Source organism: Myodes glareolus, chromosome 18 (assembly GCF_982192425.1).
Source record: "Myodes glareolus chromosome 18, mMyoGla1.1, whole genome shotgun sequence".
Classification (NCBI taxonomy): domain Eukaryota; kingdom Metazoa; phylum Chordata; class Mammalia; order Rodentia; family Cricetidae; genus Myodes; species Myodes glareolus.
In genome coordinates, this window is record NC_142043.1 from 72561313 (window position 1) to 72633401 (window position 72089).

At 39.7% G+C, this 72089-nt stretch overlaps 2 protein-coding genes and 4 pseudogenes across 2 annotated transcripts; 5 read left to right on the forward strand and 1 right to left on the reverse strand.

Moving 5' to 3' along the window:
• Window positions 1–169, forward strand: part of LOC148119296 (olfactory receptor 10C1-like) — a 952-nt pseudogene extending 783 nt beyond the window's left edge.
• A 13909-nt stretch (window positions 170–14078) lies between these two features.
• Window positions 14079–15041, forward strand: LOC148119297 (olfactory receptor 2B8-like; annotated as a pseudogene).
• Window positions 15042–34562: 19521 nt separating this feature from the next.
• On the reverse strand, window positions 34563–35516 carry LOC125397701 (olfactory receptor 2G3-like). The gene has a single exon (XM_048430135.3). It carries the CDS (start codon window positions 35514–35516, stop codon window positions 34563–34565), a length of 954 nt encoding a protein of 317 aa, XP_048286092.3.
• Window positions 35517–38429: 2913 nt separating this feature from the next.
• LOC148119298 (Nuclear RNase P) lies at window positions 38430–38619 on the forward strand (annotated as a pseudogene).
• Window positions 38620–50068: 11449 nt separating this feature from the next.
• On the forward strand, window positions 50069–51044 carry LOC146890800 (olfactory receptor 10C1-like; annotated as a pseudogene).
• A 19764-nt stretch (window positions 51045–70808) lies between these two features.
• LOC146890799 (olfactory receptor 10C1-like) lies at window positions 70809–71759 on the forward strand. The gene has a single exon (XM_085680061.2). It carries the CDS (start codon window positions 70809–70811, stop codon window positions 71757–71759), a length of 951 nt encoding a protein of 316 aa, XP_085536187.2.
• Window positions 71760–72089: the final 330 nt, after the last annotated feature.

The following is a 72089-nucleotide window of genomic DNA, read 5'->3' on the forward strand; positions in this document are numbered from 1 at the left end:
GAGGCCCAAGGCTAGTCACTCACCAGGAATGGATAAATTCTTGGCCCTCTTCTATACAGCAGTGACATCCATGCTGAACCCCATCATCTATAGTTTATGGAACAAGGAAGTCAAAGCAGCACTGAGGAGAACTCTCGGAGTGAGAAGCTTTCTTACAAATAATGGATAACAGGACCATGCAAAATTATTCCCAAATAAGAATGCACATACAACTAGAATAAGTAAACAAACATTGGTACATTTTTCTGTCTGAGTTATTGATGTGTGATGTCATTCTGTAGGCTGTGAATATGTATTGCTTTTATTGATTGATGAATAAAACTGTTTTGTCTTATGGCAGGGCCAAATGTAGCTATGCAGGAAATCCAAACAGGAAAAAAAAAAGGTGGAATCTGAAAGACACTGAGGAAGAAAATTGCCAGAGCATTACCAGTAAGCCACAACCACATGGTAATACACAGAATTGTAAAAACTGGTTAATTTAATTTTGGGAACTAGTCAGTAATATGCCTGAGACATTACCAAAACAATTATAATTAATATTAAGACTCTGCAAGTTCATCTGGGAACTGACAAGAAGGAGAGTAACCTCCAGTTCCAACTTATATAGAGTATCTTTGTAATTTTGAAGGTACCTCTGCATTCAGGGCTATGTTCTAATTACGAATTCTGAAATGATTTCAAATACTAAGGGATACAACTTAAGAGACCTATACAGTAGAGAGCATTCTATTATGTTTTCGTTAAGGATGAAAATCTAAATTGCTATATCTCAGAAGTTTTGCAAATTCAAGTCCCTGATGCCCCCAAGATTTCTGCTTCCTATCCAGATATATCACACACAAATCTTTATTCCAATGTAACTATATAATGGTCTTATATCAGTCCATGTTTTTATTTCATAGTGTCACATGCTGAAAGTCTTTGAATTCTTTTGTAAATTGTAATTAACTAAAACAGTGTAAATATTACAATATACTGAAATGTTAATTTGAAACTATTTGCTTTATAATATTAAAGAAAACATTTATTTTCAAGTGTTTCCATGAAAGTTTTTTTAATGTTAAATGGACAATATTTTGGAACTTGCAGGTTATTCAGGTCAGAGAAGCAGCTCGATTAACTGAATGTCGTTACCCGCTCCCTCCATTCTTCCCAGTCCCATCCCCAGTCCCATCCCCAGCTCTGCAGCAGAACACCCACTGTAGTAGCCCCCTCCTCTCTGAAATCCCACCCAAAAGATCATGTAGACCTTCTTCTGCAATATTTCTTCACCCAATATTTCTTTAAACTGATATCCCAGTATGTAACATCTACAGGCATTTCCTGGGGTGAGCAGGCCCTGCAGGCCATGGAAACAGGTAGGTCAGTTGCAGATCTTAGTTTCTCCCTTCTCTCTTCCAAATCCAATTCCTTTTGACACCTCTAGCTCTATAACAGACGACTTGTTTCAGCCTCATCTCCATCTCTGTTCCCATCTTCACTGCAACACACAGGTGTTCACCTCCAACCTTTCTTCCTGCACTCATCACTTCATCCTAGATGCCAAAACCAGCAGGCATTCTCCAGGAACCCACAGGTTACTTCTGCCAGGGGAAAAAAGTATTCTAACTGTGGATAGTCAAGGCTTCTCCTCTCCAGAAAATTCAAACCTTTAGTCTCTCCGCATCTCTATAGCAAATCACCTGATAAGGCCTCCACCTTCTCTCTGCCCCCATCTCTAGTGGATCATACAGAGCTTCTGCTCAAAACTTCTTCCAGACCCAACTCCTGCTGACTTTCTCTGGTAACCTGCCAGCCATGTCTGGCTGAGAAGTAAGTAGGCCAGTGAGCAAGGTAAGTAAGCTTCAGATTTTTCACCCACCCTCCTCTCCTCCATATTCAATCACCTGTCTCATCTCCAGATCTGTAGCAGACTATCTGTTGTGGCCTCTTCTCATTCCCTGCCCCTGTTCCTAGAGGACTGAGTAGATCCTGGTACAGTATACAACTTTCCTCCTTCTTGTGGGCCATGGGCCTTCCCTGTTCCTCCCTCCTAACCCATCCACATGAATGTGAGTTCCCAAAACTTAGAAACACATTTTACATGGAATACCCAATGGCCACAATTATCAGCATCCCAGAAGAATTTCTTACCAGGAACCACACAGCCACCATACTTTCCTCAGAATCAGAGAGTGCAACAGAAACCAAGGAACAAAATATCCACGCAACAAAAAAAGGCTATACATCAGCATCTCTAATTACAGTCTTTCCAAATTTAGACCTGAGTGTAAGATATAATCAATTAAAGGACAATATGTCTCCCAATAGAGACAATCCTACAAGTTGTAATGAAATCTCACAAAAGTTGGGTCAGGGTTCTGTTCGTGTCTTTGCAGGAAAACAGAAAATACCCATCTTTAAGTAGCCTAGAGACACTGGGCATCTAAATGCCTAAAGAATAAAAAATATAGCCATCTAGAAAGAATCAGCAAGCAATGAGAATTCTGACTTATGATACAATATCCTCCACAGGGCAATATGTCAGTACTTAAACATACATATCTCTTCACTTCTTAGTACAGAGATAGACCTGACTCACTTAAAAATCAAAGCTGGCTTTAGAACTGGATGATTGCTCTCCTCTAAATTCAAGCAAGTTGCTAAAAGAAAAATTTAGAGTTTCTGTCTCATCAAGAGTCACCTTGAATGAAGATAAAATCTAGGGACAAAAGTTATTAAAACTCTGTTTTCAAATATTTTACTTCTCTGCATACCTATTTCTGTCTCTGTGGTACCTTTCTTTGAATACATGGTTATATAAATTCACTTTCCATTTTGATATGGACAATATTTTAGTTTTCTATAATGAACAATAAATTTTTCTACAGTAATCTCTGAAGTCTCCAGGAAGAAAATGGGGCCCCACAACAATGATTCCACCTGGTTCATATGGTGCCATTATGCTGCTATCACCACACTTGAATAGGTTTTGAGCTACAAAATGCTCAAGATAATTCGAATTTGGCTAGCTTTGGTGGTGTTCTTTCTTACAACATTCTGGCCAGATCTTCAAATAAGAACTTCAGAAAAACCCTTCCAACTACTCAGAGAATATATACAATTTTACCAGATAGTAATCTTGAAACTTAATCATCATTTTAGTTTTTAAAGGATCCCACAGAAATAATATTGCACCCATGACAACTGGAAGTAATTCTAAAAGCCACTCATGACTGAGTACATATTATATTTGTGTTTCTGGGTCTGGGTTATCTCACTGAATATTATTTTTTTCTAGATCCATCCATTTGCCTGATAATTTCAAGATGTCATTATTTTTTTCTGCTGTGTGGTACTCCATTATATAAACATACCATATTTTTTTATCCATTCTTTTTTATTAATTAATTAATTTATTTATTAAAAATTTCCACCATCTCCCCGCCGCCCTTTTTCCCTCCCCCTTCCCACCTCCCCCTCCCTCTCTAGTTCTAAGAGCAGTCAGGGTTCCCTCCCTTCCATCCAGGTCTAGGAAAGTGAGCATCCAAAAAAATCAGGCTCCCACAAAGTCAGTCCATGCATTGGAATCAAAACCCAGTGCCATTGTCCTTGGCTTCTCAGTCAGCCTTCATTGCCGGCCACATTCAGAGTGTCCAGTTTGATCACATGCTCCATCACTCCCAGTCCAGCTGGCCTTGGTGAGCTGCCATTAGATCAGTCCCACCGTCTCCGTGGGTGGATGCACCCCTCATGATCCTGGCTTCCTTGCTCATGTTCTCCCTCCTTCTGCTCCTCATTGGGACCTTGGAAGCTAAGTCCAGTGCACCAATGTGAGTCTCTGTCTCTATCTCCATCCATCGCCAGGTGAAGGTTCTATGGCGATATGCAAGATAGTCATCAGTGTGGCTATGGGACAAGGCCAGTTCAGACACCCTCTTCTCTGGGGTCCAAGGAACAATTTGGAGACCTCTCCTTGGACCTGGCAACCCCTCTAGAGATAAGTCTTTTGCAAACCATAAAATGGCTCCCTTAATTAAGATATTTACTTCCCTGCTCCAATATTCACCCTTCTTCCATTCCACCCATCCCATTACCCCAAGCTCTCCTGAACCCTCCCTTTCTTCCTTCTCTCTACCCATCTCCCCTTACATCCACTGCCCCTCACATCTCCGTGCACTCACGTATTGCCTGGCAATCTTGTCTACTTCCAATATCCAAGAAGATAACTATATGATTTTCTTTGGGTTCACCTTCTTATTTAGCTTCTCTAGGATCAATAATTATAGGCTCAGTGTCCTTTAATTATGGTTATAATCCACTTATGAGTGAGTACATACCATATTCTCCTTTTTGGGACTGGGTTACCTCACTCAGTAAGGCGTTTTCTATTTCCATCCATTTGCATGCAAAATTCAAGATGTCATTGTTTTTTAACCACTGAGTAAAACTCCAATGTGTATATGTTCCACACCTTCTTTAACCATTCTTCTATTGAGGGGCACCTAGGTTGTTTCCAGGTTCTGGCTATTACAAATAGTGCAGCTATGAACATAGTTGAACAAATGCTTTTGTAGTATGATAGGGCATCTCTTGAGTATATTCCCAAGAGTGGAAGTGGTGGGTCTTGAGGTAGGTTGACTCCCAGTTTCCTGAGAAACCGCCACAGTGATTTTCACAGTGGCTGCACAAGTTTGTATTCCCACCAACAATGGATGAGTGTTCCCCTCACTCCACATCCTCTCCAGCATAGGCTATCATTGGTGTTTTTGAGTTTATCTATTCTGACAGGTGTAAGATGGTATCTCAGAGTTGTTTTGATTTTCATTTCCCTGATCGCTAAGGAGGTTGAGCATGACCTTAAGTGTCTTTTGGCCATTCGAACTTCTTCTGTTGAGAATTCTCTGTTCAAATCAGCACCCCATTTTTTAAATTGGGTTCATTAGAGTTTTAGTGTCTAGTTTTTTGAGTTCTTTGTATATTTTGGAGATCAAGCCTTTATCTGATGAGGGGTTGGTGAAGATCTTCTCCCAATCAGTAGGTTGGTATTTTGTCTTACTGACAGTGTCCTTTGCTTTACAGAAGCTTCTCAGTTTCAGGAGGTCCCATTTATTCATTGTTTCTCTTATTGTCTGTGCTACTAGGTTTCTACCTAGGAAGTGGTCCCCTGTGCCTATGTCTTATAGACTACTTCCAACTTTCTCTTCTATCAGGTTCAATGTGGTCAGATTAATGTTGAGGTCTTTAATCCATTTGAGTTTTGTGCATGGTGATAGATATGGATCTATTTTCATTCTTCTACAGATTGTCATCCAGTTATGCCAGCACCATTTGTTAAAGATGTTTTCTTTCTTCCATTGTATAGTTTTAACTCCTTGGTCGAAAATCAGGTGTTCATAGGTTTGTGGATTAAGATCTGGGTCTTCTATTTGATTGCATTGGACTACAGCTCTATTTTGGTGCCAATACCAAGCAGTTTTCATTACTGTAGCTCTGTAATAGAGTTTGAAGTCAGGGATGGTAATGCCTCCGAAAGTACTCTTATTATATAGGATTGTTTTGGCTATTCTAGGTTTTTTGTTTTGCTATATAAATTTTATTGTTGTTCTCTCAAGGTCTGTGAAGAATTTTGCTGGGATTTTGATGGGGATTGCATTGAATCTATAGATTGCTTTTGGTAGAATTGCCATTTTTACTATGTTGATCCTCCCAATCCAAGAGTATGGGAAATTCTTCCATTTTCTGGTATCCTCTTCAATTTCTTTCTTCAAGGACATAAAGTTCTTGTCAAGTAGATCATTCACTTCCTTGCTTAGAGTTACCCCAAGATACTTTATGCTATTTGTGGCTAGTGTGAAAGGTGATGTTTCTCTGATTTCCCTCTCTGTCTCTTTGTTCTTTGTGTATAGGAGGGCAACTGATTTTTTGGAGTTGATCTTGTATCCTGCCACATTACTAAAGGTGTTTATCAGCTGTTGGTGTTCTTTGGTAGAGTTTTTGCGGTCACTTATGTACACTATCATATCATCTGCAAATAATGAAAGTTTGACTTCTTCCTTTTCAATTTGAATCCCCTTGATCTCTTTATGCTGTCTTATTGCTGCTGCTAGAACTTCAAGCACTATATTGAAGAGGTATGGAGAGAGTGGACAGCCTTGTCTTGTTCCAGATTTAGTGGGATGGCTTTGAGTTTCTCTCCATTTAATTTAATGTTAGCTGTTGGCTTGCTGTATATTGCCTTTATTATATTTAGGAATGAACCTTGTATCCCTAATCTCTCCAAGACCTTTATCATAAAGGGGTTTGAATTTTGTCAAATGCTTTTTCAGCGTCTAATGAAATGATTATATGGTTGTTTTTCTTCAGTATATTTATAGCACATCAGATTTAAATAGAGAGCATGTGCTCACAGTAAGCTTGTGATGTTTACTGAGCAGAACTAAATACTTCACCTTAAATCAGAAAGGATTCTCAAATTTTAAATGCATTTCATATCCAATTAGTCAAAATAGCAAACTTTTAACATGCTTAATCATTACCAAACATTAACTGGATCATCAGTAACATTATTTGAATATTTGAGCTGAAGAAAATATTATGTAGGTGCATAGAAAAATATTTACACGTATTCATGTTTATTTCAGCATAGATATTATTGTCTTAATGGTGATTTTTATATACAAACCAAAATGGATAAATAATAATTTCTATAAAATATGACATTGCCATGCTAAGAGGCTTTAAAGGAAATGAAGATTGATGACCTTGGAGCATAAATTGTTTCAATCCTTTTGTAACCTGTTTGCCAATCTTTATTAAAAATGAATATGCTTTAACATTTAAATAAGAAATTACATTTCTAGATTTAGCAAAAATAAAAATTATTCATTTGTTCACTGAAAGATATATATGAGAAAGTTCTTTCCACATCATATGCTCCTAAATGTAACCAAAAGTATAATTGTTGTTGCACATCTTCTTTTCATAGGTGGAATAATATGTGAAAAGCATAAATGTTAACAACAGAAAACAGTCACAAATAATATGAATAACATGCTGCTTATTACCCTAATTTCAAAAGCAGGCAGCCGTAAGGCACAGTTCAATAGTATCTGAGAGCATCCTTACTAGAAAGGGTCTCAAGGAGCACTGAGGGTCAGTCACAGCAGCTAGGGAGCATCTTCAAAACTGAATGTAACTTTAAATATGGAGTGTCTTCAGTGTGTATTACACAAAAGGAATAGATAATTTTCAAAAGTGAGATGAGCCCAGTAAAAGAATCATATAAAATTTAATAGCTTTATAATAATTCATGCTGCTATTTCTTATATATTCCCCCATGGCCACAATTCTTATTTACTTGAATTCTGCTTAATTGCAACAGAGGGACTGACTCTCTAAGATCAGAATTTCTAGCATATTTGGTTCTAATGTCACTAGTCTACAAAGGTTAAAAGGCAGATTATAGGCAAACGTGACTTACAAAATAAGTAGAGTCAGGTTTGTGGTGAAGGTTAGATACACTTAAGGTTCAGAGATGCAAGGACTACAGAAGTGAAAGGTGAAGCCAGCCTAAGAAGTGAGGTACCCAAAAACCCTAGACACATCTTCCATTAGGATGAGCAGTCAGTATTCTAAAAACGTTAACTTCTTTCATTTCTTATATTTTTCAAAGTATTGCTTTGTGAACTGTAATGATAGTAAAAGCATTTGTTTCACAGTTAGAGGCTATAAGCAATGCAGGTGAGAGGCACAACAGGGATTGGGAATTAAAATTACTACTGTCAATAAAAAAACTAATTTACAATAAATTAAACCAAAGCCATCTTAAACTTGAACATCACAGGTGATATTGAGATTGGATTGATTACTAGCTTCATCCATCAGGATAGCCAAGTGAATGGCAGGAGAAGCTGTGCCAGGTAGTTATGCTAAAGCATGAACTGACATTGTCCTCAAAACCAAAGGAGATTTCATAAGAAACCAACTTATAGGTTTGAGAAATGATTTAAATAACCAAGAAACTGGATTTCTCTTTATCACATAGTCATAATTCTATATGCATTAGCTTTAATCTGCAGAGAGTGGCCACTGGGGATTGGGGAGTCTACATTTTTTATTTGCACTGCTTACCCACAATGAACCTTGCAAATGCTCAATGAGTTTGTTATCACTCTAGTTAGCTCGCAAAAAGAAAATCAGTGAAAAGACAGGTTACTAGGAGCCTTCTACCCATGGCAATCTGATCATGCACCTTATACACAAAGTCCTTTTCTGTTTAAAACTGAAAGGCTGCATTTTTTTCTATGAATGAAAGCATGAGAACATGTTTTTGAATAATTGTTGTCAACTATTTGTTTAAAATAGGTATAAATATTATTTTCTAAGTAAACCTCCAAACATATCTACTCTGTCTTATAAACTTTCTCAGAATAATAAAGGCCATTTGGAAAATTTTCTCAGGAAACACCATTGAATTTAGAAATTTTTAAAATTTCTTTTTTCTGTTTTCCTTAAAATTAGTAACAAATCATATTCTTTAAAAATGAAGAAATCATGTTGTCCAAGACTGAAATGTCGCCATGCGTGCTATTTGATTTTATGGTTTGCTCCACTTTAAATACCATTTCCAGATGTTCTCTGTTGTCCAAAGACCATCCATGAAGGCTAAAAGTCTTACACCTTTCTTTTAAGGAAATATTCACTCTCATGTTTACCTCAGTTAAATCCAAAAGGATTGCTTATAGGTACATGCAAGAGAATGATCTGTTTATTACTGTGATCTGGTAACTCAAATTATACTTAGAATATTTATCTCCACAATTTATCAAATATTTCTGCTTATATCCATTATGAAATTGGTGAACCACAAGGAAACTGGTGACCAAACATTCTTTGCCATTGTGGGATAGTAATCAATCGGAAATTTTTCATGTAGTGAAAAATCTTTTTGTTCCATCTCCACTCTCTTACATCCAATCATTGAATTTCTATGACATCTTCCCTAGCCAGTTATTCCACTATGAGGGCTATAAAGTGACTAAGATGAAATGCATGGATGCTTTCTTTATTCCAAGCAAAGCTCCTGATGTCTTCATTGAGGGTCCTGACAGTTACTAATTGAAACCACAATGTCAAGTATTACAAATATCAGTAAGAAGAACTACAATGTTCCTTGGAAGGGAACTATATTTAAACACATCTATTGTAATTGGTTAGTAGAAAACAGAGCATAACCACTAAATGAAATATGGAAAAGAGTAATACAATTATAAAATAAAATTGCTAATTCTATAAAAGGCAAAAACCACATTTTTTATTTTTGTGGTTTTTTTCATGATTTCCATTGCATATATCTCAAAAAAGTGAGAAAATATTTCACTTTTTATACTGTGTCTGCTTCATATAATGCATTATTCTGAGACAACACTTTTGTAAGATCTGACAGAACCAGAGCTGAACAAAAGTTACTGGGATCCTGGAGAGGTGGAGAAGGAACTGCAGAGATAATGAGCAAAGGATAAGACATTTCAGTGAAACAGAAGAGATAAGAACAAGAGATCTATCATACAATGGAGTGACTATAGGTGAAAAGATACCTTCTATTATTGAAAAATGATAACAGAGCTGAGGTAAAGTGTTTTCAACAATAATTATTAAAATTTAATATCACATGAATAAGTCACTATATTTAGTTATAGTGTAACATTTTCTCAAATTATTTATAGACTGCATATTCAACTTTGTCAAAAATAAGATGGTGATAAAAACAAATTCATGTAAGACTGTCAAAAATTCTCCAGCAAGTGAAGGAATAGAATTATACACATCTTTATTCTGGGATTAAAACGATTCTTAAATTACATTAAATATTATCTCTAAAGTGGTTACAAAACCTTTTTACCAAGAGTCACTTTATTCATGATAATGTTTGGTATCTTAACAACAATATTACATTTATATAACCTTGTACTTCAACTGTGTAATTTGAGCAATTTGTTCTCATGTAAACCAAGTGTTTATTTTACACAAAGGAGCATGAAACACACAAAGTACACATATGTGCAATTAATTTGCATATGTACATAGTTGTAACATGAGGGCCGGCTTGTTGGCGTTCTGTCCCACCCAGTACCCTACAGCCGGCAACTCCCAAGGAAAATCACACACAGGACTCCATAAGATTATAAACTGATTGGCCTATTAGGTCAGCCTACATATGAGCTCTTACAACTTTTGTTATCCCATTATCTTTATCTACATTAGCCACAGGGCTCAGTACCTTTCTCTGCTGGGCAGGTTACATCCTGTCTCTTCGGTGGTCTGCACAGGAGTGAGAAGGGAGTTTCCTGCTTCCCAGAATACTCCTGTTCTCTTTGCTCCACCCCTACTTCCTGTCTGGCTTTCCCGCCTATACTGCCTGCCTGGCCAATCAGCGTTTTATTAAAATATGATTGACAGAATATAGATAATTCTCCCACACCATTTCCCTCTTTTTTTAAAAAAAAAAAACAAAGGAAAATACCCATAGTACATTTGTTGGGAATGTGGGCGTAGTATTTCATGCTACTTCCTGCTGGTTGGGGGTGCTAATGATCTTATGGGGACCTAAAGAAAATTTAGAGTTATTATCAAGTCCTGACTGGAGTATCCTGTGAGTCCTGATCATCTCAGGCAGCAGTCTTGAATCTGATCTGGATGTAGAACTCTGTCATCTGGGCCATCTGTTCCTATCGGAGATTTCTCAGGTTCCTTTTTCGAACCTGATTTTTCTTAACTCAGAATGAATCCACAGCCTCTCATTTTCTGTGGAAACAAAAGCAAAATCTCTTCTCCAAAGTAACATACCTTTTGACTTCAGTTTTGAAGCCAAGGTATTTTCAAAATACCTCTCTTGGGTTAGTTCAGCAGCATTTATAAACAAAAGTATTTAGCAGCTGTTGCTCCTTCCTTGTGGGAATTGCTACCCTGAGTTATACTTTCCCTGCCCCCATTTGAGGTGCTTATCTGCAAAGAATCTTAACTTCCCTCTGCTCCTGGAGTTGGATGAGGAAGTTTGAGTGCACATGATTATTCCTTGATCCCTGCTGGGGTCAGGTGACAGTCCCTACTGGGGACAGGTAAAGGTGGAGTGCACATGATCAGTCCTTGACCCCTACTGGGGTCAGGTGAGAGTTCCTCCTTGGGTCAGGTGACAGTCCCTTCACAGCCCCCTCCCCATTTGGTGCCATGGTATAAAAGCTAGCCCCAGCAGAACAAGAAACAAGCTGCTGTTTCACCTCAACCTCGTGCTCTGTGGATTTCATTCAACCTGGACACCCTCCGCCAAGACTCGTGGTTCCAGACCGTGCTGGCGCAGTACTTCCTCAGCATTCAAACAATTCAAAGAGAGCATAATAACATACAGTATCAAGATTCTCTGTTTATTTTCCACCTTTATGCGGCTTTATTTTAACCTCTATTTCTTTTAACTTTTGAGACAGGTTCTCTGTATATCTTTGTCCTGGAATAACACTGTAGACCAGGCTGTCCTTGAACTCACAGAGATCCTTCTGTCTCTGCCTCCCCAGCACTGGGATTAAAGATGTTTGCTACCACACCTTGAACTCACAGAGATCTGTTTGTCTCTGCCTCTCAGGTATTGGGATTAAAGGCGTGTATTACCACACCTTAAAGTCACAGAGGTCAATCTACCTCTGCCCCTTGAAGTCTCAGAGGTCAATTTACCTCTGCACCCCAGGCATTGGGATTAAAGGTGTATACCACCACACCCTATTTCTCCCTTTCTTTCTTTTTTTATTTTTAATGACTTTAACCTTTAGCCTGCATATATTTTTAACACACTGTAAATCATTTAGAGGTTTTCTTCCTCTTTGACTCTCTCTTTACTGTATATCTCTCTTTTTCTGACCACATAAGCCTTTAATTTACTAAGCAATATTGAGAGCTGTGGCATTGATGGCTAGATCCAGCCCATTCCTTAGCTTTCCAGCCTCATGGCAGAGGTACCGCCAGAGCCATTTTTATCATCACAACTCTACAGTGTTTCAAGGTCCCTGCCAGCAAGCAAGTTGCATCATTATGCTCACAGACCACACTCAGTCAGACTGCCTGCCTGCAAGAGTCAGAGTTTGTCCTGGCAGGACATCCCAGAAAGCCAGCATTTTAAAACGGCACAGCTTTTTTCCTGCTACGACTGAAAACCGAAAAGCATGCGTTCAGCTTTTCAACAACACTGTTTAAGTGTTTTGTGGCAGGACCTCTTAAAGGAGTTACAAAGTTTTGCAGCTAAAGTTGAGTCAGGAAGCATCTAAGAGCATTTGCTTGCCTCTAGCAAGCAGAGCAGACCCGAGAAATTGCTGCTACCAAGACAACATGCTTTACTCTATTCTTTCCCAAGCTTTCTCAAGCTTTCTGTGGATTCAGTTATCCATGTGGGAGCCATCTGTAGTATGAGGGCTGGCTTGTTGGGGTTTCTGTCCTGTCCAGTACCCCACAGCCGGCAATTCCCGAAGAAAATAACACGGAGTCTACATTAGGTTATAAACTGATAGTTTATAAGTCCCAAGGAAAATCAATCACACAGAGATCTCTATAAATTATAAAGCTGATTGGCTCATTAGGTCAGGCTACTTATTAGCTCTTACAACTTTTGTTACCCCATTATCCTTATCTAAGTTAGCCACAGGGCTCAGTACCTTTCTCAGCTGGGCAGGTTACATCCTGTCTCTTCGGTGGTCTGCGCAGGAGTGTGGAGGGAGCTTCCTGCTTCCCAGAATACTCCTGTTCTCTTTGCTCCACCCCTACTTCCTGTCTGGCTTTCCCACCTCTACTGCCGGCCTGACCAATCAGCGTTTTATTAAAATATGATTGACAGAATATAGATAATTCTTCCACACCACATAGTCATATTTTTGGTGGCTGTCACAACACAAACAAGTTCCAGAGAATTTTTAAAAATATTCTTCACAACTTTTCCCATTCTGCTGCATAAGTTTGAGACAGATTACTTTGTAGCTTTGGAGCCTGTTCTGGAATCACGGAGATCTGCCTGCCTCTGTCTTCCAAGTGAAGGGCTGGGATTAAAGGCATGCACCACCACTGTCCCGCTGTGTGTATGTTTCTTTACAAAAGCAAAAAGGGACACACTTTATACCATCAGTCTCAGTGATGTTAACTCCTAATTATTCTGTGGCTAAACATCTTTGTTTATTAATTCTACATGCAAATTATCCTGCATCCTAGAGGTTTTATCCTCATTATCTTAATTATATTAAGCAGAAAGAGGATTCCTCAAAAAAAAAAGAAAAGAAAGGGAAGTATATTTGTCACCACCAACTGATACTGCTTTTCACGGGTAGCAATTTCAAACTTCTATTATACAAAATATTAAGAACCTGCAGGAATGTGCCTTACTCTCTCTGAGGAGTGAATGGGTTTGAGGGAAAGGTAGAGGGAATGGGAGGAGGGGAGGGAGAGGGAACTGGTATTGGCATGTAAAATGAAAAAAAAAGGATAGCTTGTTCTCTTTTAAAAAAATAAATAAAAGAACCTACAGAAAAGGAAGTTCAATTGAGAAAAATTAAGTTCAAAAATATTTTGAGTAAATTACAAACTTAATGAAGCTTCAGTGAGGTTTTCATTTACTTCTGTTTTAATAGAACACAACACCTGATAATAAGTATCTTATAATACATCTTTATTATATTTGCCTTGTATTTCTTTATTTTTGTTTTGTATTTCGGGAGCTTGCAGGAGCAATGGAGAGAGACAGAGCCTCACTCTGCAATCCATGCTGGCCTTTCTTTCACATGCTTCAGCCTTTCAAGTGTTGGGGTTACCAGTGTGAGCTACCATGCCTGGTTCTAATTTGACTTTCTAGAACTCTTTACTTGTAAAAATGTGGGTAAAAGAACAGATGACAGATTATACATGTGCAACTGTTAATGCTATTTTTCTTATCGAGGAAATAAAATGAAGTTATTCATGATTTTGTTTCAGCATCCCCATCCAGTTTCTTTACTACATGAAACGTTAAGGATAACCAGGACAGCAAAGCTCTATTATTGATATTTTCAGTAAATGGAATTCCAGCAATGACAAGGCTCAATAGCACCCCCCATCACACCAACGGCTTTGTTCTGGTAGGCTTTTCTGAATGGCCCCAGTTGGAAATGGCTCTTCTTGTGGTCGTCTCCATCTTCTATATATTAACCCTCTTTGGTAATTCAGCTATTATCATTTTGTCTTGCCTTGATCCTAAACTCCATATCCCCATGTATTTCTTCCTGGCCAACCTTTCCTTTTTAGATCTCTGCTATACTACTTCTACTGTTCCCCAGATGCTGATAAATATACAGAGCCATAAGAGAAGCATCAGCTATGTGGCCTGCATAGCACAACTGTTCATCTTCCTCGGCCTGGGGTCTACAGAATGTGTCCTTCTCTCCATCATGGCTTTTGATCGCTGTGTGGCCATCTGCCAGCCTCTGTGTTACACAGTTGTCATGCACTCTCAGCTGTGTCAACAGTTGGCAGCAGTAGCCTAGATAACTGATTTCAGCAACTCCTTGGTGCAAACAGTCCTGACTTCTTTGTTGAATTGTTGTGGGAAATACTAGATAGAGAATTTCTTCTGTGAGGTACCTGCCATGCTTCAGTTATCATGCGTTGACACCTGGGTCAATGAGGTAGAGATGTATGCTGCCGTGGTTGTCATAAAGGTTATCCCACTTGGGTTAATTTTTTTCTCTTATATCAATATTGTCAGAGCAGTCATAAGGATACAGTCTTCTGAAGGTCGGAAGAAGGCTTTTCACACTTGTGGGTACCATCTTCTGGTGGTCATAATGTTCTATGGCTCTGCCATCAGTGGATATGCATACATGGCATCTAGGAGCAGCTCAGCTAAACTAAAGGGCAAGCTTTTGGCACTCTTCTATGGACTCATAACCCCAATGCTTAACCCTCTTATCTATACCTTGAGGAACAAGGATGTCAAGGCAGCAGTGAAGAAGATACTTGGAAGAGAACAAGAGCAAGGATGGAATTCGGCTTAGGTGAAAGCAGGTCCTATTGAAATCCAGTCCTTGGTTCCAGAGCAGTATTACTAATAGCCATTATTCTTCTAGTCAGAAAAACTATCCTGATTGTGATTACTTGTTACTGTTTATATAAAATAGTCAAATAGTTCAACAAATACAAAAAATGATTAAGGAAATATAAAGTGTTGTTAGAAATGTTGTGTGGAAAATGAATAGGGGTAACAACTTCTTAAAAGTGTAAAAACACATCTACTTGAAATTTAGTCGTTTTGTGTCATACACAACCAAAATGAAATATAATTTCCTATCTTCAATATTTTGCATGTTATAAAGATAAAAATAAAGTTTTACATCTAATCTTTCTTTAATCATTATTTTGAGTTACCTTTCTGATAAATGAGTGGCTGAGGTAATGATCTGCATTGCCTTCTGACTGTGTTACTTGCCTCAGTCTTCCTTACAATGTATTTTTTATCTCATATTGCAATGTGTAATAGATTTGTTTCCATTGTGATTTTTCTGCATGTAAGGAACAGAGCATAACAGATTTTTGGTTCCTGTTCTTGATAGTATACAGAAATTATCTTTCATGCTAGGGAATTACCATTACACTATTTGTTATTCAATAATATCATTTTTTATTAATTTAAGTCATCATCTTGTTTCCAGTTTTTTGAAGGAAAGATTTCATTTATTTTATGATGAACTTTTGAAATTTTTATTATTATTTTTCATATAATATATTTTGACCATATTCTTTGCCTTCCCCCAACTCCTCCTTTATCATCTCTAATTCCCTACCCACCCAACTTCATGTGTTTTCCTCTCAGAAAGAAAAAGAGAAGCAACAAAAAACAAAAAGAATGAAAATCAAAACAGATAAATCTAAAAGAAAAAGTCAGTAAGACAAAAACAAAACAAAAAATACAAACACGCACACACACACATCAACAGCATGGAGTTTGTCTTGTGTTAGGTAACTTCTCCTAAGCATGAAGCCTGCCATACTCCTCTTCTCAGTGCTGGATTTTTTTCTAGTTTGAACCTGTGAAGGTCTTGTGCACGTTATCATAGTCTTTGTGTCTGTCAGTTCTTCCTATTTGTAGCCCCTTGATTTTCTTCAGTTGTCTTATTGTTCTAGGTAAGACTTTAAGTCCTATATTGGATAGGTATGGAAATAGTAGACAATCTTGTCTTGTTTCAGAGGAAATGTTTTGAGTTTCTCTCCATTTAGGTTGATATTGTCTATGGGCTTACTACAAATTGTCTTTTTTGCACTGAAGCACATCCCTTGTATCCCTAATCTCTCCAGGACTTTTACCAAGAAAGGATGTGGTGGATTATGTCTATTAATTTATGCATGTTGAATCATGCTTGCATCACTGGGATGAAGCCAACTTGATTATATTGGATAAGCCTTTAATATGTTTTTTTAAATTTTCTTTGTATTTATTGTTTGTGACTTTCACATCAAGCATCTTAATCCCATTCATTTCTCCATCCTATTGTATCTACCCTCTGCCCTTGCACCACCTTCCCACTAATAAAATAATTTTAGTTAAAAATATTTAATAATTATTTTATTATTAAATAAAAATTTAAGAGATAAAAAGATGAAAAACTCAATCTTGTCATGGGAGCTATTATGTGACACACTGAGTCATGCAGTAAACTCTTCTGTCTATATATATTTACTTGCAAGTGTTCATTACAAAGAGTTACTGGTCTGGTTCAAGGTCTCTGGTTTCTGCTACAGTCGATGCTGTGTCCTCAGTGGGACTTCTTTTGGATATTCTGTTCTGTCCACCATCTGGAGATCTTCAGTTTAGATAAAAGGCAATTTTATCCAGTGGTCAGCACTTGACAGTTGAAGCAAATTGAGGATGGATGTTGTTCTGTGCCCGTTTGTCTTCTGTCTTCTTTGGGGGAAGTAGAGTGCTGATGCTAGGAGCCAACCTGTCTCTTTTTGTTATGAAGTCTTTTAATAATTAAGCATTTAAATGCCAGATCTATGAGAACTTGATGGCTGTTTACTGGTATAACTACAATATAGAATCTTCCTGGAGAACTGAACCCAAGCTTGACTGTATTGGATCTCAAATTAACAGGTTATATTTGTACTTGTGAAAGACAAAGAAGAAAAAAAAACCTGTTTGCAATAAAGCTTATGATGTAACTGACAATAGTGGAGAACAAATTAATATATTTTATACCATATTTTTTGTATGAGACTTAAAAGTATATACCAATTTAAAACATGAGACTTATTGCTTTTGTAGTCTGAGATACAATGAACAGACAATGACAACATTTAACAGTAAACATAAGTGCATTGAAGTTACACATATGCACACACACAAACACAGTGAACAGGAACTGGATGCTTTTGGTAGGCCCTACCAAAGGCATGCCACTGCACAAAACACACAGGTAACAGAGTCAGCAAGAGGAATTTAGTGACAAAAACATAAGTAAACAGGGGAATGGGCAGGGTATACCTCAGTAAAGATGGCAGGACTTGGTTATCTAACCAGGGTGTTAGTTAAGATGGTAGTAAAGTCAGTCACCTGACCTCAGTTAAGATGGCAGTAAGGTCACCTGACTTTAGTCAAAATGGCAGCAGTCACATGTTGTCTGGAGAAGTCATGTTTTTTGAGCTGCAGGAGTTTTAAACATAATAACAAGAGAGATCTAGAGGCATGTCTGCCCTGTTACCAAGCTGCAGTGCCATAAGTAAGCCACAGCGGGGTGCAAAGGCTTGAATTGAAAACAGATGCCTCATGGATCTGATTAATCTTGATGGTTTCTGTGGAATCAGTGGTAGTAGTGGCAGGGTAGAATAGAAGGAATGGGAGTGAGAAGAAAAGAACACTTTCAGGTGGGTGGGAAAGGGGCTGCTCAGCAATAGGCAAAGCAGAGCTGGTGGGACACTGGCAGTGTTTACAGGTGGGTGGCTGACAGTTCGAGGAAAAGTTGAACGAGTAGGACACCAGCAGAGCATTAGTTTGAGGAAAAGCAGAGCTGGTGGGACACTGGCAGATCATTTGGATTGAGGATTTATTCCCCATAGCTGAAAACGTGTGAGAACAGCAATGCTCCAAGACCTATAGGAGAATATCTTCTCTCTACAGCAGGGTGTTGATGAAGCCTGAATGGCCCCAGTCTGGTGACTCTGGTAGAGGCCACTCCAAGCAGTCTCTCATGGGAGGGACCACTTATGACTGGTCCAAAAGAAAAGAAAAGAGAAAACAATATCCGAGAGACCCCGGGTCCCAATGCAAATGCCCTGTTCAGTGTTTGCAGTGCTAGCACGGAAGGACTACCCTGGGTAGTCTGATCATGTTTTTAGCTATGGCAAGTAACCAGAGATGAATGTCAGTGAGGGGCTCAACTGTAGCCATGAAGGCTGTGGTTGGGGGCAATATCCCATTTCTAGGAACACCATAGGATTGAGAGGAGCTCCACGGTCAATTCCTTGGGTACAGAGAAACAGTTTAGCTGACTGGAAAAGGAAAACTCATCACTGAAGCCACTGGTATGCATAGAGGTCAGCATTCAGGCAGATAGAACATGGAGCTGTTTTGAAGAAACCCAGTTCCCAAGCCCAGGGTTCCACGTGTCCTCAGCTGGTCTGCCCAAAAGTGGGAGGAAATGTGGAGAGAGCCCGGCCAAGTCCCAGAACACCAATGTAATGGTAAAACCGTACCATTCCTCTCGGGGAGCAGTGGATCACGCTGGGTGGTTTAGGGCAGCGGCGGGTGGAAGACCATGGTGGGTCACAATGGGCAGCCAGTCCCATCACCTGAGGCCTTTGGCTTCTGTGGGTCCCAGGTGGGTGGGAGGTGGTGGGTGAGAGACTGATCTGGCAAGGAGCTGTGGCAGGTGAGAGAAAGAGACAGATAGGCATGGCATGCATAGTATTTTATTTAGTGGATTATGAAAGGAAAGGGAAGGGGAGAGGGAAAGAGAGACAGAGACAGAGAGAGAAGAGGGGAGAGGAGAGGAGCCACAGCAGCAGCCACCTCTTCTGAAGAGAGATAGGGCAGAGAGAGTGCAGGCTGGAAGTGGAAGGAAGATCCACAAGCCTCAGCACAAAGTGGGGATGTGGGCAGGGCTTGTCTCTTAAAGGGACAACAGACACCCTTGCAGTGGGTATTAATTTTTTTCTTGTTTTCTAGAGGTTTTAAGTGTGTTATAAATTTACTAACATGCCATTTCTAGTTTTTTTTATTTTGTTAGTTTGCTTGTCAGTTTTATGCAGGCAGGCACTTACTTACTGATGTGAACTAGCTTCTTAGAGCTCCACTCATCATATCCCATACATTTAGCTATGTTGTATTTTCATTTAGTCCCAATTTCTACGTTGATTTCTGTCTTGACCCAATTTTCATTCAGTGATGAGTTTTTCAGCTTCTATGAGTGTGTATACTTCATGTAATTTCTATTGTTAATATCCAGCTTTAATTTATGATGGTCAAATAGGATGCAGGGTATTATTTCACTTTTTTAAATCTATTGGGATTGTTTATTTCCTGATGTGTTGTAAAATTTGGAGAAAGTTTCATGGGCTTCTGAACAGAAGGTATATTTAGTGTCCTACTAGAGAGTTCTCTGGGTATCTGGTATGTCCATTTGACTTATGATCTTTCCTAATTTTAGCATTTCTATTTTGTTTTTGGTCTGAATAATCCGTCTACTGCTGAGAGTTGAGTATACCGAAATCTCCCAAGGATCAATATTTGATTTTGTCTGTAGTAGAGTTTCATTTATGAACTTAGGTGCCCTTGTTTTGGGTGCATAGGCATTGAGAATTGCAATATTCCCTTTGTGGATTTTTCCTTTGTAGAGGATGTGGTACCCTTCCCTATATCTTCTGATTAGTTTTGATTTGAAGTCTATTTTCTCAGATATTAAAATGGATAGACCTGTTTACTTCTTGGGTCCATTTGCTTGGAATATCTTTTTCATCCTTTTACCATGCTGTGATATCCTTGATAGTAAAGTGAATTTTGTGGATGCAGAAGAAGGTTGGATCATGCTTTCTAAACTGATCTGTTAGTCTCTGTCTATTTTTTTGAGACAGTTACTGTTGAGAGTTATGAATGAGCGGTATTTATTGATTCTTTTTATTGCATTGTTAGAGTCTGGGATTTTGCCTCCTCTTTTAATTTCATGGTTTGAGATTATTTATTACTTGTATTTGCTTAGGTGTGGTTAATTTATTAAGATTAAAGATTTTATTCTACAGCCTTCTATAGAACTAGATTTGTAGATAGATACTGCTTAAATTTTGTTTTATTATAGAATGTTTTTCTCCATCTACTCTGATTGATAGTTTTGCTGGGCATAATAGTCTGAACTGATGTCTGTGGTGTCTTTAAGTTTGTAGAACATCTCTCCAGGACTTTCTGAGTTTTAGAATCTCCATTGAGAAGTCAGGTATAATTCTAATAGGTCTGCACTTATATGTTATTTGTGTTTCAACTTGAATGGCTTGTGTCTTCATTGTTCATCCTCCGTAAGTCCTCATGACACCTTGGGTGATAGGCTTAGGACCTTCCTCTCTTCCTCACCCATGGGAACAGCATGGCTCATATTTTCAGTCTTCTCCTTGGGGTGCCTTTCAGGAAACCTCCAGTTTCTTCACCTGACACCCAACCTGAAGGATCAAAAATTTTTTCACTTTTGCAATAAAATCTAGCCTCAATATCCCTTGGACAATCAATCCAAATGTGGCTGAATAACCACACCCTAGATTCCAATATTATTCAGGACCTTTTTCAAGTACTACAAGTGATCTGACAGAATGAAAAGTATTTCACTTTTTTTTCACTCCAAGTCCTGATCGTTTTTATCTGGGGTTCCCCTACCTCACTCCCCAACAATGTGTAAATTTCTTATCTTTCAACTATAGTTGATGGATCTGTAAGTTTATTGTAAAGTGAGAACTGGGAGCTAGACCTAGCAGGAGTGGAGAATGCAAAGTAGGACAGCTGCAGGGTGTATATCCACCTTGCTGGCTGTTGATGTCTCTCTGCTACCCTCCCCCACCCCTGGATCCTCTCATGAGGTATGTACAGATCATTTGTTTCTGCTCACTTCTGCCACCCACAAAATTTGATTTTAAATTCTAAAGTCACATTCCTTAGCTGCTGTTTCACTCTACCTGATTTCTAACCATTTGTCTCTTGTCTGTCTGGGCTAGAGCCTCCTATGCCCTCCATGTGGGAAGCTATGTGTTTCTCTGTCTCCTGCAGCCAGCTATGCCTCTGGCCTGCTAGATCCATCTGGACATCTCCCTTTTCTTCTGCTACCTGCTCTATCTCTCTTTGTGCCTTCCTAACCTGTGCACTGGGAGTTCTTTTTTTCCTTCCCCTAGGCGCTTCCTACTAAGTCCTTTAATTTCTTTTTTTTAAGTAAATTTTATTAAATTATAAAAGTTTCCATTTCTGCCCCTCTTCCCAACACCCTCCCACTCCCCCCACTCCCTCTCCTCCTCCCTCTTTGTCCCTTAGGGCAGTCAGGGTTTCCTGCCCTGTGGGAAGTTCCAGTTCCCTCCCCCTCCCTCCAAGTCCAGGAAGGTGAGTGTCCAAACAGACTGGATCCCCAAAATCCAGTATATGCAGAGGAAACAGGTCCCAGTATCATAGTCAATGGCTTTTCAGAAAGACTTCGGGCCAGCCACAGTCAGAGAATCCGGCCAAATTCCGAGAATCTGGTTAGATCACCTCCTCGTTCAGTCCCAGTCCAACTGGCCTTGGTAAACTCTCATTAGATCCGTTCCCTTGTATCAGTGGGTGATAGCATCCCTCGCAGTACTGATTTCGTTTTTCATGTTCTTCCTCCTTCTGTTCCTCATTTGGACCTCGGGGGGCTCAGTCCGATGCTCCAATGTGGGTCTCCGACTGTATTGCACTCCTTCGCCAGATGAAGGATCTATGGTGATAAGCAAAATATACATCAGTATGGTTATGGGCCATGGCCGATTCAGGCACCCTCTCCTCTATCCAGAGAACAATCTGGGGGATCTCTCCTGGGACCTGGGATCCCATATATAATCAAGTCTCCTGTAAACCCTAAAATGACTCCCTTAGTTGAAATATATTCTTCCCTGATCCCATATTCATCCTTCCTCCCTCCCCCCCCATCCCAGGCCACCGAGCTTTCCCCGTTCCTCCCCTACTCCCTTCTCTCTAACCCTCTCCCCTTCAATCAACCCTCCCACCCCCCATGCACCCGAGGTTACCTGGGACTCTTGTCTATTTCCTACCTCCTGGTGGATAGGTAAATAATCATCATCTGGTTCATCTTCTTATTTAGCTTCTCTAGGATCACGAATAATAGGCTCAAAGACCTTTAATTATGGTTAGAATCCACTTATGAGTGAATACATACCGTGTTCCTCTTTTTGGGTCTGGCTTACCTCACTCAGTAAAGCGTTTTCTATTTCCATCCATTTGCATGCAAAATTCAAGATGTCATTGTTTTTTACCGCTGAGTAAAACTCTAATGTGTATATGTTCCACACCTTTTTTACCCATTCTTCTATTGAGGGGCACCTAGGCTGTTTCCAGGTTCTGGCTATTACAAATAGTGCTGCTATGAACATAGTAGAACAAATGCTTTTGTAGTATGTTAGGGAATCTTTAGGGTATATTCCCAAGAGTGGAATTGCTGGGTCCTGAGGGAGGTTGACTCCCAGTTTCCTGAGAAACCACCACACTGATTTCCACAGTGGCTGCACGAGTTTGCATTCCCACCAACAATGGATGAGTGTTCCCCTCACCCCACATCCTCTCCAGCATAGGCTATCATTGGTGTTTTTGACTTTAGCTATTCTGACAGGTGTAAGATGGTATCTCAAAGTGGTTTTGATTTGCATTTCCCTGATCGCTAAGGAGGTTGAGCATGACCTTAAGTGTCTTCTGGCCATTCGAAGTTCATCTGTTGTGAATTCTCTGTTAAGTTCAGTACCCCATTTTTTAATTGGGTTAATTAGAGTTTTAGTGCCTAGTTTCTTGAGTTCTTTGTATATTTTGGAGATCAGTCCTTTGTCTGATGAGGGGTTGGTGAAGATCTTCTCCCAGTCAGAAGGCAGCCTTTTTGTCCTACTGACAGTGTCCTTTGCTTTACAGAAGCTTCTCAGTTTCAGTAGATCCCATTTATTCATTGTTTCTCTTATTGTCTGTGCTGCTGGGGTCCTACTTAGGAAGAGGCCTCCTGTGCCTATATCTTGTAGACTACTTCCCACTTTCTCTTCTATCAGGTTCAAAGTGGACGGATTAATGTTGATGTCTTTAATCCATTTGGACTTGATTTTTGTGCATGGTGATAGATATGGATCTACTTTCATTTTTTTACAGGTTGACATCCAGTTATGCCAGCACCATTTGTTAAAGATGCTTTCCTTCTTCCATTGTATACCTTTAGCTCCCTTGTCGAAAATTAGGTGTTCATAGGTTTGTGGGTTAATATCTGGGTCTTCTATTCGATTCCATAGGTCGACTTCTCTGTTCTTATGCCAATACCAAGCTGTTTTCAATACTGTAGCTCTATAATAGAGTTTGAAGTCAGGGATGGTAATGCCTCCAGAAGTTCTTTTATTGTATAAGATTGTTTTGGCTATCCTGGGTTTTTTTGTTTTCCCATATAAACTTGATTATTGTTCTCTCAAGTCTGTGAAGAAGTTTGATGGGATTTTGATGGGGATTGCATTGAATCTATAGATTGCTTTTGGTAGAATTGCCATTTTTACTATGTTGATTCTCCCAATCCAAGAGCAGGGGAGGTCTTTCCATTTTCTGGTATCCTCCTCAATTTCTTTCTTCAAAGACTTAAAGTTCTTGTCAAATAGGTCTTTCACTTCCTTGGTTAGAGTAACCCCAAGATATTTTATGCTATTTGTGGCTATCATGAAAGGTGATGCTTCTCTGATTTCCCTCTCTGCTTCTTTATCCTTTGTGTATAGGAGGGCCACTGATTTTTTGGAGTTGATCTTGTATCCTGCCACGTTACTAAAGGTGTTTAACAGCTGTAGGAGTTCTTTGGTAGAGTTTTTGGGGTCACTTATGTAAACTATTATATCGTCAGCAAATAACGAAAGTTTAACTTCATCCTTTCCAATACGAATCCCCTTGATCTCCTTATGTTGTCTTATTGCTATTGCTAGAACTTCAAGCACTATATTGAAGAGGTATGGAGAGAGTGGACAGCCTTGTCGTGTTCCTGATTTTAGAGGAAAGGCTTTGAGTTTCTCTCCATTCAGTTTGATGTTAGCTGTCGGCTTGCTGTATATTGTTTTTATTATATTTAGGTATGATCCTTGTATCCCCAGTCTCTCCAACACCTTTATCATAAATGGGTGTTGAATTTTGTCAAATGCTTTTTCAGCATCTAGTGAGATGATGGTTTTTTTCTTTCAGTTTATTTATATGATGGATTACATTGATAGATTTGCGTATGTTGAACCAGCCCTGCATCTCTGGAATGAAGCCTACTTGATCATAATGGATAATATTTCTAATGTGCTCTTGGATTCGGTTTCCAGTATTTTATTGAGAATTTTTGCGTCGATGTTCATGAGTGAGATTGGCCTGTAATTCTCTTTCTTGGTTGTGTCTTTGTGTGGTTTTGGTATTAGGGTAACTGTAGCTTCATAAAAGGAGTTAGGCAATGACTCTTCTGTTTCTATATTGTGGAATACGCTAAGGAGTATAGGTATTAGCTCTTCCTGGAAGTTCTGGTAGAATTCTGCATTGAAACCATCTGGTCCTGGGCTTTTTTTGGTAGGGAGATTTTTGATAACAGCTTCTAATTCTTCGCGACTAACAGGTCTATTTAGATTGTTCACCTGTTCTTGGTTCAACTTTGGTATATGGTACTTATCTAAAAAAATGTCCATTTCTTTTACATTTTCCAACTTTGTGGCATATAAACTTTCATAGTAAGATCCTATGATTCTCTGAATTTCCTCTGTGTCTGTGGTTATGTCCCCCTTTTCATTTCTGATCTTATTAATTTGCATGTTCTCTCTCTGCCATTTGATTAATTTGGATAGGGGTTTGTCAATCTTGTTGATTTTCTCCAAGAACCAGCTTTTTGATTCATTTATTCTTTGGATTGTTTTCTCTGTTTCTATTTTGTTGATTTCAGCCCTCAGTTTGATTATTTCCAGTCTTCTAGACCTCCTGGGTGAATCAGCTTCTTTTTTTTCTAGATCTTTCAAGTGTGCTGTTAAGTCTCCAATGTGTGCTTTCTCCGCTTTCTTTAATTGGGCACTTAGTGCTATGAACTTTCCTCTTAGCACTGCTTTCATAGTGTCCCATAGGTTTGAGTATGTTTGTTTTCATTAAATTCAAGGAAGAGTTTAATTTCTTTCTTTAGTTCTTCCTTGACCCAGGGGTGATTTAGTAGTTGACTGTTCAGTTTCCATGAGTTTGTTGGCTTCCTGGGGGGAGCATTGTTGTTGAATTCTAATTTTAGTCCATGGTGATCTGACAAGACACAGGTAGTTACTAATATTTTTTTGTATCTGTGGAAGTTTGCTTTGTTACCAAGTATGTGGTCAATTTTCGAGAAGGTTCCATGAGCTGCAGAGAAAAAGGTGTATTCTTTCCTATTTGGGTGGAGTGTTCTATAGATGTCTGTTAAGTCCATTTGATTCAATACCTCCAATAGATCTCTCAATTCTCTGTTTGGTTTCTGTCTGATTGACCTGTCCATTGGTGAGAGAGTAGTGTTGAAGTCACCTACTATTAGTGTGTGTGGTTTGATGACCGCCTTGAGTTCTAGAAGAGTTTCTTTTACATATGTGGGTGCCTTTATATTAGGAGCATAGATATTCAGGATTGAGACTTCCTCCTGATGAATTTTTCCAGTTACGAGTATGAAATGTCCATCTCCATTTCTTCTGATTGATTTTAGTTTGAAGTCGATTTTGTTAGATATTAGAATGGCCACGCCCGCTTGTTTCTTAGGTCCATTTGCTTGGAAAACCTTTTCCCAACCCTTTACTCTGAGTAGGTGTCTGTCTTTGTGGTTGAGGTGTGTTTCTTGTAAACAGCAGAATGTTGGATCCTGTTTTCGTATCCAATCTCTAAGTCTGTGCCTCTATATAGGTGAATTGAGTCCATTGATATTAAGTGATATTAATGACCAGTGGTTGTTGACTCCGGTCATTTTTTTTTTTTTAGGTAGTAGAGTGTATGTGTTTTTCTTCTTTGATTTGTGCTTGTGAATGGTTGCTAGATGTTCGAGTTATTGTAGGCCGTGTTGGGAATGTTGGATTCCTTCGGTAGTGATTTTCCTTCTAATATTCTCTGTAAGGCTGGATTAGTAGTTACGTATTGTTTAAATTTGTTTTTATCCTGGAATATTTTGTTTTCTCCGTTGATAGTGAACAATAGCTTGGCTGGGTATAGTAGCCTGGGTTTGCATCCATGGTCTCTTAGTTTCTGCAGTACCTCTATCCAGGATCTTCTGGCTTTCATGGTTTCCATAGAGAAATCCGGTGTAAGCCTGATAGGTTTACCTTTATAAGTTACTTGACCTTTTTCCTTTGCAGCTCTTAAAATTTTTTCTTTAATATGTATGTTTTGTGTTTTGATTATTATATGGCGAGGGGATGTTTTTTTCTGATTCAGTCTATTCGGTGTTCTGTATGCTTCTTGAACCTTCATAGGAATATCGTTCTTTAGGTTGGGAAAGTTTTCTTCTATAATTTTGTTGAATATATTTTCTGGGCCTTTGATCTGCAGTTCTTCTCCTTCTTCAATCCCTATTATTCTTAGATTTGTTTTTTTTTATTGTGTCCCAGATTTCCTGAATGTTTTGTGAAGAGAATTTGTTGGATTTGCCGTTTTCTTTGACCAGAGCATTTATTTTCTCTATGGTATCTTCAGATTCCGAGATTCGTTCTTCTATCTCTTGTATTCTATTGGTTATGCTTGATTCTGTAGTCTCTGTTTGTTTACCTAGGTTTTCCATATCCAGCCGGCTTTTGGTTTGTGTTTTCTTCATTGCCTCCATTTCAGTTTTCAATTCTTGCACTGTTTCCTTTACTTGTTTGATTGTTTTTTCTTGGTTTCTCAGGGTCTCATTCACGGATTTACTTAGTTCTTCAAACTTTTTGTTATATTTCTCATCCAATTCTTTAAGGGAGTTAATCATATCCTGTTTAAGGGACTCTATTGCTTTCATAATGGCACTTTTTTCCACTTCTTCTGGGTTAAGGTGTTCAAGCCCTTCTGTTGTAGGGTCCTTGGGATCTGGTGTTTTCATGTTGTTTTTCAGATTGTTGGATGAGGTCTTGCCTTGGCATCTGCCCATCTCTTTCTTCAAATGTTCTCTATTGGAACTTCTGTTACCGGGTCAGGTTCCCTTCTTGGGCAGGGACTTCACTGACAGTATGCCCACCTTTCCTCAGGCAGGCTATTGAAGCACAGGCACTCCCTCTTTCCTGGATGCACTTACAATGCAGGCTCAGCTTGCAAGGCAGCTGAGCTGGGGAAAATTTTATGGCCCCAGGGGGAAGGGAGAAATATAGGAATTCGTACCTGGATGGGAGCTGGGATGGCAGGCGGGAGGGGGTAGCCAGCACTGCAGGGCGACCTGGGCGACTGTGGGTTCGGGGAACGCCAAAGCTCTTCCTCACCAGGACCCTGTCAAGACCCGAAGCAAACTCACCCCTCCGATGGCCCTCTGCTAGAAGTCAGGGCCCCTGCTGGTCAGGAATGTGGCTGAGCTGGCACCTGGTCCACCTGTCCTCAGGGAGGCCTTTAAGACCCAGGAACTTCCTTGAGCCAGGCTGCGCCTACAGCCCAGGCCCAGCTCGCAAGGCAGCTGAGCTGGGGAAATTTTATGGCCCCAGGGGGAAGGGAGAAATATAGGAATTCGTACCTGGATGGGAGCTGGGATGGCAGGCGGGAGGGGGTAGTCAGCACTGCAGGGCGACCTGGGCGTCTATGGGGTCGGGGAACACCCAAGCTCCTCCTCACCGGGACCCTGCCACGGCCCGAAGGAAACTCACCCCACCGATGGTCCTCTGCTAGAAGTCAGGGCCCCTGCTGGATGGGAGCCAGGATGGCAGGCGGGAGGGGGTAGCCAGCACTGCAGGGCGACCTGGGCGTCTATGGGGTCGGGGAACGCCCAAGCTCCTCCTCGCCGGGACCCTGCCACTGCCCGAAGCCAGCTCACCCCACAGAAGGCCCTCTGCTAGAAGTCAGGGCCCCTGCTGCTCAGGAATGTGGCTGAGCTGGCACCTGGACCACCTGTCCTCAGGGAGGCCTTTAGGACCCAGGAACTGCCTGGAGCCCAGCTGTGCCTACAGCCAAGGCCCAGCTTGCAAGGCAGCTGAGCTGGGGAAATTTTATGGCCCCAGGGGGAAGGGAGAAATATAGGAATTCCTACCTGGATGGGAGCTGGGATGGCAGGCGGGAGGGGGTAGCCAGCACTGCAGGGCGACCTGGGCGTCTATGGGGTCGGGGAATGCCCAAGCTCCTCCTCACTGGAACCCTGCCACGGCCCGAAGCCAGCTCCTCCTTTAATTTCTTTAAGTCCTTATGAACCTCTGTGATCTTGTCTTTCCAGTCTCTTCACTCTCGCCTTGACGCCCTACAACTTCTTTAGCTTTCATGCTTCTAGGATATTGGAATCCTCCCTTGGGTTGAGTTCCTGCTTGTTCCTCTTTGTCCCTTAAACACTCCTATTCTCGTTGATGCCAAAAGTGTCTCCCTGACTGCTGGAACCTGCAGCACCCACCATGTGGGAAACTTTGTACTCCCATCTATTAACTCTGGCCTGCTACATCCACTGTGTCCCTCTACTAAAGACACTCAGAGTTCCCTTCTCACCTGCTCTCTCCTCGCTTTCTGTCACCTTCCCCAGGAACACTAGCCTACCTGCAATCCCACTATGCCATCATCTCTCATCCAGTCCGCAGTCCCACAGCTTCTGATCTCAGCTAGCTTGTAGAGCACATATAGAAATGCCCTCCACTGAAATTTCATTTTGCAAACTTCTCTCTTCCTCAGACTCAAATGCCTTAGTTTCAGTACATACCAATGGCCAAGAAGAAGCAAACCTGGTTTTCAAATCATAACTGCCCCGGCACAAACAAATGACCCTCAAATCTCTTATGTCTAAACTTGTTCTGCTCTACATTTCCAAAAATCACTTATCTCTAAGGTTCTACTTCCTACTCTTCAAAATCTTTTATCTCTATGATTTCTCTTTATCTCTATGATGTCTCTCTACTTGGCTACCCAAAAATATAAGACTATGCTGTAAACTTTATCTCAGGTTGTGTAATTTCATTGAATATGGCTTAAAAAATCTATAAAATCTGTAACAAAATTTGGCTTTAAAATTATATAAAAAGCTTATAATTTAAAATCTGTACATAGCAGCAAGGGGGCAGCAGCACTCAGGAAAGTGGGCTTAGCACCTCTCCTGAAGAGCACAGTATAGTAGAGCTGACCCTATTGGTGGGGATTGGGGTGAGCCAGCCCTTAGAATGTGTGATCAGAAAAACCTGGCCCACCCCTTACTGCTGCATAGGGAGAACTAGTGAGGGAGGAAGAAGGGGATTCTGGAGAGGTTGTCCTGGTGATAAGGATGAGGGAGAGTTGGTGAACTGACAAGCCCAGCTACCACCCAGGCCTAGAACCAAGGTTATGAGTTGGCCCACTCCAACATTCACTCATCTATAATCTGCTGGAGCACACGAAGGTGCTGGTCCTGGCACATGTCAAAGTCTCCAAACAAGATGCTGGGGAACAAGGACTCAAGGTGGATAGTGGTTAGACTAACCCCTGGGAAAACCTTCCCAATATTTGCATGTAGCATAGGCTCCACACAAACTGCCTATTTGGGGATTGATTCCCCTAATCTTCATGTTCAAAGTAATATCAGTCCCCCAAAATCCTCCCCTACAGACAAAATCTTCACACTTGGGTCTGCCAACCAAAGGCCTATGCTGTTGTGCTGGACAGCTGAAGATTAAATACTGTCCTGGATGACAGCGGGAGACTGACTACTTCTGCCCACAGCAAACCCGTGGGAGCCTTAGGCAACCGGTCTACATAATTGGTAAGTTTCAGCCATATTAATTGGTATATAGGTCATTTGAGTCTATATTTCAGCTGTTATTTATTTTTCTCAGATCTCTCATGGTGTTGATGACTAGGCCGATTGATTATAGCTTTGCCAGTTTAATAGCAGCAAGCATGCCAGCTCCTCCTGTCTTCTCAGTTCTCTTCATTAATAAAAATCAGGCTGCTGACCTCAATGGAGAGCTACTTCTAAGTCTCTAGCTGACAAAGGCACAGTTTACCTTGCTACTAGACTCTAAAAAGAGAATAAGCTCACAAAGCAGGTTGCAAAGTAACTTTTTTCTTTGTGAGATAATTTGTTCATAGATTTGTTGACTATTTATAGCCGTGGCAATGAGAACATTTTCTGTAGAGATTTAAATGCAGTATTTGCTGCATAAGAGTTTTCTTGTTTTTCCCCCCACTTACGCCCTCTTTTTTATTACTCTTTAAGCTATTCCCAAATAACTCTTTTTGAAGATCATTTGTAGTGTCCATGAACTGACGTTACTACTTATGTGAGAGAACATACTCTCACAGAGAATAATACAGTTGGTGGTAAACGGGTGATCCGCTGTCAACGCTAGGCATCTACACCCGTCAACAGGATCTAGCATCCACCTGCAAACTATAGTGGCACAACAGTAGCACAAATGTTATGCGAGTAACCAACCACTTTTTAAAATTGGATTATGGAATCACACCTGACACTGCTAAAGGAACATAGAAATAAAATTACTCCTAATGGCAAATATAAAGAAAGAAAGGAAGAAAATTCCACCCACCAAGTGACTGTCTTATACACACATTTTTATGTGGTCTGCCAGCAGACAATTTTGTGAGATTGCGTCTATGTAAATTTGACTATTAGAACAAAGAATGAAAGATATCACCCTAAGGCCTCCTGGTGTGTGTGTGGTGGGTGGGTGGGGGGTGGAGCAAGGTCACTCCCTTGTCTGTTCAGAAGTCATACTGCTGAGGTGTTTTGGGAAGGAATTCCATTTTGAAGGGAAAAGTCATGACTTCGCAAGGTTTTTACAGATATGACAGTGATTTTTCTAGAAGACAATTGTTAAATCGGGTTGCTCCATGTGGACGTTGATCTGCCTGATGGTCTGTCATCTGTATATTCACTGTATATTGTGGGCTCCAACAGACAATTCCAGCTCTAGGGAATCCAATAGCATTTTTACTTCTTTGGCATCTGTATGCTTTGTGCACAAAGACACATGCACACATTAATAAAGTTTGATAAGTATTTTAAATGGTTTTATCAAAAACTAGAGAAACTCATAAGCAAAGCCACTGAAAATGTCAAGTATTTGTGACTGAGCCCTCCATTTTGATCTGCTGATCTATCATGCTTTCTGGATGCTGAATATTTCACACTGCTCAATTCCTACATCTTTTTAAATCAAATTTTAAATCAGAAATCAAAGTGTTGTAATTTTATTTGAAAAACTGTTTATGTATTAAAATCTTGGTCTATTAGCTTCCCTTTGATTTTACTTAATAATATTGGCTATGTAGCAACGTCTGGCTTCTTGGAATCAGACAGAAGCAGTGAATAGTGGGTAAACTCTATTGTAATTGTAATAAAAAATACACACAAGTTAGCAATCTAACTAAAAACAGGACAAATCCACAAAAAATTACTTCAATCAATTTCAGTAATCAAGCTTAATTTTTAATGTTATTAATGGGTTGTTTAATTTGATATTTGAGTGTTAATAAGAAAAATTAAAGATAATTGAGGTGACTTTTAAATTCAGATTTAATGGCTTTAAGAAACACATTTTCTTCTTATTTTGCCCAATTTGAAATTTTATAAGTTCTTTGACCTCTGCTTAGACTAGTTAAAGAAATCCAAAAGAACATGCATTTCAAATTATTTAAACATTTAAAGAATTTTACAAACTAACTAGAGAAGGCTGAATCTGAGAAATGAGGAATTCATAATCATTTTTTCATTTCACAAATTTCTTGTCTGGTTTTTCCTGGAAGGTACTGGATTTCTAAGATCATGTTATTTTTAAAAATCACCTAATATTCTGAATGCAGAAATCACAGTTCAGAAATCACCATTCAATGTACATAACTTGATATGTAAAATTAAAATTTTTGTGAAAATCTCATTTATCAAAAACACAGGATGAAAAAAAAACTCCACTAGGAGACCCACTGGAGCAGACCAGTGAGGGAAAACAAAAACACACATGTATATGGCTTAGACTAGGGCATTACCAGGAGATCTTGGTCCACAGATATAGAAACTATGTCTCACAGGGTTCATATGAACACTCTACTAAAGAATGCCTCAAAGACTTTTAGCTAGCATTAAACACACTTTAGACAAAAGAGATCAATCAATAGAAATCTTTACTTTAATAATATAGAGCCAGCATCCTTAATAAAAAAAGTGACTATAAAAAGAGAAAACTGATGTGTATATATTTCACACTTTCTTTATCCATTCTTTCATTGAGGGGCATCTAGTTTGTTTCCAGGCTTTGGCTATTACAAATAAAGCAACTATGAACATAGTTGAACAAATGCTTTTGTAGTATGATAGGGCATCTTTTGGGTATATTCCCCAGAATGGTATTGCTGATTCCTGGGGTAGGTTGATCCCGAATTTCCTGAGAAACCACTACACTGATATCCTGTAACACAATGGCCGACTTCTTGGGGTTTCTGTCCCACCCAGTACCCCACAGCCAGCATACCCCAAGGAAAATCACACACAGGACTCCATAAGATTTTAAATGGATTCGCCCATTAGGTCAGACTATTTATTAGCTCTTATAACTTATGTTACCCTACTATCCTTATCTACGCTAGCACATGGCTCAGTACCTTTTCCAGCAGGGCAGTTTACATCTTTCCTTTCCAGTGGTCTGGGCAGAACTGGCAGAGGGAGCTTCCTGCGTCCCAGAATATTCCCAGTTTCTTTGCTCCACCCCTACTTCCTGTCTGGCTTTCCCGCCTATACTGCCTGCCTGGCCAATCAGCATTTTATTAAAATATGATTGACAGAATACATATAATTCTTCTGCACCACTTGCACAAGTTTGCGTTCCCACCAGCAATGGATGAGTGTTCCCCTTACTCCACATCCTCTCCAGCAAAGGCATTAGAGTACTACTCAGCAGTAAAAAACAATGAAGCTTGAATTTTGCATGCAAAATGGATGGAAATAGGAAACACTATCCTGAATGAGGTAACCCAGACCCAAATAGAGGAATATGGTATGTACTCACTCATAAGTGGATGATAGGCATAAATAAAGGACATTGAGCCTATAATTCATGATCCTAGGGAAGCTAAATAAGAAGGTGAACTCAAAGAAAAACATATAGTTATCCTCCTGGATGTTGGAAGTAGATAAGATTGCCAGGCAAGAATTTGGGAGATTGGGAGTGTGGGTGGGGTACAGGTAAGGGGAGGGGGGAGAGAGAAGTGAGAAGGGAAGGATGGTAAGAGCTTGGGGGAATGGGATGGCTTGGATGGAGGAAGGGTGGATATGGGAGCAGGGAAGTATATATCTTAGTTAAGGGAGCTATTTTAGGGTTGGCAAGAGACTTGACTCTAGAGGGGTTCCCAGGTGTTCAAGGAGATGTCCCCAGGTTGTTCCTTGGGCTGCTGAGGAGAGGGCACCTGAACTGACCCTATCCTATAGCCACACTGATGAATATCTTGTATATCACCATAGAACCTTCACCTGGCGATGGATGGAGATAGAGACAGAGACCCACATTGGAGCACTGGACTGAGCTCCCAAGGTCCAAATGAGGAGCAGAAAGAGGGAGAACATGAGCAAAGAAGTTAGGACCATGAGAGGTGCGTTCACCCACTGAGACGGTGAGGCTGATCTAATGGGAGCTCACCAAGGCCAGCTGGACTGGTGGAGCATGTGATCAAACCGGACTCTCTGAAAGTGGCTGACAATGAGGGCTGACTGAGAAGCCAAGGACAATGGTGCTGGGTTTTGATTCCACTGCATGGACTGGTTTTGTGGGAGCCTCGTTTGGAAGGCTGTTTTGGAAGCTCACCTTCCTAGACCTGGATGGAGAAGGGGAGGACTTTGCACTTCCCACAGGGCAGGGAACCCTGACTGCTCTTTGGACTGGAGTGGGAGGGGGAGGAGGATTGGAGGGAGGGGGAGGGAAATGGAGTAGGTGGTAATTTTTAATAAAAAATAAAAAATTTAAAAAGACAGAGAAAATTGATTGCAGGAGTCTTGACAACAGCAACTGTTTTCAGTTTATTAGATAATGTGATTATCAACATATGACATCTCTGGGTGCAATAATTAGGGGAGCGGTTTTATTGCTGGTAGGTCTCCAGAGAGACCTGTGAGTTTGGTTTTGGATAATCTGTGTCAGGGTGATGCTGGGTAATGCCTCTGGATAAGCACCTCTATATCACTGAAAGCAGACCCATATCTCTACTTTGCAAGAATTTTCTCTCTGGGACTGTTATCTTTTCTCACTAGCCTTTTCAAAGCCCCCTTCACATCTTTGTTTCTTAAAGTGTAAATGAGGGGGTTTAGAGTAGGAATGACCACGGTGTACAAAAGGGTGATGAATTTCCCCTGACTATGTGCATACGAGCTATTAGGATGGATATAGACAGCAGTGCTTGTGCCATAAAATAGCACTACTACCAGCAGGTGTGATCCGCACGTTCCAAGAGCTTTGCCCCAGGTTAGACCTGACTTTAACCTCATCAGTACTTGGGCAATGTACCCATATGATACCAAGATGAGTGCCAGGGGTAGGAGAAGTAGCACCAAGGAAGCCATGAATAGCTGCACTTCATTGGCATGAATGTCTACACAGGCCAACTTGATCATGGCAGGAACTTCACAGATGAAGTGATAAATCCTGTGGTTCCCACAGCGAGGCAGGCGGAGAGTGATGGTGCCCTGAATTAGCGTGTTGCCCACTCCACTCAGCCATGCTATTCCTACAAGAGACTGGCAGAGCCGTGGGTGCATAACCGTGGCATAATGGAGTGGCCGGCAAACAGCAGCATAGCGATCAAACGCCATAACTGCGAGGAGGACACACTCGGTGGACCCCAGAGCCAGAGACACATAGAGTTGAATAGCACAACCTGTGGGAGTAATTGTCTTGGCTGGACCATGGAGGTTCCACAGCAGCTGAGGAACAATGCTGGTGGAAAAGCAGATATCAACAAAAGAGAGGTTGGTAAGGAAGTAGTACATGGGTGTTTGGAGCACGGAATCCAAACAGGAGACAAGGATGATCGCTGTGTTGCCTACCAGTGTCAGGAGGTAGGAGATTAGCACCACCACAAAGAGGATCTTTTCAAGTTGTGGCTGCTCAGAGAAGCCCACCAGGATGAAATCGCTACCTGAGCTCTCGTTAACTGTCATCACTCTACTCAGACAAAGGAGGGCGACAAGTACAGAAGCGCATGTTAGATAAGACGGAAATGGAAAGGGGTCAGAAATCCGCTAGAGGGACATGGATCCTAAAGGTGGAAGATAGGATATGTTCTATATAGGAGACAGGTAGGAAAGTGAGGGAGAGAGAGAGAGAGAGAGAGAGAGAGAGAGAGAGAGAGAGAGAGAAGAGAGAGAGAGAGCGCATTTCACGTTTCAGTGGAAAGTCAAAGAATAAAGAGTTCGCTGAGAATGAGAATCGTTAAAGGCACAGAGGTTCACAAAGAACCTCAAATAAGTAAGGAATAAAAGTGGGAGAAATAGTCTTACCAAGGTAAAAGTACACCAATTCATTAACCAATCCCAAGTGGTCAGCCCTGAAAACACATACAAGTAACATTATACAGTCTGAGCAGGACATATGCATATATAGATATTCCTAAATGCATGTGTGCATGTAACAATTATTGGAAAAGGTCATTAGTTTGAAAGAGAGCAACGAGAGGGTTTGGAGGAAGAAAAACGAAGAGAGAAATGGCATACTTATCAATCTCAAAAATAAAAGAAAATGCTTTAAAAAGTTCAGAGTTAAAAAATCAGACGTGAAAATTATTCAACAATCGATTGTTCAGTTTTTCCAAATTGTCTCATTTATTCTTCTAAGAAATTTACCCTTTTTTTCTACAAAAGTACTTATAAGATTAGCCACGAAATGTAGAAAGAGAGTTGTCAAATATATAAACAGGTTTTTGGTAGGTTTCCCATTGTGGCAGTAGGAAAAGTAACAAAGATGCATTTGGGAAGAAAAAGTAAAAGGAAATGATACTGCACATCTCTACCTGAAATGTGTATTTGTAAAATGCTGAGAACAAACTATACAACCACAGTGATTTAATTGTTTGTTAGACATAGTGCATGGGTTAGTTTTCTGCCAGTATTTTTCTTATAGTGTGAAAGCAGGCAGTCTTGAGTATTTTAGCAGTCAATAGAGTGCTCTTGTTAGTTTTGAATAATTTTAGAGCTTTGAAATATAATTTTCGACTTGTGAGTTTTATTTTTATGTTATGGTAACTAAGACTTAATTAGCCACTTTTGAACTTGTGTTTTATAAACTATTTTCCTTGTTATTGTAACTTCATAGTATAAAACAATAGAGAATATAAGCTCAATTGATTTATTGCTTTATTTAGATTTCTAAAGCATTTCTTTGTGTATATACATTGTACACAGTACTGTGTTACATGTCATTTTTATACAAGTGTGTATTGTGTATTTAAAGAAACCACTTAATTTCCCATATTATTTAGTTTTATCAAAGACGTTATATAAATATGTTAGATAGAAAGCCTTATAAGTGACCACTTATCTTTTGACTGTAATGGTTCATTATAATATGTCCATAAAAATAACATAAAATAGAATATTACTTAAAGTAAAGTTATTATTTATAAAAATGCCAATTTCCCATGGTATCATTTAATCAAGTTCTGCACAACTTCATCCTCCTTTCTCTTTTCTGAATGATACCTAATATAACAATGTTACTTCTTACTTAATCAAGTTTTAATTTCTTTATTCATCCTGTGTCTCCTCCTAAGATTATTTTAGTCATGCTTATCAACTTCTACCTACCTGTAAGGGTCAATTTCCTGGGCATCCGTTTTGAAATCTGTTGGGAGCCACCTGGAGGCACAGGTGGTCCTGCAGTTTGGAGGTAGCCACGTGGGGCTGAGCAACCCTGCCTGCACCCTTGCCTGCACATGCTCAGACCAGCAGAATGGCATTAACCAATCAGGACAGCGTTCAAGCTGCTCCACCGTTTAAAAGCAGATGCCTCAGGACCCTACTTCCTCTCTCTAAGCTTTCTCTTGTCCCTGCTCTATCTTCCCTTCCCCCAATTTTCCTCAAGGGAATGCTCCAAATAAAGATGTGACCAGAGAAGGAATTCTCGTTTTTGGTGGGGTTCATTCCTGCTGGACGGGATGGCGCCCCGCAACTGGTGCTCGAAACTCCGGGACGCTGAGGGACCCTGACAACTACGCCGGGGGACCCTGAGAAAGCCCGGGAGAAAAAGCCAAGATCAGACACCAGCACAGAGAGCCTTGAATTTCAGAACTCTGAGAACATGGAGCGGTGAGTGACGTCGGTTGAAATCCCCAGAAAGGGGAGGAAAAGAAATGTAAAAAAGAATTTCAAAGGATAGGCCTAAATAGAAAAAAAAATACAAAAAAAAATCAAAGTTAAGGTATCTGAAAGAAGGTACAGAAAGCAACGGGGAAGAAAAATCCCTTAAGTTCAGTGCAGGAGGAATGTAAACAGCAGCAAAAAGGGCGAGGTTTACGGTTGGGAGATCCGCGGCTTCCTCCGTGCGTACTCGCTGATAGAGACTGGAGGCAACAGTCTCGTAGGGAGGCGAGCTTGATCACTGCCTTCCCTATTCTTAAAGAGCCACAGAGCTTTTGGAGGTGATTTTCGCCTAATTTTGTTAAGAGAGCTCAGTCTCTGGCTCTCACGTACAAAAAACTTTAATTTTTGACTGAGAAAGACAAGCTGCTTGATCGTGCTGAGAGTGCTGGCGGCAGCCGGCCCGCCTTTGAGCGGTAATGCCTGATTAGAAACACGGAAGTGGGCCAGGCACGGTGGTGCACACCTGTGATCCCAGCTACTCAGGAGGGAGACGCAACCAGTTGCTGGCGGGGAGTTTGCTGGAGGCCTACGAACAGCCAGGTCACCATGGCGACGGGCGGGCTAAAGTCCATGTGTCATCAGAGGCTATATGTCCCGGCCTTCTGGCGGGGCTATGGTTTTTGGAGGACTTTTTCAGCACCTGAGCGGACTCGCCTGACTGAGGCGGAAGCTGCGTGGTGAGCAGCGGCGCCATAGAAGGCAGAGAGGAGCTGAATCGGCTCTGCGGAAAAACTGTGTTTCCATAGCAACATGGGCGAGCGGGGAGGTGAGTTCCCAGAGAACGGGGCTCTGCGCGCGGGCGGACCGGGCAGGAGAAGCCCCTCCACGGGTGGGCGGATGCCCCCCCTCGCCGGAGCTTGGAAAAGGCTCACAGCCGGCGGTGCGAGTTCATTGCCTGAGGTGAAACGGCGAGCCCGCGCACGGCCCGGGGCGGAGCCATGCCTTTGGGCCATGCGGAGCGCGCCATTATGGGCTTCAGAGGCGGAGCTGTGGCAGCCGCCGCTGTCCGCTGCTGCCGCCGCCCTCAGCCAAGGTCGCCAAGAATTTAGTCAGATAAAAACATTTGTCGCCAAAAATTTAGTCAGATAAAAACATTTATCCCCCAAACATCGCCCCTTTGTCAGCAGGAAGTAGCCAGATGATCGACGTCCATTCTCCCTCAAAGAACTGGTCCTAATTATCATAATAAAGGCGCGTCAACCTGGTTATCATTACCTATTGCCCCTGGCAACGGATGAAATAAACAATGTTACCTAGAGGTTTTTCCATCTAAATAGGGGAGCTGGAGAGATGGCTCAGCGGTTAAGGGCATTGCCTGCTCTTCCAAAGGTTATGAGTTCAATTCCCAATGACAACTGCTTTGGTTTTTAAACAATAGAGGGGGACTACACTACCAGTGACAGCTTCCCCCAGAGAAAGGATTTCTCTTGCATTCTTTACACTTAATTTTTAATTCAAAATTTTGCTGGTACAGGCAAACAAGATTTGCTTTTTGAAACAGAGACCTGCAGATCTCTAAGTTCAAAACCAGCCTACTTCCAGTACTGATTGTGCTGAATTTTTACACTGAGAGTTTTTAATACTCTTAAATGTTTATTTGGGAGGAGAGTTTTGTTTATGTTTTTCTAGGAATGCTGACATACATCTGGATGCCAGCGAGACCGACCAGAGAGATAAAGAAGACGACCCAGTGGATGCTGAGTGTCCTGCTGTGGAAGATTCGTGCGGAGACAGCAGAGATGACCTTCTGGGCGGTGCCAAGAGCAGCTGTTTCACACCATCGACTTGAGCAACACCCTGTGCAACCTCTTATCTCTTACTCTACTTTGCCTTTTCCTTCCTTAGGAATGGGTGGGAGCAGAGATATCCTTGGCATGCTGCGTCTAGGTGGGACCAGATTGAAGAATAGTTTTGCCTTATTGCTCTTAAAGACAATAATTAGGGGGAGATGTTGGGAGCCACCTGGAGGCACAGGTGGTCCTGCAGTTTGGAGGTAGCCACGTGGGGCTGAGCAACCCTGCCTGCACCCTTGCCTGCACATGCTCAGACCAGCAGAATGGCATTAACCAATCAGGACAGCGTTCAAGCTGCTCCACCGTTTAAAAGCAGATGCCTCAGGACCCTACTTCCTCTCTCTAAGCTTTCTCTTGTCCCTGCTCTATCTTCCCTTCCCCCAATTTTCCTCAAGGGAATGCTCCAAATAAAGATGTGACCAGAGAAGGAATTCTCGTTTTTGGTGGGGTTCATTCCTGCTGGACGGGATGGCGCCCCGCAGAAATCCTGAGTAGTTTTCTTTATAACTATGCAAATTTACACATGTGCCTATTTCAAAAAGCAGGGGAAAGGAAATGATAAATGTGAAGAAATGCTTCTTTTAAATATCTTTTTAATATCTAAAACGAACAATTATTTTTAAACAGTAGGATAGACACTAACGCACTTTTAGTAAGTTACTGTCTAAACCATCTTATTAAATTGTTATTCTCCCATCTTTCCTCTCTTAACTAAGAAATGTTGTTTAAAAAAATTAATCAAATAAATGGTGTGATAAGATAGTATGTTTCTTAAATTATCTAATTCAAATTTAACATATATGTTTATTTGCATTTATTTGTTATTACTCATATTTAATGAAAAAGGTAAATATTTTTCCCTAACTTTATGCACATTGTTCATTAAGGTACTTGACTGTCCTTAGGAATTGTGTGAAACAATATTTTTGAAACCGTATTTTAACATTATAATGCTATAAAATAAATTTTTCCAGAAATGTTAGTGTTTTTGTAAAGGTAGCTGTTATACATTGTATTTTCAAGCTTTTCTACTGATATAGCCATGATTTCTTAATGGATTGATATAACTCAATCTTGTTGAGTAAATAGAAGACATGAACATCTTAATTTACTTATGTTTTAAATGCAAGTATTTAATATAAAAGCAATGTTTTTAGTTCTCTATAATTTTTCGGAAAATGCAGTGATTCAGAATCAAGGAAACATGTGTATACACACCAAAACAGAGAGGCATAGACTGTCTCCTCAGCAGCACATGTATGTCCAACACTATTGCCATGTTATGAAGGACTTCATATTTTAAATAATCTAAGTCATAAGAAACTTTTGTCAAATGGAGAAATGATCTTTCTTTGTTATGTTATCTTTGCTTTTTCTTATTTCTGAACGTATGTTCTACTAACTTAAGGTAACTGTAAAATATAAATTAATTAAGTCTAAGTTTATAGTGAAATTTAATTTACTATGTTATTCAAAAATTTTAAACTGCTTAGAATTCCAAAATACATATAAATAATTAGCTGAGTTATTTAAAGAAAACTGACTTGGCAGTTGATGAAAATATTACTTTCTTAGCTACAGTTTGTATTATGGTGAGATGAGGAAATGAAGAATAGGTGGTTATTATTTTCTCACCTCTGTAAGTTTTGTTCCCTCATCCTTCCAATTACTTTCGTAGGCTGAAAAGATGTTGCTTTTCAGAAACACAAGACTCTGAAAATGAATCTTTGAATCCAAACTCAAATATCAGATGGGAATGCTTTGTCCAGAGCCAGGGGATATCGAAGTGTATTACTGCAGCAGGAAATGATGTCAGCCCAAACTGGGATCTGGGGATCCCTATATTCCTAAAAGGGCAATTACCATCTGATACAAAAGTGACCAAGAGCAAAATCTTCTGGGAAACTGTATTGTAGACACTGCTTCTTCATAGGTAGGTCTTTAATATGAGATGTTTTCAGGCTGTCAAGTCTCATGCTGGACTTAGATTATGAAGAAAGTGAGAATAAATTTCTTACTCTGAGCAAGTCTCAAATTAGACAACTGATTCTCAAGGAATCATCTCCTTTATTGACATGATTAGTAGTCTCTGTACAATCAGTACATAAAGCTTTGAATATAGGTGAATATATGACATGGCAACCATTTTCCTAGGAATGGATTTTAATATGTGGACTCTGTTGGAGAGAAACAAGAGTAGTTATTTTGACAGTCTTATCCATATATTTCAATTTTTTATAAAAGGGTTCTGTGGTCAATAAGTTTGAGAGGTCTTACATATAAACTTCTTAAAAACTCATGAAGTTCATTGGAACTTCATTGAAATACATAAAGCAAAGCACATGCACTATAGTTGCTTGAGCCTACTTTGTTCCAAATCATTTTCCTACAACCATTTCATTGAGTGATCTGGAAATTCTATAAAACAGATATTAAGACAAGTGTAGAAAGATTTTATCACAGAAACATGTATTTAAAAATGGAGAGGGCACCGTCTTATTGACATCAGCCATAAATCAATGCTAATAAGCAAAAGTCTCATGAAGATCATAGACACAAGCACAGATAATCCTTCTCTGTGATAACTTTCAGAAGATCCTAAGAATAATACTTAATATCTGATGTCATATCAAAAAACAAACTGAAAACAGGTATATACATTGGGGAAGAGATATATAGGTTATAACCACTCCATACACTAAAGTATCTGTCATATTGAGATAGATTTAAGGAATGTACCTCTCTCTATGCCTCTAGAGCAGAAATAAGGCATCATTAGATCACTGTTAGATAGAGTCTAAGTTGGCAGTAAGATTTTAATGCAAACTTTCTTTTAAATAAGCTATTAAGTGTTGGATCCCAGGCCTTTCCTGGCTCCTCGAGGTGTTATGCAGGACTGTTTACCCAACCAGTCTAGCTTCCTGCCATCTCCTCTGCTCGCTCCACCTGCTAGGGGAATTAGCATAGAGAGCTTTATCCTCTATTGGCATGGTAATTCCACCTGCAAACAAGAGTTCTTACAGTGGTGCCTGCCATGTCTGTCACTGCAGCTGCTCGACACCCCCTGCCCAGCAGATTCTGCCATCCGGTTCCGGCGCCAGGTGCCCAACACCTTGATCTCAATCTTGGCTGGGAGGGGGTTCTCCTCCTTTGGTCCCCAAGTATTTAAACCTGGAATTTCACTGAATAAAGTTGACATTTACCTTTAGGGCAAATGATCCAGGTCTCTCTGTGTGTGTCTGTTTTTAACTCCTAGGACATTGTTTCAAGCTCACGGTTCGATACGGAAGGCGGGCACCCGTGTCGGGGAGTAGGGACTCCCAGAATTGGGTGGGACATCTATTAAGCATTCAGAAATTTTGACTCATTAATTAACTGATACTAGATATGCTCCTGGTGCCCTGGGTTTCTTGAGTGAAAAACTGTGGTGGGTTAGTTTTATGTCAACTTGACACAAGCTACAGTTATTAAGAAGGAACCTCAACTGAGAAAAATGTACCCACCATGTTAGCCTGCAAAATAACATAACACAAAACAAAACCAAAAAAACCTGTTGCTCATTTTCTTGTTTAATAATTAAGGTAGGAGGATCTGGGACATTGTGGATGGCATCACCCCTTGACTGGTGGTGCTCTAAGAAAACAGAATGAGCAAAAAATAATCAAATAAGCTAGCAAGAAGCACTTTTCTATGACCCCTGTATCAATTTTGTTTCCAGCTTTCTGTTCAGAATTCCTTCCCTGACTTTCCTAGATTATGGGTTGACTAAAAAATGTAAGTTTAAATACTCCCCCATTTCCCAAGTTGAATATAGACATGATGTTTGATCTCAGCAATAGAAACACTAAGGCAAAGGATATAAGCCTGGCAGCCAACTAGAGGGCCAGCATGTTAAATATGACTGCTCAAAACATTGATGTCTTGAGAGAATCACACAAAAACTACATCTGCTTACTGCTAAAGTATAATGTCAGTTCCAGAAGGTACCATTATAGCCATGGCTACCACAGACAATTTGAGCCAGCCTTGCCATCACAAACCCTGATTAATTTCAGATACTACTCATTCTTAGATAGTCTCAACTCAGGCCATGGCAGGAGCATTTCTCTGTAAGTCCAATAGCAGGGCCATGATTGATTCAAAATCAGTTCTTCCTATTCAAGGTCCATCTCAGAATTTCCTCTCAAAACTTTTCTGTTGTATTCCAAAGAATCTGTAAGTTGTGGGTTCACTTCAATTTTATTTCAGGAGCTTTCAAATTTCACCCCTGATCCCATGAATGATTCACTAGTCTTTCAAAAATATCTTGTTCTATTCTAGGTGGTTTTATAGTTTCTGTGCTCTCTTTATATTGATTATTAGTTTTATTGTATAATAATATGATAGAATAAAAGAAATTAACTTTATTCTTTCATGTTTTTTAATATTTCTCTTATGTCTTAACAAACAAAAATTACCCAAACTGTTTAATATTGAAATACAAGATCTGAATTTATCTGTAATAGCTACATAGATTAAATCAGTACTGATTTGCAACAGAAATAAAGGCCTGGAATAGATGAGTTCTTTTTTTTTTAAAGTTTATTAAATTATGAAAGTTTTCATTTCTGCCCCTCCTCCCAACACCCTCCCACTCCCCCCACCCCCTCCTCCTCCCTCTTCATCCCTAAGAGCAGTCAGGGCTTCCAGCCCTGTGGGAAGTTCAAGTTCCTCCCCACTCCTTCCAGGTCCCTGAAGGTGAGTATCTGATCAGACTGGATCCCAAAAATCCAGCATATGCAGAGGAAACAAGTCCCAGTGTCATTGTCAGTGGCTTTTCAGAAAGGCTCCGGACCCGCCACATTCAGAGATCTGGCCACATTCAGAAAATCTGGTTGGATCACATGCTCGTTCAGTCCCAGTCCAACTGGCCTTGGTGAACTCTCATTAGATCAGTCCCCTTGTATCAGTGGGTGATCGCACCCCTCGCGGTCCTGAGTTTTTTTCATGTTCTTCCTTTTTCTGCCCCTCATTTGGACCATGGGGTGCTCAGTCCCGTGCTCCAATGTGGGTCTCCAACAAGAGTCCCAGATCCTTCATCTGACGATGGATGGCGATACAGATAAAGACCCACAATAGATGAGTTCTTTGATGGATTCTGCCAACCATTTAATAAAGGACAAATACCAACCCTCAAACTTTTACAAAAGATAGTAGAACATGGACTGTTCCTCTCTTTTTATTGCACAAATCTGGTCAATATTATCTCATTTGGTGAAGCCAGATAGATCTATCATGACAAGGAAATTTAAACCAACATCACGTGAAGTAAGAATAAAGCAATAACAACAACAATCACCCACTACACACCAGAGGGATTTAGTCTAGCAGAATAGTAAAACAATTTACACCGTATATAATTTTTCTAAGTTATCTATAGGTGTATGATATCAGTAACGCTATTATTGAAGATGATGATGATTCTATTTCATGAAATCTAAAATATTTTCAGGATTAAAAAACAGATAATAGATTAGTAACAAGAGGAAATAACCAACATCTATAATAAATCATAGTCAACACATTATGATGAGACTAAAAACTTTATTTGGCTATCACTAATAAAATAAGTATATAATATTTATGACCTTAACTCAAAACTCAGAGTGCCTAGGCATGAATAAATGCTCTGATTTGTATAACTTCTCTCCAAAAGACCCCATGTTGGACCTTTGTCATCAGGTGGCAAAGTTGATGCAGTGGAAAGATGGTTAGGCTATTGGGACACCCTCCTTGTGGATGAGATGATTCAGATGTTTTTGATAGAACTATTTCTTAGGAGAAAGGGTTGCTGCAGAGTGAGTCTGCTCTGCCCAGAGCTATTGCCCTAGCCATAAGGACTCTCAGGAGGGCAATACAGTGACTCCTGAAACTCACCAGTGTGAAAAGATTGTGAGTCTCCTGGGGAGAGTAAAATGAAAATGACTCAGAACACAGAAGAATATTCGCATAATATGCTTACGGATCATTGTTTTCCAGAAAAAAAGAAAGTGTAAATGTGTTCTAGGAAGAGTAATGCTTGAGTGTGTGTGTGTGTATGTGTGTGTGTGTGTGTGTATGTGTGTGTGTGTGTATGTGTGTTGCAATTGTGATACTGGGACATTGCCTTGAAGGACATGGTGCTCTCTCCTGAGACACAATCTTCTTGACATCAGGCGTATTTTTTATTATAACAAAAGCTTTTCAGTACAATGTAGAGATGAGGATGGGATGTTGTATGTCCCCTGTATGTTGTAAGAAAAGGATAAATAGAAAGTCTGGAGTAGCTAATCAGAAGCAGAAACTACTTAATTATCACTTCAAGTACTGTGATTGGAGGTAGGTGGCACAGTTAATTTATCAAGACTAGGCCTGTGGAGGGTGAATTAAAGTATATAAAAGGACATTTAAAACTCAAAACATTTTCCAGTTCTTTTTATTCTAATTACTTACTGTCTCCTTCTGTTCAGACTTTTATAGTTTATGCAAACTTGAACATCCACCTCAGAAAACAGCTTTTTATTGCTATTAATCACTTGTTTCCTGGTGAATTAGAATTCATTTGTCACTGTGATACTCATGTTATATGATACGTTGTAATCTAATCAAGCGATCCCACTCTTTCTTCTGGGTTGACCTAACCTGTCACTCAGCTGCATGAATGGTCCTTGGTGAAGGAATGTGGTAAAACCGGGAAAATATGAGTGAGCATCTTAATTATCTTTTCCTGATCAATCCACAGAAATTCTGTGTGCTGTTATAGAACTTTAAAATAGTCATTGTTTAATAGTACAACTCTTACTTCCTGGCAGTTTCTACATGCAGACACTGTACTGTTTAAGAAACAGTATCTTACAGTGTGTCATAACCTACAAGATCAGACAAGGAACCGAACCCACCAATGAATTTTCCTAACCTCGTGACACCAGGAAAAATGATGTTTTTCACTTGTATCATTCACAAAAGAGAAGAACTTTTGTGACTTGGGGCTTTGAGACGTGTAATGTATTATGCAAAACCAAGACTGTAAGATATCAAAATCCTCTCATCTCATGCACCATCTCTTGCATATAGCTAGTTGCCAAGTGAACTTCCAGACCTTACCAGTTCATAGGGCACGCATTATAACACTGAAGGCCTGTGTATAAAATAGAGCTGATTATTGGTAGAAAACCACTTAAAATAGCTTAACTAGAAAGATGTGGAAGATTACATCATGTAGTGTTTAAAGGAACCAGTGATTCCAAAATTAAGGTCATGAAAATGTTGCAGGTGAGAGGCAGATGGGATATTTATATCAGAGTACTCTGACACTTATTTCTTTCTCAAGAATCTTCCTTCTGAGTAAATCCTTCTCACTCCACAGATTGAGAAGAAAATGTGTCATTCTGGAACGTTTCCTAAACTGAGTTCCTGAAAATTTAATTGAGATTCAATACCACACTCTCTCTATGGAGAGCTTGCTATACAAATATAGAAACTGCTACTAACCGCAGGGAATTTAAGAAAATATTCCAAATTTTAAAAATATCCATTTCTGTGTTGGCCTTTTGGATTTTTTTGTTTCCCTTTCTTCAAGCACATGTGGATTTTGTTACTACAAAATACATGAGTAATATATATATTAGTAGTAGTAGTAATATAGTAAAAATCATATAGTAAAAATAATACAGTAAAAATTACTATATTTGAATTTAATATAGTACACAGAAATGTTTATAATACTTTGAAATAAGTAAAATGCATCACAGCAGAATACTCTGTGTTTTTGGCTATATTTACATGAGCTGAGTCCCCTGAGATTCCAAGTAATTCCTGACTTCCTGCTTTATGTTCATTAGAACTTTAAGTCAACCCATGTATTGTTCACTCTACTTAAGCGTTTAGAATCTGTAAATGTATCGGTGAATATCTATCTAACAGATTCAATAATTTATTACACACAGCCATATCCCCTCAGGATAGAAGATTTAGGCACCATTTTTATATGTGTACACATATTCTAATTATTTTTGCTTTTCCATTGTCCAAAATAATAAAAACTATAATTTAGAGAGCAATTAATGAATAGGAGCAAAGATTATGGATTGTGGTGCGAAATTCCCCCCAAATAGAGTGTACACAAAGGTAAATATAGTATGGCTGTGTGTAGACATTCAACCATGTTCATGTCCTGTGTAGCTAGAAAAAATTCACCACTTGACCAACTTTAAAAGTAACTCTTGGAAATTAACTTAATTCTCATTGAAGCAACCTCATGAGAAATACAATTTTTCTCAATCCATTTTATAAGTGGTCAAATTAAGAAACAGAGTTTAAACAAAAGTGTTATCCACATTGTTGTCTATACTAAGATTTTAACTGATACACAGTCTTCCCAGAGTGAACCCTTATTCTACTCTGATGCATCTGTGTGTGTTTCTGCATGGATATACAGGCATACAAGTATATGTGACATGTATATACATATACATGCCTTATATGTTTAAATTAACATTGCTAATATGATTATTTAAAATAATTTGGAAACTCTAAAGCTCACATTTGGTTTGTGGATCAACCATGACGTGATCTACTCACATACAACATAGCATGACCTGGTGATACTTGGTTTATCAAGTGAGTAGAGGGAGGACCGATTGGTTGAAAGTATCTCCTATTTCGCTCTTGTTGAAAAAAAAAAAAGGTTTATTAAGATTTTTGGCAGAAAAAAAAATTCATATACCACACAAAACAGTAAGGGTCAGCTCATTTGAAAGGAAAAAATACCAGACCGAGAGATAAACGAGTAGGCTGAACGTGAAATATTTGAGGACCATGAGGTTGAACTCCAGAGGATATAATGGGAAGTAATAGGCAGAATATCTAAGGAGGCAGAGTAAGGTAAACACTGAAACTTCTCATTACGTAAGAATTTACGGATTGGTAAAGATGGCAGGTGTAATGATAGAAAAGTGAAGTCCATACACAGTCTCTGTAGAAGGCTGTACTCAGAAATAAATGGGATGTAATCACCACCACAGTGGTAGATGCTATTTTAGCAGTTTTAATGTGAAAAGCATGAAGTATGACTGCTAGGTGGAAGAATTGTGTGATTTCCAGAAAAATGACAAAGTTATGCTGGAACTGAAGAGTTTACCAGACAATGAAGCAAGGCCACAGCAGCCTCCCAGTGAGAAAGTGAGCAAAGAGAAAATGAAGTGTATAAAAACTACACGTGCAAAATGCAAGCAGTTTGATGGGATCGTAATGTGAGGTCCATTGAGGAAAAGGTTAAAGAGAAATTTCTATCATGCCAGGGACGATGACTCACTCAGGGAATCCCACCATTTAGGAAACTGAGGCAGGGAAATTGGGAATTTGATGCCAACCTTAACCACATACCAAGAACACATCTCTTTTACTCTTTTTTCTTTATTTAAATCAATGCCCTGATTCATAGAATCTTATAAATAATATTAAGAAAAAACAGAAATTTAGTGTGCTAGCAATGATACACTCACTAAGAAAGCATACTCTATTAAAAGATGTAAACTATTAAAATACAGAAATTGTTGGATGATGGTGGCACACATCTTTAATCCCAGGAGGCAGAGGCAGGTGGATGTCTGTGAGTTCGAAGTCAGCCTAGTCTACAGAGCTAGTTACAGGATAGACTACAAAGCTACAGAGAAATGCTGTCTTGAAAAACCAAAGAGAAAAAAAAAGACACAGAAATCAGCCGTCATAATGAAGCTGTCTTAGCAGTGCACACAGTTGTGCATTGAGGAGCTGCGGTGCTCTTTGGTTAACCCTACTTCCCTCTCATTTCTCAACTTATTCATCTTTTCTTAAGAAACATCTCTGCTGCCCTCATTAAACTGCTCATATGTCAGTATGTGCCCTGCCTTTAATTCTATGCATTACAGCAATCATTTATTTATTGAAGGTCTATTTGATTTTATTTTACCTTCACAAAAATATGAATCATATTTGGGGGAATGATATTTTTAAGGCATACATCTGAATATTAACAATAGAAATCAGAGACTACTCTGGCCCTAATACACTCTGAGATGGGTTGGGGAGAGGGTATCTATGACAATAGGAAATACATACGAGTTGGTGTGAGAGCAGGTTTTCAGGGTGACATTGATAACTCATCAATGAAAAGTGTGCAAAAAGAATTGAGCCATGATTGATGTTTCCCTTTTCTTTTAATTTGGCTGATAACTACTTCATAGGTGAGGCTGAACTCAAACCCATGGTAAGCTTTATGCCTCAGCTTCATCGGGGCTGGGAATACAAGGGTAAAGTACCTGCTCTAAGTCCTCTGTCACTTGGTATAATGCTCAGTACACGTTGGAAAATCACCTGATGTGGTAAGAAGAGAAAGGTTTAGATATGAAACTCTGTGAGGATAAATACTTGTTTGCAAATTTTAATTTTATGACTGAAGCTAGACATTCCATCTCTGACTTAACTGAGGATCTCAAGTATTAAACAGAATAATTTTCCCCATCTGCAAGAATCCCTCTGATGACTTGCTCTTCTCTCTTCCAGGAGATGAGTGTCAACTGCTCCCTGTGGCAGGAGAACAGCTTGTCTGTCAAACACTTTGCATTTGCCAAGTTCTTTGAGGTTCCTGGAGAGTGCTTCCTCCTGTTCACCCTCATCCTCCTCATGTTCTTGGTATCACTGACAGGCAATGCACTCATAGCCCTTGCCATCTTTAACAGTCCAGCCCTGCACACACACATGTACTTTTTCCTGGCCAACTTGTCTCTCCTGGAGATTGGCTACACTTGCTCTGTCATACCCAAGATGTTGCAGAGTCTTGTGAGTGAGTCCCGAGGGATCTCTCGGGAGGGTTGTGCCACACAGATGTTTTTCTTCATATTCTTTGCAATAACTGAGTGCAGTCGATTGACAGCCATGGCTTTCGACTGTTGCATGGCCATATGCTCCCCACTCCACTATGCAGCCCGAATGAGTCGTTGGGTATATGCTCATTTGGCAATGGTTTCATGGGGAATGGGATGCATAGTAGGGTTGGGACAGACCAATTTTATTTTTTCTTTGGACTTCCTTGGGCCCTGTGAGATAGACCACTTTTTCTGTGACCTTCCACCCCTCCTGGCACTTGCCTGTGGAGACACATCCCAAAACGAGGCTGCCGTCTTTGTGGCGGCAGTCCTCTGCATATTCAGCCCATTTTTACTGATATTTCCTCCTATGTCAGGATTCTTATTGCAGTGCTGATGATGCCTTCACCCGAGGGACGCCATAAAGCTCTCTCTACCTGTTCCTCACACCTACTCGTAGTCACACTCTTCTATGGCTCAGGATCTATTACCTACTTGAGGCCCAAGGCTAGTCACTCACCGGGAATGGATAAACTCTTGGCCCTCTTCTATACAGTGGTGACATCCCACTGTCACCCAATCTGAACCCAATCATCTATAGTTTACAGAACAAGGAAGTCAAAGCAGCACTGAGGAGAACTCTGGGCTTGAGAAAAGTTCTGAGCAGGAATAGGTAACAGAACCACACAGAATTATTCACTAATAAGCATGCATATAGAACCAGAGTAAACAAACAAACATTGATACAATTTTCTGTCTGACTTATTGGTCTGGGATGTCATTCTGCGTGTTGTGAATGAATATTGCTTTTATTGATTGTTGAATAAAGCTGTTTTGGACTAGAGCAGGGCAGAATATGGCTAGGCAGGAAATCCAAACAGAAAAAAAAGCTGAAGTCTGGGAGGCACTAAAGAAAAAAAGATGCCAGAGCATTCCCGGTAAGCTACAGCCACATGGTAATACACAGATTAGTAAAAATTAGTTAATTTAATTGTGGGAGCTTGTCAGCAATATGCCTGAGCCATTACCAAAACAATTATAATTAATATTTATCCTCTGAGTATTCGTTCAGGAACAGACAGGCAGGAGAGAAGGTCCAATTACAACTTATATTGAATATCTTCGTAAGTTTAAAGGTACCTTTGCATTCAGGGATATGTTCTAATTACTAATTCTGAAATTATTTCAAATTCTAAGGGATACAAGTAAAGAGATCAATACAGTAGAAAGTATTCTATTATATTTTAGTTCACGATGACAATCTAAATTGCTTTGCTATATCTCAGAAGTTTTACGAACTCTAGTCCCTGATGCCCCCATGACTTCTGCTTTCTATCCAAACATATATCACACTAATCTTTATTTCCTAGTAACTATATAATGGTCTTATATTAGTCCACATCTTTATTTCATAGTGTCAGATACTATATGTCTTTTGTAAATTGTGTATACTAAAAATGTGTAAATATTGCAATACATTGAAATTTTAATTTGAAACTATTTGTTTTAGAATATTAATGGAAACTTGAGAAATATTTTCAAGAGTTTCCATGACATTTTTTTAATGTCAAAAATGTCGTTATTTTGGGACCTGCAAACCATTCAGGCCAGGGAAGCAGGTTGGTTAACTGAATACCTTCACGTCTTCCTCCATTGCCCCAAGTCCCATCCCCAGGCTCATCCCAGGTCTGCAGCAGAACACCTACTGTAGTTGTCCCCTCCTCTCTGACTCCCAACCCAACAGACCATGAAGACCTTCTATAATATTTCTTCACCCAACCCATCCCACTATCCCAGTGTCTAACATTAGCAAGTATTCCCTGGGAAAAGCTGGTCCTACAGGCCAGGAAAACAGGTAAGCTAGTCAGATCTTAGTCTCTCCCTCTTCTTCTTCAAATCCAAACCCTTTTCACTCTCTCAGCTCTATAGCAGACCACTTTTTTAAACCTCATCTCTATCCCTGTTCCCATCCCCATTGGAAAACACAGATATTCCCCTCCAATCTTTCTTCCCCACTCATCACTTTATCCCAGTTACCAAATCCAGTAAGCATTTTCAAGGAACTAACAAGCTATTCCTGCCAGGAAAAAAGTATTCTAACTGTGGATCCTCAAGGCTCCCTCCTCTCCAGCAAATCTAATCTTCCTGTCTCCCCCACCATCTCTGTCGCAGATCACATGATAAAGCTTCTACCTCCTCTCTGCCCCATCTCTGCCGATCATACAAAGCTTCTTCTCCTGATGGAGGAGGGTTATCTGTCTATTGTGTTATTTTCATTGGTCAATAAAGAGACTGCCTTGGCCCTTTGATAGGACAGAAAATTAGATAGGTGGAGTAAACAGAACAGAATGCTGGGAAGAGGGCAATGGGGCAGATGCCATGAAGCCAGCCACCAGGTCAGACATGCTGACTCTTTTCTGGTAAGTCACCACCTCGTGGTGCTACACAGATTATTAGAAATGGGTTAATCAAGATGTGAGAGTTAGCCAGTAACTAACTCTCTAGAGATAATGGGCCAGGCAGTGTTTAAATGAATACAATTTGCGTGTTGTTATTTCTGGGGCTAAGCTAGCTGTGCGGGAGTTGGGTGAGGTGAAAAGTAGGCCTGTCAACAGCTCCTCACAACATATGGCACCCAGATGTGGATAACTGAATCCACAGAAAGCTTGAGAAAGCTTGGGAAAGAATAGAGTAAAGCATGTTTTGTTGGTAGCAGCAATTTCTCAGGTCTGCTCTGCTTGCTAGAGGCAAGCAAGCACTCTCATCTAAGGGAGACTTCCTGACTCAGCTTTAGCTGCAAAACTTTGTAGCTCATTAATAGGTCCTGCCTCGAAACACTTAAACGGTGTTGGTGAAAAACTGAATGCATGCTTTTCAGTTTTCAGCCATAGCAGAAAAAAAGCTGCGCTGTTTTAAAATGCTGGCTTTCTGGGCTGTCCTGCCAGGGCAAACTCTGACTCTTTTAGGCAGGCTGTCCAACTGAGTGTGGTCTGTGAGCAGAATACTACAGCTTGCTTGCTAGCAAGGACCTTGAAACACCATAGAGTTGTGGCAGTGAACACAGCTCTGGCTGGTATCTCAGCCATGAGTCTGGAAAGTTAAGAAATGGGCTGGATCTAGCCATCAAAGCCATGGCTTTAATCCTCTCCTTAAAGACTCATGTGGTCAGAAAAAGAGAGATATACAGTAGAGAGAGATTCAAAGATGAAGAAAACCTCTAAATATTTTACAGTGTGTTAAAAATATATGCAGGCTAAAAGTTAAAGTTCTTAAAGTAAAAAAGGAAGAAAGAAAGTAGTTGGGTGTGGTGGTACACACCTTTAATCCCGATGCCTGGGAGGCAGAGGTAGATTGACCTCTGTGACTTTAAAGTGTGGTAGTGCACACCTTTAATCCCAATGCCTGGGAGGTAGAGACAGACAGATCTCTGTGAGTTCAAGGTGTGGTAGCAAACACCTTTAATCCTAGCACTGGGGAGGCAGAGACAGTGGGACTCTGTGAGTTCAAAGACAGCCTGGTCTACAGAGTTATTCTCTGTAGATCTACAGAGTTCTCTGTAGATATACAGAGAACCTGTCTCAAAAAGTAAAAGTAAAAATAAAAGAAATAGAGGTTAAAATAAAGCTGCATAAAGATGGAAAATACACAGAGAATCTATGCTATTATGCTCTCTTTGAATTGTTTGAATGCTGAGGAAGGAGCAACAGCTGCTAAAAGATATTTGTTTATAAATGTTGCTGAACTAATCCAAGATAGATATGTTGAAAATACCTTGACTTCTGAATTTGGATCTAAGGATATGATACTTTGGAAAGGAGGTTCTTCTTTTGTTTTCACAGAGGATGAGACCCTGTGGAATGCTTCTATCCCAATATGGTATGATAGACCACGCCCTCCTGAAAGGTTTCTGTGAACACCCTTAAAAAATTACTTCACTCAACTGCCAACTGAGATGAACCTGACAGACAGGTTATACCATGAAAGACCTGATTAACAGCGCCCCTATACAGCAGGAAGAAGTTTGGAGAGAAATAACTACGTCCATATTCCCAGATATTGCTTATAAATGTTCTTTGACATTTAAAGGGAGATAGGATATAGATATAAATAATTTGCATTGGTATGGATTTTAAGGTCAATTTTGTTATATGTGTATATATTTCTGATTTTGATTGTGTAGTTCATATAAAAATGCAATGTATAATTAAAAATATAGGTTGTTAATGGATAATCATCAATAATAGTCAAGCTTATAGTAATGTTAGTCTGATTTTCTAGAAGTGCATAGATATATTTCAGATAGACATTCATATCTTTCAAAGACTACAGAACATGGCATTTAATGTTTTAATAACTTAGGACTTTTCATGACAATGAGACACGTCTGCTCCTGGCAGCACCAATCTACTTCAAGAGGAAGATGGGCATCGAAGAGGCTCCTTATGGAGTTGGTTAGCCATTTGGGCAAGAGATTGCTCTTGCCTGGACTGTTATATAAACTGTACACAGAGAACCCGCAGAGAGAGGACTGCTGAACTTGCCTAAAAGTGAGATGATCTTTCGGGGTTCCTGATTCATGAAAGAGTCTATGAGACACTCTGCAGGACACAGTAGATAGTGACTGAACTGCCTTTGAAATTTCCTGCTTCATGGAAATGTCTGCTGGATATTATGGACCTAAAGGCCGAAAATGGATGCCCCAACGATACAGAGGAACTTTGGGTGACTGTCCAGGCAGCGAGATGTCTCTGTCATTTCTAGAGTTTTGGAAGTTGCTTACTTCTTGTTTACTTAGGTAATATATCCTTCTGGAGTCTTTGATGGAGTTGAAGAATGGATAGTCATAGTTATAGTTTTCCATTATTATGATAAAGATATAGTTATAAATATTGTGACTGTAATTCTTGCTTGATAACTGTTTTGTTATGTGGAATTTTACTATGTTAAAATGAAAGCCTTTCTTTTTTGCTTAAACAGAAAAAGGGGAAATGACGGAGGAGGGTTATCTGTCTATTGTGTTATTTTCATTGGTCAATAAAGAGACTGCCTTGGCCCTTTGATAGGACAGAAAATTAGATAGGTGGAGTAAACAGAACAGAATGCTGGGAAGAGGGCAATGGGGCAGAAGCCATGAAGCCAGCCACCAGGTCAGACATGCTGACTCTTTTCCGGTAAGCCACCACCTTGTGGTGCTACACAGATTATTAGAAATGGGTTAATCAAGATGTGAGAGTTAGCCAGTAACTAATTCTCTAGAGATAATGGGCTAGGCAGTGTTTAAATGAATACAATTTGCGTGTTGTTATTTCTGGGGCTAAGCTAGCTGTGCGGGAGTCGGGTGAGGTGAAAATCAGGCCTGCCCACAGCTCCTCACAACATTCTCCAATCTTCCTTCCTCCATTAATCCTCTTATTCCAGACCCAACTCCAGCTGCCTTTCTCTGGGAACCTACCAGCCAAAGCTGACTGAGAAGCAAGTAGGCAAATGAGGAAGGTAAGTGAGTTTCAAAATTTCTCTCACCCGTTTGCTCCCGGCCCGAAGGCTTCAGCTAGGAGAAATTCAGACTTTTCCCGCTCCCCTCTACTTTCTGGTCACCCTGCAGTGGTGGCTCCACCCTGCTGAGTTCTCCCGAATCCCATCCCAGCATTCATCCAGGGACAACTTCCTCTCTTCCCCCCTTCCCCCTGGGGACACAAGATCTCCCCAGAGCTGCTCCCTTGCACGCTGGACCTGGGCTGTGAGTGCAACCTGGCAGGAGGGAGTGCCTGTGTTTCAATAGACTGCCTGAGGAAAGGTAGGCCTTCTGTCAGTGAAGTCCCTGCCCAACAAGGGAACCTGACTTGGTACGAGAAGATCCAATAGAGAGCATTTGAAGGAAGAGATGGGCAGACGCCAAGGCAAGAACTCCTCCAAACAATCTCAAACACAACATGAAAACACCAGATCCCAACGACACTTCGATAGAAGGACCTGAACCTCTTAATTGAGAAGAAGTGGAAAAAAGTGCCATTATGAAAGCAATAGAGTCCCTTAAAGAGGATATGAATAACTCCCTTAAAGAAATGGATGAGAAATACAACAAAAAGGTTGAAGAAATGAGTAAAGAAATGGTTGATAAGTATAACAAAAAGTTCGAAGAAATGAGTAAATCCGTGAATGATACACTGGGAAACCAAGAAAAAACAATCAAACAGGTAATGGAAACAGTTCGAGAATTGAAAACTGAAATGGAGGCAATAAAGAAAACACAAAACGAGGGCCGGCTGGATATGGAAAATCTAGGTAAACGAACAGAGACTACAGAATCAAGCATAACCAATAGGATGCAAGAGATGGAAGAACGAATCTCAGAGTCTGAAGATACCATAGAGAAAATAAATGCTCTGATCAAAGAAAACAGCAGATCCAACAAATTCTCATCACAAAACATTCAAGAAATCTGGGACACAATAAAAAAACCAGACGATATGATAGTGTACATAAGCGACCCCAAAAACTCTACCAAAGAACTCCTACAGTTGATAAACACCTTTAGTAATGTGGCAGGATACAAGATCAACTCCAAAAAATCGGTTGCCCTCCTATACACAAAGGACAAAGAAGTAGAGAGGGAAATCAGAGAAACATCACCTTTCATGATAGCCACAAATAGTATAAAATATCTTGGGGTAACTCTAACCAAGGATGTGAAAGACCTATTTGACAAGAACTTTAAGTCCTTGAAGAAAGAAATTGAGGAGGATACCAGAAAATGGAAAGACCTCCCCTGCTCTTGGACTGGGAGAATCAACATAGTAAAAATGGCAATTCTACCAAAAGCAATCCATAGATTCAATGCAATTCCCATCAAAATCCCATCAAACTTCTTCACAGAACTTAAGAGAACAATAATCAAGTTTATATGGCAAAACAAAAAACCCAAGATAGCCAAAACAATCTTATACAATAAAGGAACTTCTGGAGGCATTACCATCCCTGACTTCAAACTCTATTACAGAGCAACAGTGTTGAAAACAGCTTGGTATTGGCATAACAACAGAGAAGTCGACCTATGGAATCGTATAGAAGACCCGGATATTAACCCACAAACTTATGAACACCTGATTTTTGACAAGGGAGCTAAAGGTATACAATGGAAGAAGGATAGCATCTTTAACAAATGGTGCTGGCATAACTGGATGTCAACCTTTAGAAAAATGAAAATAGATCCATATCTATCACCATGCACAAAACTCAGGTCCAAATGGATTAAAGACATCAACATTAATCCGACCACTTTGAACCTGATAGAAGAGAACGTGGGAAGTATTCTACAAGATATAGGCACAGGAGACCACTTCCTAAGCAGAACCCCAGGAGTGCAGACAATAAGAGAAACAATGAATAAATGGGACCTACTGAAACTGAGAAGCTTCTGTAAAGCAAAGGACACTGTCAGTAAGACAAAAAGGCTACCTTTCGATTGGGAGAAGATCTTCACAAACCCCTCATCAGACAAAGGTCTGATCTCCAAAATATACAAAGAACTCAAGAAACTTGACACTAAAACCTTAATTAACCCAATTAAAAAATGGGGGTACTTATCTGAACAGAGAATTCACAACAGATGAATTTCGAATGACCAAAAGGCACTTAAGGTCATGCTCAACCTCCTTAGCGATTAGGGAAATGCAAATCAAAACAACTTTGAGATATCATCTTACACCTGTCAGAATAGCCAAACTCAAAAACACCACTGATAGCCTATGCTGGAGAGGATGTGGAATGAGGGGAACACTCATCCATTGTTGGTGGGAATGCAAACTTGTGCAGCCACTGTGGAAATCAGTTTGGCTGTTTCTCAGGAAACTGGGAGTCAACCTCCCTCAGGACCCAGCAATTCCACTCTTGGGAATATACCCTAGAGATTCCCTAACATACTGCAAAAGCATTTGTTCAACTATGTTCATAGCAGCACTATTTGTAATAGCCAGAACCTGGAAGCAGCCTAGGTGCCCCTCAATAGAAGAATGGTTAAAAAAGGTGTGGAACATATACACATTAGAGTTTTACTCAGCTGTAAAAAGCAATGACATCTTGAATTTTGCATGCAAATGGATGGAAATAGAAAACGCTTTCCTGAGTGAGGTAAGCCAAACCCAAAAAGAGGAACATGGTATGTATTCACTCATAAGTGGATTCTAACCAAAATTAAAGGTCTTTGAGCCTGTTATTCATGATCCTAGAGAAGCTAAATAAGAAGATGAACCTGATGAAGATTATTTAGCTATCCGCCAGGAGGTAGGAAATAGACAAGAGTCCCAGGTAACCTCGGGTGCATGGGGGGGGGGTAGGAGGGTTGTTGGAAGGGGAGACGGTTAGAAAGAAGGGAATAGGGGAGGAATGGGCAAAGCTTGGTGGACCGGGATGTGGGGGAGGGAGGAAGAATGAATATGGGATCAGGGAAGAATATAGTTCAACTAAGGGAGTCATTTTTGGGATTACAGGAGACTTGATTATATATGGGATCCCAGGTCCAAGGAGAGATCCCCAGATTGTTCTCTGGACAGAGGAGAGGGTGCCTGAACCGGCCTTCGCCCATAACCATACTGATGAATATTTTGCTTATCACCATAGGTCCTTCATCTGGAGATGGAAGACGATACAGATGGAGACCCACATTGGAGCATGGGACTGAGCCCCCCAAGGTCCAAATGAGGAGCAGAAGGACGAAGAAAATGAAAAAAGAAATAAGGACTGCGAGGGATGCTATCACCCACTGATACAAGGGGACGGATCTAATGAGAGCTTACCAACGCCAGTTGGACTGGAACTGAACGAGCACGTGATCCAACCAGATTCTCTGAATGTGGCTGGATTCTCTGAATGTGGCTAGCCCGGAGTCTTTCTGAAAAGCCATTGACAATGACACTGGAACTTGTTTCCTCTGCATATACTGGATTTTGGGGATCCAGTCTGTTTGGATTATCACCTTCCTGGACCTGGAGGGAGGGGGAGGAGCTTGAACTTCCCACAGGGCAGGAAACCCTGTCTGCCCTTAGGGACAAAGAGGGAGGAGGAGAGGGAGTGGGGGGAGTGGGAGGGTGTTGGGAGGCGGGGCGGAAATGGAAACTTTTATAATTTAATAAAATTACTTTAAAAAAAAGATATAGGCACAGGAGACCACTTCCTAAGCAGAACCCCAGGAGCGCAGACAATAAGAGAAACAATGAATAAATGGGACCTACTGAAACTGAGAAGCTTCTGTAAAGCAAAGCCTATGCTGGAGAGGATGTGAAATGAGGGGAACACTCATCCATTTTTGGTGGGAATGCAAACTTGTTCAGCCACTGTGGAAATCAGTGTGGCGGTATTTGAATGGCATCTGGTGCCTGTATGCTCATTCAGGGTCATGAGGAAAGTAGCTGAGACTATGCCCACAGCTCAGTGGTCCCTGCCTGGGCAGGTGGTGGAATCAGGTCTACTAGGTGTGCACAAGCAGGAGAACCTGGGGATTCCTGCCACCATACACAGCTATTTCCAGGCCATGCAGTGCGCGGCATGGTGGATTTAGCTTTTACTCAGAAAAAAAGGGTTATATGCAGCATGGTGCTACCCAGAGTTTAGGTGGTGAGGATGACTCCCACCTGGAAATCTCAGAGTCACTGAACAGACTTCCACCGTGATGAAATGGGCAGAGCAAGCAGAAGATGCCATAGATACTCTAGTAATGCAACATCTTAAGTTTTTAAGAAGCGCTTAGCATTTTAAGAAGTTCTAACCATAATTAAAAGTCTTTGAGCCTATTATTCGTGATCCTAGAGAAGCTAAATAAGAAGACGAACCTGATGAAGATTATTTACCTATCCGCCAGGAGGTAGGAAATAGTCAAGAGTCCCAGATCCCTCATCTGGCGTTGGATGACGATACAGATGGAGGCCCGCGTTGGAGCACCGAACTGAGCCCCCCAAGATCCAAACGAGGAGCAAAAGGAGGAAGAAAATGACGAAGGACTGCGAGGGATACTATCACCCACTGATACAAGGGGTCGGATCTAATGAGAGTTTACCAAGGCCAGATGGACCGTGACTGAACGAGCATGTGATCCAACCAGATTCTCTGAATGTGGCTGGATTTTCTGAATGTGGCTGGCCTGCAGTCTTTCTGAGAAGCCATTGACAATGACACTGGGACTGGTTTCCTCTGCATATACTGGATTTTTGGGATCCAGTCTGTTTGGATGCTCACCTTCCTGGACCTGGAGTGAGGGGGGAGGAACTTGGACTTCCCACAGGGCAGGAGACCCTGACTTCCCTAGGGGACAAAGAGGGAGGAGGAGAGGGAGGGGGGGAGTGGGAGGGCGTTGGGAGGAGGGGCGTAAATGGAAACTTTTTATAATTTAATAAAATTACAAAAAAAAAAAAGAAGAAGTGTTGAACAGACTTCTGCCGTGATGAACTGGGCAGAGCAAGCAAAGATGCTGCATATACCCTAGCAATGCCACAGCTTAAGTTTTTAAGAAGTGCTTAGCATTGAACTTCCCACAGGGCAGGAAACCCTGACTGCTCTTAGGACTGGAGAGGGAGGAGAAGAGGGAGTGGGGGTAATGGGAGGGTATTGGAAGGAGGGGAGAAAGTGGAAATTTTTATAAATAAATAAATAAGTAAATTTAAAAAAAAGTGCTCCTGGACAGTAAAGAATTACAGATATACAATAGGACAGATTCAGACATAAAAGACCTCTAAATGGGTCACAGTGTTGGATAACTGTACATAGGCTTGGGAGAGAGAAGAAAAAGAGTATAAAGAGTTCTAAAAACAAACATATAATTTTAAAAATAAAAAGCAAAGTCTTTAAAGAGACAAAGTAAGACAATCATAGATTAAGGAGTAAAGATAATAAAATAAATATTAAAAAGTAACAGAATAAGAAAAGCCACGTAAAGATGAAATATACAAAGAGAGTCTAGATTATGAATATTATTATGTTTTCTTTAAATTTTTGGCAGTGAAGGAGCTAACTACAGAGAGACATTTTATTGTCTGGACTGTTATGCTAAACCAGCATGTATATTATAAAGGTATCATTGACTTCAGAGTTTGGGTCTAAGGATATGTTACTTGGGAAAAGAGGTTCTTCTTTTGTTTCTACAGAGGATGAGAACTTGTGGATTGCTTCTAGACTAATATGATTTGATGGACCAAGAACCCCTGAAAGGTTGCTGTGAAAAGCCCCCCCCCAAAAAATTTACTTTGCTCAACTGCTGACTGAGATGAACCTAGCACATAGAATACACCATGAAAAACCTTATTAACAGTGCCCCCAATCAGCAGGATGTAGTCTAGAGAACTACACTCAAATTATCAAATACTGTTTATAAATGTTTCTCTACATTTAAAGGAAGATATGCTATAGAGATGGATACTTTGCATTGGTATGAATCTTGCTTTATTGATACAAATTTAAGGTCAATTTTATTATATATATAATCTGCTCTTGATTAAGGTATTGTGTTTGTGTAGCTCATTTTAAAATGTAATGTAATGTATAATTAAGAAATATAGGCTAATGGCTACTCATCCATGAGAGTCAAGCATGTAATCATGCTACTTAGGTTTTCTAGATGTACAGAGATATATTTCTGTACATTGATTGATTGAGATTGATAGACATTTTTCAAACCTTTCAAAGACTACAGAATATGGCATTTAAAATGCTTAAAAATTTAGGACTTTTCATGACAGTGAGAAACATCTGTTCCTGGTAGCACCAATCTACTTCAAGAGGAAGATGGGCATCGAAGAGGCTCCTTATGGAGTTGGTTAGCCATTTGGGCGAGAAACTGCTGTTGCCTGGACTGCTTGATGAACTGGACATGCAAGACCTGCAGAGAAATGACTGGTAAACTTACCTAAAGGTGAGACAATTCTTCGGGGTTCCTGCTTCATGAGTCTGCTAGACATTCTGCAGGACACAGAAGAAAATGACTGAAAAACTGCCAATATAGGTGGAACTGTCTTTAAAATTTCCTGCTTCATGGAAAAGTCTGCTGGATACTATGGAGCAGTAGGCTGAAGATGGATGCCCCAATGGTACAGAAGGAGTTTGGGTGACTGTCCAGGCAGTAAGATGTCTCTGTTATTTCTAGAGTGTTAGAAGTTGTTTGCAATGTACTTAATGTTTGCTTATGTAATATTATATCCTTTTGGAGTCTTTGATGGAGTTGAAGAATTTATAGTTATAGGTAAATTAGATAAAAATATTATAACTATAATTCTTGCTTGATAATTGTTTATTATATGTAATTTTACTATGTTAAAGTTAAAACTTTCTTTTTTATTTAAACAGAAAGGGGGAGGTGATGTGGTATTTTCCTCTGTATGCTGTGATTACCATTAATGAATAAAAAATCTGCTTTGGACTTACAGCAGGGCAGAACTTAGCTAGGCAGGGAAAACTTACTGAATGCTAGAAGAAAAAAGGGTGGAGTCAGGGAGAAGCCGTGGAGCATCCACCAGAGACAGGCATGCTCTAACTTTGCCGGTAAGCCACTGCTATGTAGTGATATACAGACTAATAAAAATGGGTTAAATTAATATATAAGAGTTAGCCAATGAGAAGCTAGAGCTAATGGGTAAAGCAGTGTTTTAAATCATGTGGTTTCTATGCAATTATTTTGGTCCTAAGTGGCTGGGACAGACAAGCAGCCTTCCTACAACAACAGCATAAAAAACAATCAATAAAAGTCAGGACAATACGTCTCCAAACAGAGCACAACAACCCTACCAAAAAGTCCCTGAGTATTGTAAAGTTGCAGAAAACAAAAGTAACATGCATAAATCAATAGCTTCTTTATGCACTAAAGAAAAATATACTGAAAGAGAAGTCAGGAAAATAATTGCATTCACAATAGCTACCCCCAAATTAAAATATCTGGAAATAAGCTTAACCAATAAAATGAAAGTCCTCCTGTACAGCAAAAATTTAAGGCACTGAAGTAAGAAATTGAAGAAGACACTAGAAGATGGAAAGACCTCCCATGCACAAGGAATCAAAGAACCAGCATTTTGGAAATGACTGCCTCCCTAAAGCAATCTTACAAATTCAATGCAAACATAATAAAAAAATACCATTCTTCATAGACAGAAAAAAATCTGAAAGTTTGTGTAAAGGTACAAAATAATGAAGTTATCCAAAGAAATCTTTTTTAAAAAAGTGAAGATACTAACTACATGAGGTATCATTATAATTGAGTTCAAATTACACTGCAGAGCTATATAGTAATAAAAATAGCATGGTACTGTTTCAAAAACAGTTAACAGTAGAATAGAACTATGGACTCAATTATAAATCCATGATCATACAGCCACTTAATCAAGTACAATTATTATGAAGATGTAATTATATAAGCATTAAAAAGGGGGAGTAATATTTAACAAATGGTGTTGGGAAAACTGATCTTAAGAATGTAGATAAGGAATTCAGTCCTTATCTTTTATGCTGCAAAAAACTCACATATTGGTCAAGGACCTCATGATAGACCTGATACAATGATACCATTAGAAGAAAAACTCGGGGCTTTACTTCAAATTATAGAGACATACAGAAGACTTTCTGAATAAGATTTCCGTAGCATAATAAATGAGACCAACAAACATGATCTAATTTAACTAAATGTTCTTTGCATTTTCTTGGCCATAGTTAGTTATGGATGAACGTAGATGCAGGAGAAGCTGAAATATGTTCTCAAGCTAAATGGAATTATCACATTTCACATATTGGTTCTTATTCTGTCATTGTGAAGGGCAGGACCTGTAAGAAAGAAATAAATAACTTGGTTGTCCAATTCCCATAAAACTAAGAGAAATCTCCTGGTTCTATATCTCCTTTCCAGAATCATAACTGTTAAGATCTAAATTATAATTAAATTCAAGCAATAAAGTTTTAACTCAGGAAAAATATATGCAAAATCTATGAACTCTAATGTCTAAGGCTGAATCAACATGTACTGTATGTTAACTGCGACAGACAGCAGTTTGTCTAGTCACTGAAGACAATAGAGAGAATGTCCCGCTCAAGAGTGACAGTTATTCTCTCTATCATTCTTATTCTACATAAACAAAACCTTAGATATTCAGGTACTGATTTTTTGTGCAATAAGTATTTGGTACTCTACTCATATCTTCCCCACTAGTACTCAACTTTTAACTCCAAGTTTTGTTGCACCTACTTTTGATAGAAGTAAATTGTGACATTGCCAAAATGACATATGACTTGAAAAGGGTTAAATTAATTAATTTAAATATTTTGTAATAAATAGGGCAAATATTAGTTTCATCAAAATTAGATGAGAATAACTATGCAGCTTTCATGACAATTTTTGATGACTTTGAAACTTTTAATAATTTGTATTAATATTTTCCAATGGTCAAATAATATGTCACAATGCTAAATTTCATTTTATATCACAGGATAAGGAGAGCTTACAATAGCTCTTGCCATTAAATCACATCATTCATTACATTTAGTGCTGATTTGTATATGAATTTTATTTACTTTTTTTCTTCAAAATGTCAACACTTGCCTGCAAACACAGACAGAAATGTCCAGTCTGACTCTCAAAAGGGAACTCAGACTGCCACCTGACAACCTTCAGTGAGAAAAATGTCACTCTCCATGGGAGAGTGAGAGGGTAAGGACTCAGAGCACAGAGGAAGGCAGTAAATTATGTTTATATCCATTGTTTATAAGAGTGTGGAAGTCTCAACTATATCATTGAAATAATCTTTCGTGTGTATATATGTGTGTGTGTGTGTGTGTGTGTGTGTGTGTGTGTGTGTGTGTGTGTGTGTTATGCTGGATTATTGCCTCAAAGGACTTGGTGTTTTCTACTGGGACACATAATCCTCCTGATCTCAGTCAGGTGTGGTTCTTTACTGTAACAAAGGCTTTTAATGCACAGGTTTAGAGATGAGAATGGGGACAGTGTGAACCCCTTGCATGTTGTAAGGAGAGGATGCATAGAAAGAAGAAGTGGCTGATCAGATGCAGATCCAATAATCTTCCCTTTTTGTGCTGTGATTAAAGGTATGTGTCACAGTTAAGTTCTCAACAGTGGGCTTAGAGAAAGTGAACTAAAGTATAAAAATGAAAGCATTTTTGAGTTCTCATTGTTATTTCAATAATTATCATCTTCATCTCTGAAGACTGTAACAATCAACTCACACTCCTGGCTCCTTTGTCAGATAATAGCTGAAGATCATGGGAAATCAACACATCACTTAACTCTGTGATGTGGAGACACCAGCATTACATAGTACACTGTTATCTAGTAAATTCATCCAAAAATTTCTACTGGGTTTAGTTAAAATGTAACTTAGCTGCATAAATGGTCCTTGGGGAAAGACTATGGGAAACTGGGAAGTCAGGGGTAAACTCATAATATTTTCTGAACAATCTATAGAAATAGTATGTACTACTATAGAGTTTTAGAAATAGTGTCTCCATGACTGTGAAGATGACCATTACCTGAGAATTTCTACATCCAGACAGTCCAGTTCAAAATAGTGCCAACAATGTATGGTCTTTCCTTTGGCTCACAGAAGATAAAGAAATACTTAGGGGAAAAAATGGTGAGATAAGGAACTGGTTCCATCAATGAACATATCTAATCATGTGGTACCAGTGGACAATGAATCCATTCACCTGGGTTATTAATAAAGCAGAAATATGCAGAGTATGTTTGCCTTGATGTGTAAGGCATCATGGAGAGCAAAGTCAGTGAGAAACTAAAGTAATTTCATCTCATTTACCTTATCTTTCCTATATTGACCCACCACTAAAAACACTCTCATGATGTCAATCTTCTAAGCCCGGCCAGTGTTTACTGCATACTGTTACTGCATACAGGACTGGATAACATTGAAGATCTGTGTATAAAACAGAACTCATAATTGATGAGGAACATATTGCATCATAAATCTATGTGAATGGTTTCATTTTGTTATTGTGATTTGTAGACTGGATACTATAGAGGGTAGTTATACAATGTCCCTGACTGCCTCCACAAGAGGCTTCTCAGGGCAGGCAGTTCTGCATTTTAATGAATATTTTACTATATATTCATAGTTGGTTAAAAATCTTTTTCAGTTTAAAGTGGAAACAGTTCAAATTGATTAATTTGAAATTCTACTATAAGAAAATATATGACATTAGAGACAGCCTATTCTGGAGCTTCCTTCTCTCTGAGGGGCCTCAAGATCTCTATGTGGACCTGCATGTGTCTTCATGCAGTACATGAGACATCATTCTCTTTCCACGGTTCATTATGAAAATGGAGCCTTCTGGTATGAATCTCAAACTGCATCATCTCAGCATCTTGGGGATGATGTCAACTGTTGATGGAGACCTAAGGGCAGTAGAAAATTTAGTCAGATTTTGCCCCTTTAAATATATTCAAATATATAATTTCAGATAATATAACTTCAATAATTTCAAATAATAAGGGGAGAAATTTTTACTGATTTAAAATTTTTCACTTATCTTTTTGTGATTTAGGATTTTATTATTTCTAGACAGAATAGCATTTTTCAGGTATTATGTTTAAGGTATTGGTAGACCTTCTGATACTCCATATTTTTAGTTGTCTTTGAACTTTGACAACTAAAAATAATTGAGTATTCTCAGAAGTTTTGCAATACCTTTTTTTTCATTTGTCTTATAAGTACTAAAAGTATAAAATGATTAGGTGTGCACAACACTTAGGTTGCCGGTATTACTGCCATCCATTTCTCCACAAGGACCACCTCCATTTCCCCAGTCTCCTTTGTCCTTATCACTAATGCAAATGCTTGCACTTGTATGCTTGCACTTGGTTGCTGCAGTTTAAGTGGGATGAGCCTATTTACAAAGGACAGTACTGAAGTTACCAGTTAATAACTACTCAGATATTCTTCTCTACAGCTACATTTTCCCATTGGTCTCTATATCTATGTCGCTGAGGAAAATGTGTACATCCTTCCAGATGTGGAACTATTTAACAGGTATACATACCCTGTAAATTTAACTGACAGATGGTATAACAAACCCTATAGACAAGATCTGTACAATAACAAAAAATATTGCTAAGAAGGAGTCAGGGTGCATAAGAAAATATTTTGAGTTAAAAACATGGTAAGTACATAGTGAAACACTTAAAAAATAGGAAAATAAACCATTGTCTTGATTTCTTTCATTTGGCCTCATACAAATTTTAATATTACATGAGAAATACAGATTTTTAGACTATATTTAAAACTATGTTTACAAGTATTTTAATATATGTGCAAAAGAGTCCTAGCAGTATCCTCAGTACAACAGCCATTTTCTTAAGAGATGAGTGCATTGAGGGTCCATGTGGTCACAGATTCTGTCTTCTGCTCAACAGATCTAAGTTCACTTGTTCTCCACCTTACCATTTCACAACTGTTGCATAGATCAATGCATATCAAACTGGGCATTTTAAAATAGCCTACAATTTTTTTCCTCAAGGAAGTAGGATCCTGATCACATTTTTTTCATGTGTGTATATACTTTTTTAACTTTTCCTTTCTCCACAGAGGCAGATTGGTAGAAAATTCATGAACCAGAGATGAAAGTAATGATGGGCAATAAGTATCAGGTATCACGATGTGAACTTCCCAGAAAGGTGGCATACATCCGAGTGAATCTATTGTGATTGTTTGTGTGCATATGCACACATGTGGCCATGCCTGGAAATCTGAAAAATAATGAGCATTTGAAAAACTAAATTTTATGAATTTTCATCTGAGCCACTAATGCAGAATATGTTACCATAATTTCCTTTATGAAACCAGCAAATTTTACAGCAGACAGTTTGGGCAAATGTGACTTTCTTTTTAACACAACATGGTCTTTCCTAAGGTTTTAACTCACACACCGTCGCCCCCAATATTCTGGACCATTGTTCTACTTGGTAAGCATTTGTGTGCACCTCTTCATGGGCATGTAGATGTGTGTGTGTGGGTGTGTGTATGAGAGTGTGTGTGTGTAAGAATATAGCTAGCATGCTTGAACGCAACAATGTGGTAACTCCAAACCCACACTTTTAAATATACCCTGGGGTCCAATATCAGGGGTAATAAACCATGATATCATCGAACACATGTAACATAGCATGACCTGATAATATTTGGCTACACCAAGTAAGCAGAGGAGGATAGAAGAGGGAAATGGTATCTCCTGAATTGCCTTTTTAGGGAAATTGTGATATATTTAGAAAGACTACAGATAACATTTAAAACTGTGGGTATGAGAATCCAAACCTCAAAACAACCACAGAATATTAAGGAATATCTCATTAATAAATGATAATCATTCACAGGCATGGTGGTGCATGTCTTTAATCCAAGCACTCAGAGAAGGCAAAGATAGTTGGATCTCCATGACTTTAAGGCCAGCCTGGTATATGTGGTGATATCCAAGCCATGTTTGTTACCATAAGCTATTTCAAAAATAATAATAGTCAAATTTAGAGAAAAACACCTCCACTTGAGAGTTTCAAAAGGAGTGAGACTGAAGTTTGGAGAATATAAGGTGCAACAATGGACAGAATATACAGGCAACCAGAGCAGAGTTAAACACTAAAACCTCTTTTGTTTACACATGAGGGTTTACCCAAATGGTAAAGGGGTTGGATGTGGTGCTAAACAAGAGTAAATAAGGAAAATCTCATATGGTGCCTACTTTTGAGGCTATAAACTGAAAGAATTTGGCAAGGAATCATTACCAGAAAGGTAAATACCATCAAAATAATTGCAGTCCAAAGCATCCACACTAGAGGGTGTTACCAACTGGAGCAGAGGAAAGAAACAGAAATTGGAATGAGATTCCAGCAGGGGAAAAAGCTGTGTTGGGACTGAACTTTTCATTGGATAAAGAATCAAGGAAGCACCAGCCTGTGAGAACACTGTGTTTACTAAAAATGTGAGTGATTTGACAGAATTGAAATTCAAAATCCATTTAGGAAATGTGTAAAATAAAGGTTTCTGCCAGGTTTTGCCTGGGCCCTTGCCAGTAATCCCAGAACTCTGAGAACTTGGGCAGTGGCTGGGGATAGGCGTTGGGCACAGCAGAGAAGCTGATTTTGTGAGCAGCCTGGGTTACATAGCAAGACCCAGCATCATCTTTTCTTTTGTTTTGTTTAAATTAATTTTTAGAAACCTGATTCAAAGATTTTCATGAACCAAATTTTAATCTTATATCCTTTACTTAGCAAACATTGTCTGATAAAAATAGGACATACTAAGGAAAAAAACCTAGCTGCCAAGATGAGGTTCTCACACAGATTTGACATAATGAAGGGTGGTGCTCCTGAAGGCCTGGTCCTTCTCAGCTCTTACTTATGTTCTTAAGAATCTTTTCTGACCACCTCATCTACATGGCCAGTGACAAGGTCACGCCCTAGCTTTATGCAATTTGGCAGTGATTAGTTTGTTGGATGATTATTTGATTTTACTTTTTTACCACTAAAATAGTATTTCATAAGGAAAAGTACAACTTATTAGTGGTTGGAACTGAATATCAACAATAGTGAGTGTGAAATAGTCAAACTCAATTCTTACCAAGTAAATGGTTAAGTGACAGCAAGTGGTGACAGGAACAAGGAAACAAGGATAAATTTGAAAAGACCTTTGCTTGCTAGCATTGACAACAGACTAAGGAGCCTAAAGGGCAATTGATCATCAGTCTACCTTTACTGTTTGTGAATTCAGTATCACTCTGTAATACAGGCTAACATTGAGCCCCTCCCCACCCCAGTGCTTGGGAGTAAAGGACATTCCACCTTTCCCAGATAATATTTTGCCTTTAATGCTTGACAAACAAGAATATATTGGAAAAATGACCTAGTAGTATTAATAGGAAAAGAATTTGGTTTGAAAAACTTGTGAGAGTAAATGGTAGTTTCTGATTTTTTTTTAAAAAAAAATTCAACTAACAGATTTCTAATTTAACTGCAGCTCTAAAATTAATAAAATGTGGCGAGGAGTAATGGATCAGTGAGCAGTGTGCTTGCTGTCCAATTGTCAGGAACTGAGATTGTATCCCCGGTGACCATGAAAGACTGAGAAATTCAACATATATATGAATTCCAACACGATGGGTATGAGAAGCAAAACCAGACAGATCCCCAATCCAGTCTAGAAAAAACAAGTGTCTGCAGGTTAAGTTTCAAACCTTGTTACAAAAAAAAGATGAAGTGAAGATTAATAAAGAAAAATACTTGAAATTGGTGTCTGAAACATATAAGTATTCGCGTTACAAAATTACACACACACACACACACACACACACACACACACACACACATACAAACACACATGCTCACGAGAGAGAGACAGTCTGAATAATTTCCCTCATCTGTAAGAATCCTTCTGATGACTTGCTCTTCTCTCTTCCAGGAGATGAGTGTCAACTGCTCCCTGTGGCAGGAGAACAGCTTGTCTGTCAAACACTTTGCATTTGCCAAGTTCTCTGAGGTCCCTGGAGAGTGCTTCCTCTTGTTCACCCTCATCCTCCTCATGTTCTTGGTATCACTGACAGGCAATGCACTCATAGCCCTTGCCATCTTTACCAGTCCAGCCCTGCACACACCCATGTACTTTTTCCTGGCCAACTTGTCTCTCCTGGAGATTGGCTACACTTGCTCTGTCATACCCAAGATGTTGCAGAGTCTTGTGAGTGAGTCCCGAGGGATCTCTCGGGAGGGTTGTGCCACACAGATGTTTTTCTTCATATTCTTTGGAATAACTGAGTGCTGCCTACTGGCAGCCATGGCTTTTGACCGCTACATGGCCATATGCTCCCCACTCCACTATGCTGCCCGAATGAGTCGTGGGGTATGTGCCCATTTGGCAATGGTTTCATGGGGAATGGGATGCATAGTAGGGTTGGGACAGACCAATTTTATTTTTTCTTTGGACTTCTGTGGGCCCTGTGAGATAGACCACTTCTTCTGTGACCTTCCACCCCTCCTGGCACTTGCCTGTGGAGATACTTCCCAAAACGAGGCTGCCGTCTTTGTGGCGGCAGTCCTCTGCATATTCAGCCCATTTTTACTGATCATTTCCTCCTATGTCAGGATTCTGATTGCAGTGCTGATGATGCCTTCACCTGAGGGACGCCATAAAGCTCTCTCTACCTGTTCCTCACACCTACTCGTAGTCACACTCTTCTATGGCTCAACATCTGCCACCTATTTGAGGCCCCAGGCTAGCCACTCACCGGGAATAGATAAACTCTTGGCCCTCTTCTATACAGCAGTGACATCCATGCTGAACCCCATCATCTATAGTTTACGGAACAAAGAAGTCAAAGCAGCACTGAGGAGAACTCTGGGTCTAAGAAAGTTCTGATGATGAATAGGCAACTACAGCAGTCAAGAATCACAAAGAGTTGCTCTTTGAGAAGGTTGCAAAGCCTGCCCAAGTAAACAAACAAAACCTGGTGTGCTCTTCCGGGCTGTTTTATAAGAATCTTTAACAACTATCTTTTTAAGAGTATTGTTTTTACTCAGCACTATTTTTTAATTGCAAATAATGGAAAAGTGTTTGCTACTGAAGAATTTTGGTAGGTTAGCCCAATACTTAAATACGTTGGTCTAGATGGTGTTTAAATCACCTGATGACATCCAATAAGTCTTGAAAATTGTCTGTATACATTCTTGGCCACTGCCCAGCCCCTCA

Excerpts from the sequence above, each read along its gene's own strand:
- LOC125397701 (XM_048430135.3), bottom strand. The coding sequence starts at position 35,516 with ATGACAGTTAACGAGAGCTCAGGTAGCGATTTCATCCTGGTGGGCTTC.
- LOC146890799 (XM_085680061.2), top strand. The coding sequence starts at position 70,809 with ATGAGTGTCAACTGCTCCCTGTGGCAGGAGAACAGCTTGTCTGTCAAA.